General features: G+C 55.0%; 1 protein-coding gene across 4 annotated transcripts; it reads left to right on the top strand.

Moving 5' to 3' along the window:
• The first annotated feature begins 21,096 nt into the window (after positions 1–21,096).
• Positions 21,097–41,666, top strand: LOC123373382 (maestro heat-like repeat family member 5). Of its 4 annotated transcripts, none has more exons than XM_045022393.1 (17): positions 21,097–21,252; positions 22,354–22,712; positions 24,552–24,667; positions 26,036–26,185; positions 28,164–28,318; positions 31,549–31,675; positions 32,740–32,930; positions 33,351–33,488; positions 33,648–33,765; positions 34,297–34,440; positions 34,827–35,003; positions 35,737–35,892; positions 36,979–37,101; positions 37,481–37,583; positions 38,368–38,442; positions 39,281–39,434; positions 40,831–41,666. In XM_045022393.1, exons 1-16 carry the CDS (start codon positions 21,236–21,238, stop codon positions 39,391–39,393), a joined length of 2,262 nt encoding a protein of 753 aa, XP_044878328.1. In that variant the 5' UTR covers positions 21,097–21,235; the 3' UTR covers positions 39,394–39,434; positions 40,831–41,666. The 4 variants fall into 4 exon arrangements, 3 of the variants coding, with proteins under 3 accessions (XP_044878328.1, XP_044878327.1, XP_044878329.1); XM_045022392.1 differs by having other exon boundaries at positions 40,823–41,666; XR_006580700.1 differs by having other exon boundaries at positions 39,281–39,509; positions 40,823–41,666.
• The last annotated feature ends 28,106 nt before the right edge of the window (positions 41,667–69,772 follow it).

The following is a 69,772-nucleotide window of genomic DNA, read 5'->3' as shown; positions in this document are numbered from 1 at the left end:
GCTCCATGAACAAGAGTCGGGGTCAGACTCAGAGACCAGAGGCAGTACCGGGTTAGAGCCAAGAGGCAGGAATCGGCGTCAGGGATCAGGAAACAAGGCAAAGTCCAGCAGAGTAGCAGGTGGTTGCCCAGACAACTTCTTGGGGCAACCCCTGGGGCTAAGTAGGGGCACTTGGCCAATCAGAGGCCTGCAGGGTACTGTCACTCTGGGTCTCCTGGGCGGTACTTCCTGTAGTGCCTACTCTCCTCAGTGCTCCCTGGTGCTCAGCTAGCACTGCAGGAGTATTGGCCAACCCAGGTTCCAGTCCCCGGGTCTTTACACCTGGATAGTTTATTACAATTTCGATAGAGCTGAGAGTGCCACAGCTCTCAGCTGTGGTCTGGACGGCTTCTGGCAGTTCTGGGTTTTAGGCCACTAATCCTGCTCAGAGCCAGGGCAGGTGAGGACTGTAGGGGAAATCCCTTCCCTTCTGGTCTATGTTGAGCAGCAGAGAAGCTTGTTACCTGCTCCTCACTGCCCTGTGGCACTGTCACTTCATCCCACTCACTCACTCCGCCGTCTGGTTTGCTATTTCTCCTGTTCCCAGGCCAAGCTACGATGACAGGGAAGCACTCACGGGTGGGAAGCACTGGTGAGACCCCAAACACATACCCAGGCTTCTCTGATTCACATCCTCTCGCAGGCTTTGTCCCCGACCATTTCTTGTTTCTCTAGATGAGACATTTTCACAAATGTCAGAATGCCTTGGTGCTCAACACCACGATACAACCCTTTCTCCTCCCCAAAGTGCTTTAATGCCCGTTCTCTCGCCCAGCCTCACTCCTGCCAGGCATTACAGACGTGTCTCTCGTCCCATTGCACAGATTGGGATGCTGAGGTACAGAGAGAGAAAATGACCTACCCCAGGTCACACGGCAAAGCGATGGCAGAGCTAGAGAGAAAAGCCAACAGCTCTCACTCTCGCTGTCATCAGCAGACAACAAGCCCCCTGGGGGAGGGACAGAGCCCAGCAATTGGGGGTGTGTGTGTGTGTGTGGAATTTTCATCGACACAGTTTTCAAGTTTGGTTTGTGGAATCATGAATCAATTTGGATGAAAATTCTTTGCAAAACTAGTTTGTTTTCCAAACCAAAAGCATCTCCCGTTTGTGATGTCCCCTTAAACTGTCTCTTCGCACACAAAGAGGAGACACTTTGATTTAGAAACGAGATAAGATGCGTCAGTCAGGGTACGTAGTTGCTCCCCTTACTGATTTAAAGCTAATAAAATGCCAGTAAAATTGACTCTTTCAGCCCTTACACAGCAGACCCCACTGACGGCATCTAACCGGGGCCGGGTGGGGCCAGGTCACCCTATCAAACATTCGGATACCCAGGGGAACGGGACAGTGCGAGGCGGCAGCGCCACCTAGCGGCCACAGGACAAATCGCCGGCTGCTGCACCTGTGTGCACTGGTGGTTCGGTTAACATGGAAAGCTGCATAATGCAAGGTTGGGAAAACGGGGGTCTGCTGCACTACATCATAATCTGCAATGACTCAACCCGATAGGACACCTCCTGTGCTACACTGCTACTAGTGACCTCTCAGACAGGTCCCCACATCTCCCCAGGAGGCAGCTGTGAGAGGCTTGTTAACCCTAACCGACAGAGGGAGAAACGAAGGCTGAGAAAGGCGAAGGGCCTTGTCTTACATCCCAGAGCCTGTTTGCACAGAGTTGGGAACAGGACCCGGGTGTCCTGACTGTCAAACTAACCATCAGTCTGGAGTTTCACACACTGAATGATCAGAACAAAGTGACCTCGAATGAGCTACAGACCAACCACCATTCACACTGATTATTCAGCACGTGTTGTAGAAGCACTAGAACATCCGAGAGAACCAGGAACGGCTCAGAGACAGCCAATGGCGAGAAGGAAGGAGAACAATTCACCAAGCAGATGATTGGTTCTGGCTTATTTGCTGGGCCTTAAAAGAGAACAACAAAGTCCTGAGTCTCCTCCCTGTCACTAGATCCCCTGCTCAGCCAATCAGCATTGAGACTCTGGCGGAGGCTGAGGGTTCCCCAGACAGCCCAGGGATGGCTCAGGTCACCAGTGAGGATCGCTCTCAGAGCAGTCTTCCTGTCCCATCTCTTTGGGACGGCCTCCCTCCACGAGGGCTAAAGAGCAGCCCCCTCCTTGCCAGTCGAGGGAGGGAAGTAGGAAAAAGGGAAACCAAAAATGATGAACCCCAGTGTCCCCCTGACTCTAATGGACTAAGGCCTAGGTGGTAAAAAAATTCTCCTATCTTAACTTAGTGTTTTCCATGCCTTGAATTTGGCCAGCACCAGGTGGGTCAGGCTGCCTAGGTACCAAACCTCTCTGGGGCTCTTACCTGCTCCACAGGGACGTCTGTCTTCTCGCTCAATTAGCCATGGGAAAGGGGAAAACTCCAAGGAGGCTCCTCCTCGCGCTCACAGGCATGACCCAGAATCCTCTCTCAGTCCTCAAGGAGAGACCTACAGAAGGAGACTCTCCGCAGCAAAGCCCCGGGGGTCTCTGAGATCTCCCCAGCCCTGCAGCCTGTCCTACCTGGCCGTTGTCATGGACGCTCTGTGAGGTCACCACCTCCCAACCTACTTTGACCAATCAGCTGAGGTGCTGCAAAAGGCCCTTGTGATGTCACTGCCACACCCACCCCTGCCCTGCAGGGCTAATGTCCTGCCCCTGGCCAGCCCCTTTCCATGTTTGAGCTGCTCTCCCTGTGACACCCCCACGCACTGCACTCAGGGTTAGTGCTGGGGATCAAGCAGGCAGCACACGGAAACCTCAGAGGCTCTCAATGTGCCACACTCAGTTTTGCAGAGATTTGGAGACTAAGTCCAGAAGAGACGGTTAGATCATCTCATCTGACCCCTCTGCACATCATAGGCCTCCTGTATGGTGCAGTAGCGAGTTTTGGACCAAAGCAGACTCCAGAAAGGCACCTCCTCAAGGGATGGAGAAAGCACCACTTCCCTTGGTAGTCTGGAGGAAATTGATGCTGTGGGGGGCAGGGAATTCACCCCAAGGCCACACTTGTGAGTCTGTATCATAACACACATGCACAACAGCACTGCACAAAGTTTGTACACGTCACCTTAGCTCTGATGGTTCCTAACGTGTAAAGGTCTGGTCTCCATGGTGTTCTTTGTGCTTCTAGAACTAGTTTGGGGAGAGGTGCACTAATTTATTTGTTATATTGAGGGGACCCCCTGGGGTGCAACCTGGAGCTGGGGTAGCGCTGAGCCCTCTGTCTCCCCAGCCTGGGCTCCCTCTCACACAGCTGCTGGGAGAAGATGCGGATCGCTCCCGGCCCTACACTCACTCAAACCTTTGCACAGGCAGGGACACACCCAGCTGCAGGGACTATGAAGCTTCTCCCCAGCTCCCCAGCCTAGGTCCCTGGCGCTGCAGCATCTTGCCCTGGCCAAAAGCCTGACGGTATCAGTTTATTCCCCAGTCTGCCCCTCCCTCCAAGTGGAGAGGATCATGCACCAGTCTCTGGTCCTGAGCAGGTGCCCCAAGCACATCTAGCAAAACACAGGGCTTTAGGGGGAAATAGAACACACAGTTAGTAACTACGCAAAGATAGGCTTGAAGTGATTGTAAGCAATGAGCGTACAGCTCAATGCAGGTTACCCAAGAACTGACCCAAAAGAACCCTCTGCTTTGGCCTCAGCGGCAGATCTGGCCCAGAGCTGAGGGCAGGTGCTTCCCTGGGGCTGTGAGAGCTGAAGCTCCAGACTCACTTTCCTGCTCAGCCCCAGCCCTTTCCCCCAGGTCTCTCCCCTCTCGGGCAGGCTCCGGCTCAGGGGCTGGCTCCAGCCACCGCAAAGAGTCCGAATCCTCCCCGCCCCGCAGAGCTGGGCACAAAGGGGGCTAATGCAGATCTCTCCTCATACAGACCCAGCTGGGGGCAGCAACAGCCCAGGCACCCACCGGCCCCCCAGCAGCTGATTTGTGGAGCAGCCCCCAGACTCCAAATGCCCTGCACCGGACACACCCGCCGGGCTCACAGCTCCTCCCCACCCTCCCATGGTGTGATGGGCTCATGCAGGAGTCTGACTCCTACCAGCTCAGTTCAACTCTCCGTGGGACCATCTGGTACCCTGTTGGCTTGTGGCCAAGCCCTGGAATCTCTGCTTCTTTCTCTGGAGTTGTGCAAGAGCAAGTCTTTCCCCTCCTGCCGGTGAGTAGCTCTCACTGGAGCCAGGCCTCGGTCTGGCCGGCTTGAGGCAATGGCAGCAATGGGCTGGGCCCTAGAACTTGACACCCTGGCTAGAGATGCTGCCGTCCTGTGGGGTGACCAGATGCCCACGGGTTTGGCCCTTGCACTTGCTGCCGCGCTTTGGCTCTTGCCCACAGGGCGCGTAACGAAAGGAGGGCCAGGCCCAGGCTTGATAGCCAGGGATAGGCAGGAGGGAGGAAGAGCCCCAGGCTGGAGCCCAGCACAACTTCCTCCTCTGGGCCCCTCGAGCAGAGGCAGCTGGTGCTGACAGCGCCAAGGGAAGCTTAAAAGCCACAGAGCGACCGAGGGTGGGGCAAGAGGAGGGGAGGACCACGCCCACGTGTGGGCTGCAGACAGCCCCAAAGACACCAGCCAGCCTTCTCCCTGGCACACCAGACACCCACTGAAAGGCACCTGCAGACCAGCATGGGGGGCAGCTGCTGATGCTCTGTGGCCAACAGCAGAAGACGGTAGGAAAGCAGGGCCTGCCCTGCGGCTGGGACCTCTTACCGTTCCCGCTCCAAGGTTGCTCATTTTGGCACTGGGGCAGGAGATTTTACCCCAAGGGGCTTTTCCCCAGCTGGCGGGAAGCAGAGAAACACACAGGCTCCAAAGGTGCTATTTAGCAAGCCCCCTCAAGCGGCGGGACAGGCGCACATTTGGAAGAGGGAAACTGCTCTGCACGTTAGCCGGGCATCCGCCCATTTCTTTGGCACGTCAGGAATGGCAAAGGTGCAGGACTTTGTCAGGGAGGCTTAAGCATGGGGGATTGGGGTACGGCAGGCTGTATAGGTGCGATTTAGTGGCCCCGTGGCACAGGAGGGAGGTTGAGGAAAAGGAATCCTGCTGGTAGGCAGTGGCCTTGGAGAAAAAGAGGAAGGGAACTGGGGACTTATTTTTTTGGTCTCTCTTTTGCCTTCCTGCCTCCTTGCCCTTGTGGGGGAGGTGTAAAGGCTTTCAACAAGCCTGGCTAGCTCAGCCTGTAGCCCACCAGGCTCCTACTCTGCGGGTCTATGGTTTGAGCCCTTGTCTGGCCACTCACCCCTTCAATTGCCTCGTGCGCCACGAGCTCAATGCTTTCCAGAACCACACAGATTCCCAGAAGCACTGGCAATTTCCTGGAAAAACCCCTTTCTCCTGCCAAGTCCTTTGGAATCAGGAGAGAGGAGCAGGCCCAGGAAGCCCCGTCTCCAGCTGACCACAAGCACTGGGGGGCCAGGTGCTGAGAAAGCCAAGGGGCGCAGAGACAGCAGAGGAGAGAGAGGGAGAAGCAAAGGGTCCCAGTGTAAAGGGGGGAAGGGTCCCAATATTGTGGCACATTTTTCTGGCTTATACACCCCCCCAGTGGAATGGGCCAGCTAGGATGTGAGTCCTCACTCCCACTCCCTTTACCCAGAGGCTCCCTGACCTCGAGGACTCTCCTTCTACTCTTGTGTGTGGCAAAGTCCTCGTAACCCTGGTAAGGCTGGGCCCAGGGTGTCTGGGGGTTCCACCTCCAATCTTGTTGTGGTCACTTACAACAGGGGCTAGGGTGTCCCCACTCTGGGGTTCTCTCTCTGCTCTGGCCACTCCCCTAACCAGTGGAGCTGCTGCATCTGCACCTGGATCCAACCCTCTAACCAGGATCCTAGATGATTTCAGCTACTACTGGCTGCGATGGGAATCGAGACAGCACAGCTAAAGGTGGGGGCCTGAGAGCATCTCCAGGCAGCTCTCCGCGTTTCGCAGGCAGGGCCAGATTAAGGTCAAGAGGGGTCTAAGGCTAACGGGAGGGAAGGGCCTAAGCATGAATTACATCTAGCAGGGAAATTGGGAAGTCACCACACGGAGTGCGGTTCAGTTGAGGGTGAGTCCGTCAGCCAGGCAATGCAAAGCACCGTCTGCTGCCCTTGAGTCCTACAGCCAGGATAACAGCCCTTTAGTGCCCTGCCCCCGATAACAAAGTGACTTGTGAGCCAGCACCAGCCAAAAGTGGCCATTTGGGCAAAGCAGCCCCCTCCCCCTCGTGCTGAGCACCGAGGCAGGGTGGGTGTGTCCATGCAGAGGAGGTCGGCTCCTGAAGTCCTGTTCCCAGCTCAGCACTAGGACTCGGGGAGAGCTCACTCAGACCCTGCTTGCATTGAGACTCTCCTAGTTCAACGGAGGGTCTCAACAGCACCTGGGAGGTGAGTCCCAGCTGGGGTCAGGCCTGCCGACGGGGGAGCAAAGGGGCCATTTCCCAGGGGCCTGGGCGATGTCACAGGGCCTGGTGGGGCCCTGCCGCACAGGAGAGATTCACATGCCTCCTAGCTGCAGAGGCGGCAGGTGCCCCCCGCCAATGTTTCCCCGTCCTGCTGCTCCTGGCTGGGACTCTCCCGCTAGATGTGCAGAGCAGGGGGTGGGGGCACCAGACAGCAAGTGTGAAAAATCAGTGGGGAGGGGGGCGTAATAGGCATCTATATAAGGAAAAGCCCCAAATATCAGGGGGTGCTGATGTCAGGGTGTTCCCTGCCCCGTCCCCATCTCTGCAGAGCAGGGGAGGGGACACAACCTGGCTCCGGAGAACTCTACTCTGAATGGGGAGTGTGTGACTGGGGGCCTTTCTTAAAGAGACAGTGCGCTGTGTCTGAGAGCGCCTCAGCTCCCAGCCTCTCTCTCTCTCTCACACACACACACACACACACACACACACACACACACACACACACACACACACACACACACACTGTCCTCTCTGTGTCAGTCACACACACTGTCCCATCTATGTCTCTCTCACACACACATATTGTCCTGTCTGTGTGTCCCACCCCCTTCACTGCCCCTTTCTTGCTGCCCCTGGGCCACCCCTTCCCCCCAAGCTCCCCCTGCAGACACAAACAGCCTCAGGAGCAAGGAGATGATTTGTACTCACGGCTTCTGGCTCGTTCACTGCACCCCGGCCCATGGGTTTTGTCCTTGGCATTGGAGAGCGTCCCCACTCCCCCAGCCCGCTGCTCCGCTCAGCAGTCTGGGAATTGTCTCTTGGCACAGTCAGCTGCAAGGGACACGGGCTGAGGGATTCATCTCTCCAGCGTCCACCTCACAGCTCCCAGGCGCCACTTCTGTTGGCCAAAAGTAACTGCCTGTCCTGTGTGTCTGACTGATGACTCCAATTCTCAGGTAATATGTTCACCAGCAAAGCCCAGCAGCAGTGAGATCCTCTGCCTGAGCCCATCCCCCAGCGCTGCCAGCCTCGGGCAGCCACACAGCAGGGAGACTGACTGCTTAGAAGGAAGTTTACGGCTGTGGAACCAGTTTGCCTTACACACTCGTGACAATGGATCTCATCACTGTCTGAGTCAAGCTCTGTGACAATACTGCATCCGATTGCTCTGGAAGTGACCGGCTGCTTCCCCAGCAGCATCTCTGCCCAGCACACCTTTCCCATCGCAGCTGCAGCTCCTGGGCTGGTCCCAGATGGCCACTCCCCAGATTCACTGTTGAATCTCAGCTCAGAGCCACTCTGCTGCAATAGACTCCTGGCTGCACTGCCCAGCCACATGGACCAGCCGCAGAACGAAGGAGTGTGACTGACGGCTACGAAGCTGGGCCAGACATGGATTCTCCAGCCAACGGGAGCAGCGCCAGCCTTCCCCTTAAAGAAAATCATTTCAGCTCACACCATCCAGCTGCAAGAACGTATGAATCCCCCAGAGCAAAATGCATTAAATCTCTGCCACATTGCACCCAGCTGTAGGGCAGCCCGTGTAACCAGCCATATCCCTGGCATGCGCTCCACTCTCACCACAGCTGGAGCTCCAGGCCCGGTGTCGCAGCACTTAGGATGCTCTGGGAGGGGGGATGCGGCGCACTTGGGAGAGGAGGCAGGGAAGAGGCGGGGCGGGGAGATGGGGAAGGGAGTGGAATGGGGTGGGGGCAGAGCAGGGGCAAATAAAGGCAGGGTGGGAGAAAGGACTTGGGGAAGGGGGTGGAATGGGCCAGGAGCTTGGGGGAAGGGGTGCAGTGGAGGCAGGGCTGTGGGCAGGGCCTTAGGGGGAGGGGTGGGGACCGAGCACCCATGGACAGAATGGACGTCGGCCCCTATAACAGATGCTGGCTCCCACAGCTGCAACCAGTAAGGGAGCCAAGACCTGCTATAAAAGGAGAGAGCACAGAGGCAGTGGGTGGGCAGAGGCAGAAAGGGCTGGGGTAATGGGGATCCACACACACACACACACACACACTGCAATTGTTGTACGTATTTGATTCCTTTAACCAATTTTAGCTCTCACATTTTTATTGTGAACAAACCTTTAGCTTTTCGACACTAAAGGACTAGCCTCAGCATGATTCTGGGATAAGATCTAAGTTCTACATTGACCTGCGTGTGCGGTTTGAGCTTTGGGATCTGACAAACTTTTTTTCAGATGAGATTGGTTGTAAAGAACCACTCGTCTCTGAACCCAGTGGTTTTGGTGGTGATATAGAAACTGGAATGGCTGGGGAAACTGCTTTGATGACTTCTTGTTAGCCAGTGGGGTGAAGCAGAACTTGCTTTTGTTGCTGGTTTGGTAAATCCTAGGGAGGATTAGCCACCAGCCTCGGGGCGTCTGCCCTACTTCTCAGCAGTTCGGCCTGAATTTGGCACCCTCAGTTGTGTCCCACAAAGCCACCACGGTTACACCGTGAAGGACATATCAAGACTGGTGACATCACTATTATCACCTGACTCTGCACAGACTGACCTGGTGACTGGGGGAAGGGTCAGAAACATTCTGTGCACATTTGTCCGTCTGTCCCCTTCTCCTCCCGTCCCAGGTTCCGGCTGCAGATTTCCCCAGACACTTGACTGCAAAGCACACAGGTTCAGATTAAAACATGAACCAAGATTACTAACTACAAAAACCAGAAGTGAAGTGATATCAAACAGATCCAAGCAGATTACCTAGTAAATACACAAAACTGCAAACAAAGCCTAAAAGACTAGGAAGATTGGGTCTGATTTAGCAAGTGCTCACCCTGACTGATGACCCACACAGGCTTGCAGATGCTGAAGGCACAAGCTGCACTCGCTTTCCAGCTTGGGCTCCCCACCCCCCGCGCCAAGTCATTTTCTTTCGGAGCTTCTCTCAGGTGTTCAGCAACGGGAGAGCAACGAACAACCGATGATGTCACTCCCTGCCTTAGAGAGCTGTTCCATGTGGCCGAAACTCATTCTTCCAAACTTGGTTCCCAGCCCAGTTTGTGGAGAAACACGGGGACCCAAAATGGAGCTCAGTGTCATGTGGTCCGGTCACAAGCCCTTGCCTACCTTGCTGAGCCCATGGCTCAGAGGCTGCCTGGAGCATTCTCCAGCAGGCTCACCAGGTCGGGGATAAGATTCTCCTAAGGCCTATTGTTTCCCCTGCTGGCCCTTCCCAACCAGCTGTCTACACTGGAAGCATCTTTCCTAGTGGCTGTCACCAGGTGTAACCACATTTGAAATAAAGATACAGCGTCAATATTCATAACTTCAGCTACCAAACTGGTACATGCATACAAACAGGATACTCATGTTCAGCAAATCAGAACTTTACCAATAACGTCTGACACGACCCATCTTGTACAAAGTGCATCATCATGATGACGAATCTGGGGTGTTGTATCCAAAGCAGGTTCTCTCTCCCTTCCCCCAGCAGGTTGGCAGGAAGACCCAGCAGTTCAGCAGCCAGGGCTGTGGCAGGGAGGAGGGGCTGACCAGGACTTCTCCTCTGCCTGGCCTTTGCTGAGACCAGGCAAAACCAGAGGGTCACTGATCAGCTCCGGGTCAGCTGCTGTTGGAACCTGCTCCTAGACATGGACAACTGGAAAGTTGGGAACCAAATGCCCCTGCTGGGTGTGGGGATTAGGAAATGGACATTTTACTATGGCCAGCCCTAGTCAGGGCATTGAGAGAATTTCCCTCCTATGTGGAGGAGTCTCTGATGTCTAGTGTGGTGTTAGCTCCAACGGAAGCATTTCCATGCTAAGGACATCTGAGAGGCTCTTCCCTGTGTGGATCTGCTGATGCTTGATGCCATGTGAGCACCAAATGAAGCTTCCTCCACATTCAAGCTCCTTCTCCTCTGAATTACCTGATGGGGAATAATGTGTGAGCTCAGATTGAATCTTTTCCTGCATTTATTGAAGCTTTTCCCACAATCCAAGCATTTATGGGTTCTCTCTTGTATGGACTGTCTGGTGTCAAGCAAGGTTTGATCTTCAAATGAAATGTTGATGTTTGCAAAGTTATGAGCTGGGACTGAAGCTTTCCCCTTCATCCAAGCATTTATGGGGTTTCTGTCTTGTGTGGATTCTCCCATGATTAATAAGGTTTGAGCGCTGACTGAAACTGTTCCCACAGTCCAAGTATTTAGAGAGTTTCTTTCCCGTGTGGATTCTCCTGTGGCAAATAAGGCCTGAGTGCTGACTGAAGCTTTCCCCACACTCAAAGCATTGATAGGGTGGCTCTCCTGTGTGGATTCCCCCGTGCTTAATAAGGCTTGCTCTCACTGAAACTTTTCCCACAGTCCAAACATTTCAAGAGTTTCTCTCCCGTGTGGATTATCTTATGCTTAATAAGGCTTGAGCGCTGACTGAAACTTTTCCTACAGTCCAAGCATTTATATGGTCGCTCTCCAGTGTGGATTTTCCCATGGCTAAGAAGGCCACAGCTCTGACGAAACTTTTCCACAGTCTGAGCATTTAGAGGGTTTCTCTCCTGTGTGGATTCTCTGATGTACAATAAGGGCTGATGGTGCACTGAAACTTTTCCCCACAATATATGGCCTCTCGCCGGTGTGGATTCTCCTGTGGCAAATAAGGCCTGAGAGCTGACTGAAGGTTTTCCTACAATTTACGCATTCATAAGGTCTCTCTCCTGTGTGGATTCTCCCATGCTTTAAAAAAGGCCAGACTGCCGACTGAAGCTTTTCCCACACTCCAAGCATTTCTAGGGTTTCTTTTCTTTGTGATTTGTCTGCTGGGCTGTGGTTTCCTGGGGACCATTGCCTCCTCTCCCACATTCAATGGATTCATCCACTTTCTTCCATGGGCTGTTTCCCAGCTTCCTCTCTGACCTGTGCCGATGACTCCAGGCTTTTCTCTGTACCCAGCACTGGGAAAAATTCCCTTCAGTTCTTCTCAGAAACCTCCCCCGCAGTTCCACTTCCTCAGGACCTTCCTGCTGTGGATTCCCCTCCTCGTTCTCACTCATTGTCTCCTCACCTGCTGGGGGAGAGAGAGGGAATCCAGGCAGGAGTCAGTGCCTGGGAGGGTAGAAAGGACACAAAGGGGAGTAGCAAAGAGGGAAAACACAACGCAATCACTGAAGGGGGCTTATAGCACATTTGGGGGATTTTCAGATTTTTCCTTCCCTTGCCAGATACTTTCTGTGTCAGTGTCACTGACTCCTCACCTGTGCAGGTGCCTCTTTGGGATGTTAATTTCCTCGGAGGCCTGGAGATCCAGGACGCAGGGCCAGCTCCAGGCATCAGCACAGCAAGCAGGTGCTTGGGGCGGCCAATGGAAAGGGCTGGCACGTCTGGGGCTTTGGTGGCAATTCGGCGGTGGGTCCCTCAGTCCCTCTCGGAAGGAAGGACCTGCTGCCAAATTGCCGCAGAAGAATGAAGCAGTGGTGGTAGAGCTGCCGCCGAAGTGCCGCCGATCACGGCTCCCCCCCCACCCACTGCTTGGGGTGGCAAAAACGCTGGAGCCAGGACCCACGGCTCTTCCCTTGCTTCCAGCTGGGCGATCAGGGCAGGTTTGGGAATGGGGAGTCCTGCTCAGGGGGTGAAATCAGGTATGAGCACAGTGCCCTGAGGACTGGGGCAGTATTTGTCACAAAGGGCGCGTCTTGAGTTTAACCTGAGCCCAGGGTTTGCTGGGGAGCTGTGGGATGTGAGCAGATGGGAACGTGGTCACTGAGCCCCCGTGGGACAGGCCGATGTCTGGAGGGAACGGGAAGTTCTCACAGGGTTACTGGGAGTGTTCAGGGTCTGTGGGCTCTGGGGGACTTGCTGAGGCACACACAGCTCTGGTGCTAAACCCCTGCCTGTGTCTGAACCCCCAGAGCTCTCCCCACACCTGGAGCCAGTCCCAGGAAGGGAGGTGCACAGAGATGCTGTGTGTGAGTGAGAATTAACACAGAGAGGCTAAGACGCTGCTCCTGCCCCTGTGACAGCTGGAGGGACGGGGATGAATTAGCATGTCCATTAGGTCAGTGCCCCCCACTCAGTGCCTACTGCCCCAGCCACAGCCCCACTATTCATGGGGAAAGAAGCACAATAGGGCGGGTCTGGGAGGGCCCGAGACACGTGCTTCCTGCTTTCAGAAAGGGGGGCTGGCAGAATATGGTCAAATCCTATCAGACTTCAATACATTTAATACATTATTATCCTGTGACATTATGAGTGTGATCTAATATCTCACTGAAAGGTGACAGGGCCAGAAAGAGGTAATTAACTCACAGACTGACCCGACCCATGGCCGAACTTTAGAGACTGCTTAGGAAGATCTGGAAATGAACAGAGCTTTGAAATGCAGCCTGCATTGTTAGAGGTAGAAGGGTAGATGTTTGCTCAGGTCTTGTGATGTAAGCAAACAAGTCTTGTCTATTGCTATAGCTTTGATTCAAAGGAGAGTTAAGCCTATTGTTTTCTTAGGCCAAAAGGCTGCAGGAAATGTATAAGAACCCTGGAACATGATCCTTCTTCATCTCAGAGCTGCTTTGGGTTTCAAGAGGGGGAAATCTTAAGCCACTGACTGGAGTCACCCTGAATATGGACACTGGACTATAGCCTATGGACTTTATCTAAAAGGACTTTTGGCAACTACAAGCTCATCTCTGCTATGTCACTGAACCTCAAGAATTGAATTTGTCTGTATGTATATTGATCTTTTAACCAACACTTTCTTTTCTTTTTTAATAAATTTTACTTTAGTTAATAAGAATTGGCTATAAGCATGTATTCTGGGTAAGATCTAAGTTATCATTTGACCTGGGTCTGGGGCTTGGTCCTTTGGGATCAGGAGAACCTTTTCTTTTATATGATGAGATAAGATTTTCAGTAATCATCATCATATCTGACATGTGTGTCTGGATAGAGGCATGAGGCTGGGTACCTTAAGGGAATTGCGTTGTTTAAACTTCTGAGTAACCAGTGAGGTACTACAGAAGCTGTTCTGTGCTGGCTTGGTAAACTTAAGTATTGGAACATCCACCAGCATTTGGGGTTTGTCTGCCCCGTTTTGTTTGCAGTTCACCCTAATTGAGTGACCTCAGTTGGCTCCCACGGGCAGCACTGTCACATATCCCTTATCCTTCATTATGCAAAATGCAAACATAAAATCCTACTACTGTAAGTGCCCTGTAACCCCCATATTCCTCATCTTGTATAGAATTGTGATGCTCCGTGTAAACCATGCCCTGTAAGGTATCACGGGAAAGGTTAGGAGCTGCCAAAAGTCATTGTTCTCTCTGTCTAGCTATGTGTATCATCAGTGCATGTGAAATTACAAGGATTGGCTGGTTTTCATGGAAACATGCAGTAAGTTGTGGAATCAGCCAAATATGAGCTTCCCCAGAAGTAACAGCAAGGAAGGTAACCAACACCCGGGCGGGGTGTGAAACAACCTATCACCAGCCATTGTCCAGCAAGGAAGCCACCATTCAATGAGTCACCTGCATGAGGCCACAGCAAGGGAATTGCTCAGCCTCGCTGGGAGATTCAGCAATGCCCCCCTCCCACCCGACATGCCTGGAATGGTGCTTCCCAAGCACATGGATGGAGGGTATCAAAACCAAAATCAAACCCAGGGGTCCTTCACCCACCTCCAATGCGAGCAACAAGGACACTGAAGACTTGAGACTCCAGCTGAGGGGACTGGGCCCGATTTCAAGGGAGAAATCTGGATGCTACGGACTGAAAAATCCAGGAGGGGGAGAAAAACTGCTTAGTCTAGTTGTCGGCCAGTCTATCAGGGATGAGAGTTCAGACCGCGGGCTCATGTTTTAGTTCTTTTGGTAACTAACTCGGACTTTTTGCCTATCACTTAATACCAATTAAAATCTATGTTTTGTAGCCAATAAACTTGTTGTCCTGTTTAACTTTACCAAGTGACTGGTAAATTGCCCAGTTATCAAAGACTGGTGTAGCTCCACTTTCCAGTGAGGAAGTGGTGAACCAATTACTAATCCACACGGCATATTCCTGAGGCGCAGTGCTGGGAGCTGGAGGGATCTGGCGGGCACCTCACTGTGGGATTCACGAGTGGCTCCGGGAGCATCCATGCAATCAAGCCGCTCCACATGCCGTTGTGCTGCGGGATAACAGTGCCTGGAGGGGTTGCTGCTGGTCACTAGCAGGGCATTGTGGGAGACAGCCCAGGCTGGAGAGGGTTCGGGGGCACAGCGGATCCCATCACAGCGTGTCCCCCCAGCACCCACAGGGAATATCGTGCCCCTAGGAGGAGCGTTTGGGCTTTGCTGAGATGTGTCACTTTCCAGCCTGTGCTCTGTCTCTTGTCCTGTGCACACCCATGTCAATCAGGCCTTGCTCAGCTGGGCTCAGCAGAGACCGGACTGGCTACACCCCGTGACGGGACTGAGGGGGGGCAGTGCTGAGTGTCACAGGACCTGGTTTTTGGCAGCTAGAAAATCCCAGGAACACCATCCCTGCCCACCCTGGCCAACAGCCATTGATGGACCTGTCCTCCACAGAAACACAGAATCATAGAAAATGAGGGTTGGAAGAGACCTCAGGAGATCATCTAGCCTAACCCCCCCCCCCACCCCCGCTGAAAGCAGGACCACAAATCTCTCTAGTTCCCTTTTGATCACAGGACCCTGCTCAGGAACAGTGAAGTTGCAAGTTCTAACAGGAAACAGCTTCAGAAAGAAGGGCAGCTCCTCTTCCTCCTCCCCTCCCGTGGGGATGAGCAGCCCCCCAACTGCCTCTCTGCCCCGGCCTCCTTCAACCCATCGCCCCCTTCAGCCTCCCCCAACTGCCCCCATCACCCCCTTCTGCCTCCCCCAACTGCCCCGGTCCCCTTCCCCTCATTGTCCCCCTCAACTTTCCCCTGTCCCCCAGGCTCCTCCCCAGCTGCCCTTTCACTCCCCCCCTACGTCCAACTGCCTCCTTCAGCCTCCCCCCAAACCCCTCACCCAGCTGCCTCACCTGACCCCCCCCTCACACACTCCCCTCCCTCTGCCTCTCCCCAAGTTCCCGACTCCACCACTCGCAGGGTCCCTTCCCCACAACCATCCGCTTCCTCACCATGGGGAACAGGGGCAGAAAATGCTTTTTAAAAAAGCTTTTGCAAAGTAAAAAGTAAAATAAGCCAAGCAACCCCCTCCCTTGCTTTGTGCTGGTGCCCAGCTGTGGGCTTGTGTGTGTTTGTGTGTGTGTGTGTGTGTGTTGGAGGGGGAGGGGGGGCTGTTCTGAGCACACTCCGGTCAGGGAAGGGTGGAGTTGGCCAAAGGGGCAGGTTGAATCTTTAGCAGAGAATTCCTTTCTCCATGGAGTTAGCTAAGCGTTGCTGTTAAATGTCAGCTGACGGATGCAGCATTTGAAACAATCTGACTCTAACCCCCCTGCCATCTCCATTGCTGTAGTTCTCAAACCCTCTGCTCTTGTGATGTCACCACATGACATGGTGTCTTATTCCCAGAGCATCTTGTAGGTTAGACAGGACTTAAGTTTATGAGGTAAACACTGAAGCATAACTCCTTCCCTTCCCGCTTTTGACTTGGGAAAAATAAATCCTGTTCCCTCCCCCTGCCCCCAGCCCAGCCCCACCAGAGCTGCTGTGGCCAGGAGACAGGTGCCCTCTCACCTGGCCCTGATCTGCTGTGGGGACAGAGAGCTGGGTGGGAGTCCTCTCTCCCTGGGGCAACCTGCACCCCAAACCCCTCATTCCCAGCCCCACCCCAGAGCCAACATCCCTAGCTGGAGCCCTCACACCCCTGCACCGCAACCCTTTGCTCCAGCCCTGAGCCCCTCTGAGGGGCAGGAGGCTGAGGGGTCTCACCAGATGTCCCAAAGGACGGCCCAGGCCACCATCAGAGGAGATCACTCTCAGATCCAGCCCCACCTCTTGGTGAGGACCTCCCGCAATGAGAGCAATACCCCTCCCCTGCCCACACTCACACACACCCATCCTCGGTAGAGGGAGGGAAGCAGGGGAAAGAGGGAAAAGAAGCAAGAGAAGAGGAGAAAGGAGGGAGGAAAGAGGAAAAGGGAAACCAAAAAGGACAAACCCCAATGTCCCCATGGATTCCAATCATCAAACCCTAGGGAGGAAATCAAATTCTGCCACCTGAAGCCAGTGCTGTCTGGGCCTAGAATGCTGCCTGCGCCAGGTGGATCAGACTGAACAGGTTCCAAACCTCTCTGAGCCTCTTACCTTGTCAAAGGGAAGTTTGTTTTCGGCACAATCAGTGGTAGGAAAGGAGAAAGCTCCACAGAGGTTCCTCCTCATGCTCACATCCGTGAATCCTAATTCTCTCTCAGCCCTCGAGGAGAGACCTCGCGAAGGAGACTTGCGGCAGCAAAGCCGGGGGGGGGGGGTCTCAGAGACTGGCCTGGCCCTGCACCTCTGTCCTGCCCAGCTGATGTCGGGGTCTCTCTGTGAGGTCACCCCCTCCCCACCACATTTGCCCAATAGGCCGAGTTCCTGCAAAAGGCCTTTGTGATGTCACTGCCACACCCACCCCTCCCCTCAAAGCTGATGTCCTGCCCCTGGCCAGACTCGTTGGGTGTTTGAGTTGTTTCCCCTGCATCTGGAGCTGCCAACTTTCTGACCCCACAAAACTGAACACCCTCATCCCGCCCCTTCGCCAAGGTCCCGGCCCGCTCAATCCATCTCCCTCCATCGCTCGCTCTCCCCCTGCTCACTCACTCGCTCGTCTTCACCGGGCTGAGGAGGGCTGGGGAGGGTCCCTTTTCAACTGGGTGTTGTTGGGACAGACCTGGGAAGGAGGCTGCCTGCCAAACACCTTTAAGAGGAGCTGTCCCTCCCTGTCAGAAAATCATCTCCCTCCTTCAGTTCCTTATCCCGGAAGAGCCGGAGGATTGAAAGCAGCAACATCAAACCCCTGTGCAGCTAGCAGGAATGGACACAGACACTCCCTTGTATCTGAACAGAGGTTTAGTTTTACTCTTGGTAAACTACAAGGCTAAAGGGACGGGTGGTGGCACCAGATCTAAGGAATGAAACACAACACAATCATCATCGTTATGCCAATCGTTGCCCCTTTATTCTTCCGTTGTCTCGCTCCGAGCACCGTCGCCCTCTGTCGGTTCAGTGCGAGTGCCACACTCATTGCTTCCGACACACAAAGACTCACACACACATCTTGCACGCAAAACCTCACCAAGGAGATGCACCTGCTGGTTCCCTGCACCCCTGCTGTACAGAATCCAATCCCAGAGAAAGCTTGTCGGGCACAGAGCTGACGAGGAGCCCAGGGCTGGAGTATTTAACCTACAGTGACGGCACTCGGAGGAAAGATGCTGAACGAGTGCAAGTTAAACATTGGTAGCTCCGGTTTCAGCCCCTCACAGGTCAGGCCATCCCTCCAGGAAAGGGGCACATCTGATTCTCAGCTGGCTCAGTCTAGCTGCGTAGTTCTTGTTTACACCCAGTCAGGTCTGAGGCCTGTTTCGCACCCTGTGTTTAAGGAGACCGTCAGAACCGACTCTCTGCAATAGCAAAAGCAGGAGGCCGTTTTATTGATCCTGGCCCAGCACAGACAGACAACGAGGGAAATGGTCTGTGTTGGAGGATGAGGCTCCCTGCCCTTGGCCAAAGATCAGCACCTCCCTTTGCCCTTTGTCACTCGTGAAGCTTTTCTTTCAGCAGCGAGCCCTAGAGCTCAGTTGCTGGAGCGGTGCGTTTGTCACTGACGCTCGGGGAGCTCCACCATCACTGGGCTCTTCTACCAGCAAGTCCAACGAAAGGACTGATTTCCTCATGTGACACTCCTGGGCTTGTCTGAGGGGGTGTCCACACTGCACACTGAGCCTGTCTCTGTGTGGCCTGGGCTTGGTGACTTGTGTTGCCAGGCCGGGGTTTGAGCATCCAGACGGCAGTGGAAACTCAGGCCTCAGGCTGTGTCCATCCCACTAGACCCCCACTAAATCGACCCTGGTGCATCGATCGCAGCAGACAGCCTCAGGGCCGCCCAGATGATTCCGGGGGCCCGGGGTTTTGGGCAGCGGGGGGCCCCCGTTTCAGCGGTAAGTTGGTGGCGGGGGGGGTCCTTCCGTTCCTGGACCCGCCGCCAAAGTGCCCCAAAGACCCACGGCGGGGACCCCCCCGCCGCAGACTTACCGCCGAAGCGGGACCCACTGCCGAAGTGCAGCCCCCACCGCGGGTCTTTGGGGCACTTCGGTGGTGGGTCCCGGAATGGAAGGACCCCCCCCGCCACCGAATTACCGCCGAAGACCCGGCTGCACTCTGGCGGCGGGTCCCGCTTCGGCGGTAATTCGGCGGCGGGGGGTCCTTCTGTCCCGGAGAGGAAGGACCCCCGGCCAGCGAAGACCGGGAGCAAAGAAGCTCCGGGGGCCCGGGCCGGGCCCCACGACAGTTTTCCGGGGCCCCTGGAGCAAGTGAAGGACCCTGCTCCAGGGGCCCCGAAAAACTCTCGTGGGGGCCCCTGCTGGGCCCGGGGCCTGGGGCAAATTGCCCCACTTGCCCTCCCCTCTGGGCAGCCGTGGACAGCCTCACGGCTGTGCTGCGCATCCACCCTGCCCTGCTCAGCCCCGAGTCAGAAATTCAGCTCCTGTGGGGCGTGTCACCCTCCACAGCTGAAGATGCTCCCCGAGTCCCCAGTGATTTCTGTGTCAACTTGTCTCCAGCCTGTTTGGGTCCATACGCTCCCCGCGGGGAGGCTGGGAGTGGTCTAGTGACAAGCTCTGGTTGCTCAGGCCTGTCAGGGAAGGCGAGCGCCGGGGAACATTGAGACTCCAGAGACCCCTCAGTGGAAGCACAGGCGGTGGGTATAATAGGCGGGGAGGCTAAGCCTCCCCTGGCACAGCTGCCGCCAACCAGGCCCCGGATGCCTGGGCCCTGGTGCCCAGCCTGTGCTCCATCTCTTCCTGTATCTGCTTCCCGACTTCTCCCAGACCCATCTGCCCACCACTGCCTGGCCGTGTTCCCCCTCTCCTCCGCTGCACCCCCTCTCTGGGTCCCCGCCGCTCACCGTAGCCTCCTCTCCTCCACCCTCTCCCCGCTGACCCATGGGTCAGTCCTGGGGCCGATTTATTCAACATCTTCATTAATCATCTGGATGATGGGATGGACTGCACCCTCAGCAAGTTCGCAGATGACACTAAGCTGGGGGGTGGGGTAGATACGCTGGAGGGTTGGGATAAAGTCCAGAGTGACCTACACAAATTACAGGATTGGGCCAAAAAAAATCTGATGAGGTTCAAGAAGGACAAGTGCAGAGTCCTGCACTTAGGACGGAAGAATCCCATGCACTGCTACAGACTGGGGACTGACTGGCTAAGCGGCAGTTCTGTGGAAAGTGTTGTGAGGATTACAGTGGATGCTAACGCTTATCAAGCTTCTCAGTGTGCCCTTGTTGCCAAGAAGGCTAACGGCATATTGGGCTGCATTAGTAGGAGCACTGCCAGCAGCTCAAGGGAGGTGATTTTTCCCCTCTATTCAACACTGATGAGGCCAAATCTGGAGTATTGTGTCTGTTTTGGGCCCCCCAGTACAGACAGGATGTGGAAAAAACGGAGACAGTCCAGCAGAGGGCAAGGAAAATGATCAGGGGGCTGGGGCAGATGATGTATGAGGAGAGGCTGAGGGAACTGGGCTTATTTAGTTTACAGAAGAGAAGAGTGAGGGGGGATTTGATAGCAGCCTTCAACTACCTGAGGGAGGCTTCCAAAGAGAATGGAGCTTGGCTGTTCTCAGTGGTAGCAGATGACAGAACAAGGAGCAATGGTCTCAAGTTGCAGTGGGGGAGGTCTAGGTTGGATATTAGGAAACACTATTTCACTAGGAGGGCGGTGAAGCACTGGAATGGGTTCCTGAGGGAGGTGGTGGAATCTCCATCCTTAGAGGTTTTTAAGGCCCAGCTTGACAAAGCCCTGGCTGGGATGATTTAGTTGGTGTTGGTCCTGCCATGAGCAGGGGGTTGGACCTCCTGAGGTCCCTTCCAACCCTCATCTTCTATGAGTCTATCAGTCCTTTGTCCATCCCCTCAGTAGGCACCAACTTCCCCTCTGGCCAGTGGTGCTCAACTCTGCTCTGCCCCACGCCCCTCCCCAACTCCACCTCTTCCCCAAAGCACCGCCCCACCTTTTCTCTGGTCTGCCTTGCCGCACCCCCAAATCAAACCCTTTCTCTAAATCCCTGCCCCCTCTCTTCCTAACCCTGTTCCACCCTCGCCCCACTTCTATCCCACCCCTTCCCACAACCCCCACCCCGCCTCTTCCCCATCTCCGCCTCCAAGTATACCATCTCCCCCTCCACCCCGACCCTCCTGGAGCATCCTGAATTCCATGAAAGAGCTGTTTTGTGGTGGGCAGGAAGTGCTGGGAGGGAGCGGAAGGAGTTGCTCACTAGGGCCACTGGCGGGCGAGATGCACTGCAGGCAGGGCAGAGCTTGGCTGCCAGTGGGTGCTAAGCACCCACTAATTTTTTCCTTGTGGGTGCTCCATGCCCAGAGCACCCGTGCAATTGGTGTCTATAATCCCCCTTCCCAAAATCAAAATTCCTAGAGATTTCTGGTGAGTGTTGTTAATGTTATGAACTCTTCTGTGTCCATGTCTCTCTGGGTGGGTGTCCAGGGGTGTTTATGGTTAAGTTTATTGTGATGTCACGTATCCCAACTGCAAAGAATGCTCTGCTTCAGCATTCTTGCCCTGCCTTCAGTCTGCCAACTGGCTTGGTTGACAACGGCTGGTGACCCAAGGAGCTGCTGATAGACGCGTACTAGCCATCTCTCAACAACTTCTTGAATCAGCTATTTCCACAGGTGTTCGAAAGAAGATGAGTTTTTACAGAAGGTAATTCCAAGATTCTTTTCCTGCTCCTTAGAGCGCACATGACAGGTTGGTGCCTCCTTCTCCTAGCCCAGGGGGGGCCAACCTGTGACTCCAGAGTCACATGTGGCTCTTCAGAGGTTACTATGTGGCTCCTTGCATAGGCGCTGACTCCCAGGCTGGAGCTACAGATGCTAACTTTCCAATATGCTTTGGGGTGCTCACTGCTCAACCCCCTGCTCTGCCGCAGCTCCTGCCACCACCCCACCCTTTCCCCCAAGGCCCCTGCCCCTTCCTCTGAGCCTGCCACGCCCTCGCTCCTCCCCCCTCCCCACCACAGCCTCCTGCTCACTGTGAAACAGCTGATTGCGGTGGGCAGAAGGAGTGGGGAGGGAGGGGGAGGCGCTGATTGCGGGGGCTGCCGGCGGGAGGGAGATGCTGGGGGCTGGGGCGGTAGCGGATGGGGGGCTGCTGACATATTACTGTGGCTCTTTGGCAATGTTCATTGGTAAATTCTGGCTCCTTCTCAGGCTCAGGTCGGCCACCCACGTCCTAGGGACTGGTGGGGGCCAGTGTTGCAACAGTCAGGTCTCAACGTTCCGTTTTGATTTGAACGTCGGAATCTTTCAACTCCCTCCTGCGCCAGCCTTTCACCTTCTCTGGAGGCAGATTTCCACTGTTTTCTCTTTCAGCAGACGAGTGGGGGTGAATTTCCAGGGTATCACCTAAAGGGAAGATAACAAAACTGGTGTAGAATTTAGACTGATATCTCCATAAATAGTATTTCCTCTGGAGTTGCCCCAATGCACTCCTTGCCTTCCCGTTGTGAATAGAAACCTTTTGTCTCATGTAATGATTGTCTAATGTAGGTGTATTGTTCATTCCCTCTGGGGGCACTGGCTACTGTCTGAACACAGGATAATGGGCTAGATGGACCTTTGGTTGGACCCAGGATGGGCAGTCTTGGGTTGCTTATGTTCTCGGTTGTATGAACCAGTCCTGGCTATTAGAGGAGCAGATGGCTTCAAAAGACCGGTCTCATGGACCTGTGAATCCTGGGCAAACTAATTCCCTTCCTTTAGAGAATGACAGAAAAAAACCATTTCCTCCTTCTTACTATTCCAGGCTTCGTTCCTTTTTCCAAAGACTCACCTCTAGGGAGCACAGAGAGATCCATGTGCACAAAGTGCTTGTCCAACCTGTAGCAATGGGGGCATGCTCTGACTTTAGCCAGCAAGAACAGGCCTTGCCAGAGAAGCCCCAGAGAAGGAAATGTTCATGGTCCATCTTATCAGGCATGAAAAGACTTTGTGTCTGTAGCCAACATGACACCTCGATGGCAGACAGGGATGAGGAGAGAACAATTTCCTCACAAAGAAGGTGGAGGCACTTGTCCCGGAAGAAGATAGCAGCTGAGAACCAGGTGGAGTCAGAGGACGTGAAGCTGCAGGAGGATACAGGGAAAGTTGAACTGGATCCTACAGGTGAGGATTCAATCCACATGGTTAGCGAGGAGCATGTGAGGAATACTCACACCAGTCACCCTACAAGCCTTACACATCAGGGCCTTCTCACGGGACAGCGATGGGTACCAGGGCCGGCTCTGGCTTTTTTGCCACCCCAAGCAAAAAAAAAAAAAAAAATTGTGCAGGGGCCGAAGTGGCGATGGGGTGGGGGGAACAAACCTGCCAGCCAGCGGAAACAGCAAAGGGGGGAAACCAACCTGCCAGCCAGCCGGCCGGAGCATCAAAGGGGGGGTCGGGAAACCTGCCGGCCGGTCGGAGCAACAAGGGGGGGGCTCAAAACAAACCGGCCGGACGGAGCAGCGAAGTGGGGGGGGGGCAGGAAACCAAGCTGCTGGCCGGAGCAGCAAAGGGGGTGGGTGGGAAACCTGCCGGCCGGTCGGAGTGATGAAGGGGGCGGGGGGAGGGATGAATCAAACCTGCTGGCTGGAGCAGCGAAGGGGGGGCGCGAAACAAACCTGCCGGTCGGAGCGACAAGGGGGGGGGCGTGAAACAAACCGCCCAGCCGGCCGGAGCAGCGAAGGGGGGTGAACAAACCTGCCGGCCGTAGCAGCAAAGGAGGGGGCAGCAGGAAACCTGCTGGCCGGTCGGAGCGACAAGGGGGGAGGGCGTGAAACAAACCGCCCAGCCGGCCGGAGCAGCGAAGGGGGGTGAACAAACCTGCCGGCCGTAGCAGCAAAGGAGGGGGCAGCAGGAAACCTGCTGGCCGGTCGGAGCGACAGGGGGGGAGGGGGGGGCGTGAAACAAACCGCCCAGCCGGCCGGAGCACCGAAGGGAAGAAAAAATAAAAAACCAAAAAGAAAAAAAATCCCTGCGGGGCGACGGGAGCGCGGGTGCAGGGGGACTCCGAGCCCTGCAGCCCCCGGGCAGCGGAGTGCACACTCCAGCTAGCGCGGGGGGTGGAGACAAGGGGGGTGGCCAGGGCTTCCTTAGGCGGGGTGCTCGCGCCGCCTGCTGGGAGGGCTCCACGCCGCTCCGGTGGGCGGGCTGCCGTGCCGGGCTTGCTGCAGACCTGGCACCGCTCCCAGCAGCTCCCCTCCTCTGCGCTGCCGCCGGAGCAGCAAACCAAAAAGAAAAAAACCTGCCGAGGCGGCGGCAGCAGCAAAGCCCCCCCCCCCCCCAAAATGGGATTGGACGGACTGCCGCCCCTTGGAATCTGCCGCCCCAAGCACCAGCTTGCTCGGCTGGTGCCTGGAGCCGGCCCTGATGGGTACCTCAGACTCTGGAATCCATTTAGTGCCAGATCCTTTTGGCAAGGGTGGCTGAGGTCCATCTCTGAGGTGGGGAGAGCTGAGTGTGTCAGGTCACCCCCCTCTGGGGGTCTGGCACTGTGGGGTGGGGAGTACTAACATTGCTCCGGGCTGTAAGGAGAACAGAGAGGCTGGACGTTGTAGGAAATCATTTCTTGTCTCCTGGATCGGGTCCATTTCATCAGTAAAATGCTCCAGAGGTCTCAGCAGGTGACACCTGGGAACCATACCAGAGCTGAGCCATTACTTCTTGGGGGGTTAAATGCAAATGAGGCCCGTTGCCCATCACTGACAGGGAAGGTGTGCAAGGGGAGGGGATAAGTAGAATACACCACGGCAAAGAACCTGGCCCCTAGGTCCGAGGAAGCCTCGTGTGGTAAAAGCCCCCAGCGAAGAGCCATGAGATCGGAGTTCTCTGCTTAGCTGCCAACAACCTTCAGTCTGACCCTGGGCAAGTGGCTTCAGGGCTCTGGGCCCGACTTCCATCCTCTGTAAACCAGGGATACTACATGGAAAAGGGAAATGTTACGAATGTTTCTTTCTGCTCCAGGGACGAAGAAGGAGGCGTCGGAGTCGCAGGGGAAGTGGGAAAAAGGGAGCCCAGAAGAGCAGGAAGAAGAGCGCACTCCCACCCCCTCATTACCAAGCAGCTCCCATATGACCATGGTAATGACGCTTTGTGACTGTGCTATTGGAAAGCCTCCCCTGCTGGGTGTATTAATATCTCCCGGAGCTGGGATCTCTGACAGGAGACCTACCTGCCCCTTGCTCAGGGAGCTGAAAAGAAACACTCTTCAAGTGTGATCGACTCCAGCCAGTCTTTACGAGTTTCTCTGGGTTGCTTGAACAAGGCCTAAGTTGACAAAGGGGTTCAGGCACCTCAAGAAGTTCAGAGGTGCTTAGTGGGATTCGCAGAAGTGCCTGACTCAGGTGCCTGATTCTGATGCACTCTCCATGGGACACAGGCACTGCTGAAAATCCTACCAGGCCCCTCCCTGTACTTGTAGGGGTAACCCACACACCTGCTGGGTGGGGTGTTCTGGCCCGTCTAGCGGCACCAGGACCACTTAGAGACAGAGATAAAAGGTGTCTGCTCTAGAGCCTTAGCTAACAACCAGTCGGGTTTTAGCTCCTGCGGGAGAGGCTCCTGCACTAAACTCCAGAAATCCCAGGTTGGATCCCCTGTGCCAGGAGTATCTATGCGAGTGTGTCGCTCTGGTGTGCTCTACTGCATCCTCAGCTGCTGGCATCCAGGACAGATGGTGCTAATCCAGCCACGCAGGCCAGCTGCAGTAACACTCAGGAGGTGCCTGAGACACCAGGGCAAAGGCCTCCAGCACCCCAGGCCCTAGGTTTAGGTGACCCTGGAACCAGCCCCCCTGCAGTAACATTGTGCCCAGTGAGTTCTGACCCACGGGGGGCTGGCCCCAGAGGCCCACAGTTTGGGATTCTCCTCAGCCAGGCAGACTTGCTCCTTCAGTCGAAGCTACTTTCTGTTCTGCCGGCGATTCCTGCCTGTTTTGTGGCAGCACCACACGCTGCAGGGTGGGGAAGGAAGAGGCATTTCCATTTGGGCCCTGTTCTCAGTCCTTTCCTCGCAGACACTGTGGGCTGCTAGAGTTGCTGAGCCAATCTGCTCAGGTGCTCGGGGTGGGATGGGACATGGGGCAGGTTCTGCAGTGACCCCTCGGCTGCACTCAACAAGCAACTTGACTGGGCTTTGCAGGCCAATGAGGCTTTCTCAGCAAAAGCTGGGCTTCCTGGGGGGAGGGGCTAGAGAGGGAGGAAATGGGGTGCCCTTGGGGTCCCCGCACCGGCTGAGAGGCTCCCATCTCTTCTCAGGCAGAGGGGAGGGGGAAGCGTATGAAAGACTGAGGAAACCTCGGCACCTGTTGAGGTTTGTCAAGAAAAGGGCTCAGCCGGAGTCTCCACGCTCACTGGGCGCTGCCAGCCTCCCGCCGGGACAGACTGTTCCAGGGCAGCTGAGCAATGGAAATACTCAGTCCCGACAGGCTCTGTCCCTGTTCATTGCAGACCCCCGGGGAGCAGCTTCCCTCAGCCCAGCTCCAAGCCCTGCTGATGAGAGCCGTGAAGGGTCTGACGACACCCACCCTGGAGCGATTTCAAGCCGCCGAGGAAGAGCTGAGGACCATCGTATCTCTACACGGAGACAAGATGGAGAGAGTAAGAGACTCCCGCCGTGGGGCAGGGGGATGCTGCGCAGAGAGGGGGAGGGGAGAATTTCCTCTCCTAGGAAACCGTTCCTGGGACACACGGGCATGGTGCTGTGAAGGTTGGCTGAGCCCCTTTCCCTTCATCGCTTGGCCGCGGGGATCCGCGGCGTCCGGTGTTTAGCGTGTTCTCTGCCCGCTGGAGCTCTGACACGTCCCTGAGGACAGCCCAGCCCCACTGAAGGGGAGCGATAGCCCCGGCCCTGGCAGCGCAGCACTTACCTAGTCGGCCCATGGGCCTCCACTCTGGTTTCCTCAGACATGCTGCGGGGCCTTGTTTTTCCAGCTGAAGGATCAGGAGGAATTTGGCTTTGCACTTTTCTCTCTGTCTCTCCCTAGCTCTGATCCTGCTGCCCATCCCCACAGGATCTGAGTGCCTCCCCCGTGAATTAGACTGGCCTAGGGAGGTTTCTGGCAGACTTCATTTCTACAACCCCTGGGTAGGAGGCTCTCAGAGTCATTATTCCCCCTGATTAATGAAGCTCCACCACCCTCCTGGGAGGTAGGAATTCAACCCGTTTGACACCTGGGGAAACTGAAGCCCAGAGAGCTCCTTGAGTTGCCCAAGCCTGCGCAGGTGGGGTTATCCAGAAAGGAATCAGGGTTCACATTCCCTGCAGTCCTTTAAACGTTGCCTTCAATCGCTCGGCCTGGAAATAGGTGACATTCCTGCCCTTCCCCAGATACCGCCTGCCCATGGCGCCTAAGTGCAGACTTATTCCCTTCCTGGGCTTTGGCTTTCCTGGAAACTCAGAAACTAATAAACGAACAGACTCCTCAGCCTGAGCTTCCTCCCCAAACCTGCCTGTTCCTGGGGTTTCCTGCAGGTCGTCCCTGTCTCTGGCCGAGTTCCCTGTTTCCAGCAGGTCCGAGGGGGAAGTTAACAAATGGCCCCCAATCAGCAGATTGATTTGTGCAGGGCTCTAACTCCTGCTAGCAGAACAGGGCACCAGAATCCAGCCACCCGGGTTGTAGCTCCTGCTCCTTGTTCGAGAGAGGAAAGAGCAATGACCAATTCCTCATGGAAGAGCCCGAGGGGGCGGCTTGTCCCTTTCGGGTCTGTCTACCCCGTGCTGCAAACTCTGCAGCAGGAGCCGGAAAGCCTGGCCCTATGGACGTGGGCTCCCAGGGCTGGCACTGTGGGGCCAAACGGCAATGCAGCCTCTTCTGGGCTTGGGCTGGAACTTGAGCTCTGAAGCCTGGGGACGAGGGGGCTCCAGCCCAAGTCTCCAGGTCTGCACTGCTGTTCCCAGTGCCATAGCCTGAGCCCGAGGTTAGAGACCCGGCTTTGAGATTGGTTACGGCAGGTTTTAAAATCCTGCAGTGTAGAGGTTCTCCTTAGGGCTGGGGCCTGGAGCTGGCTAGCCCCGTCCAACTAGCCCTGCCTGCCATCTCTGGGATGGGCTCTGGGGTACATCAGTGGAACCAGCTGGGTCTGGAGCAGCGCTTCTCTACCTGGGACATCCTCAGGGCCAAACAGGTGGTATTGGATGTGCCCCACACAACACATATGGGGCCCACAATGGAAACTGGGTTGAGAAGCACGGGCCTGGAGGAACTGATTGTGCTAGAGAGATCAGCAGGAAGTTGCAGAGATGGAGGAAAGGCTCCTGCAGGGAAGCCCTTGAGAGCAGGGCTGAGAGCAGTTTGCTAAGGCAGGGAAGGCCCTGGGACAGCAGGGGAGTTTGGGCTGTGCCCACGGTAAGGTTTGGGGGAAGGCTTTTGTGTGTGTTTCTGAGCTTTAAGATACTAAACCAGACCTCAGGAAGGCTGGGGTTCCTGGACTTGTCAAAGCCTCTTTCTTGACATTATGGAGGAGCCAAGATGGGCAACCGAGGTGAGAGGCGGCTTGCAGGGCTGCCAGGAGGGGTTACCTGGGAGAAGGCCACTCATGGATAAATCCATCCCTCAACTTTCTGGCATTCTTCCAGGTTGGAGACGTCGTGGGACGTATCTTAATCTGGCTGGACAACGTCTGTGATCCCAGAGCCAGAAAAGCAGCGCTGAGGGCCACGGCCTTGCTGGCTCGTCCCCACCTTCAGGACGTGGTTCTGAGCTGTGTGGCGCACACGCTGTCCTCGGACAGGTAGGGAGCTGCTCTGTTATCACCTCAGGCCATTATTTCTCTTCCTGCTCCTACTGACAGGCCACAGTCCGGGAAGGGTCCGTCGGGCTGACACAGTTGGAGGGAGTTTCCTGCTGTGCAGAGAGCTGTCCATGCTCACTAAGAGGAGATGCCCAGGCCCAACCACTGAGGAGCCAACCCTCCTCCTGCACTCCCCAGGATGGAGACATGCCAGTTTTCTGAAGAATTCCAGCACTGTCCTGATTTCTATGGGTCACCCCACTTCCTCTCCCATCCAGTACAGGGCCAATAAATGACTTTGGGGCTCACTCCACATCCCTGGGTCATGAGGTCTGGCTGCTCCCTATTGTGTGAGAGAAGGCAGAGATGGAAAAGGCCCATGAGGTCCATCTGTCCGTCCCCTGGGGACCAGTGCAGGATTGTTACCTGCAGTCAGATCCCTAGTTATTCCATGGCTGAGGAAGTGGTGAAAAAACACACTCAACCTTATGGAGCTGCACAGCAGAGGTAAATCTCTTAAGACAGAAAGTTCAAGACCTAATTGTTGCAAAATAAATAAATGATCCACACGTGACCATAGCGTAAATGCAGTGCAGCCTGCCTGAGTCTGCAGACAGCCGGCAATAACAGCTCTGAGATGGGTGAGTGCCTCTTTTCATCTCAATACGTTGTGAACTCTGAGTCCTGCTGTTATTGCCGATCACTTTGCAGAGCCATCCAGCTGAGGTGTTTATAACACAGTCCCCATGTGCCCAGTGATGAGCTGCCAAAATATTAACAACCAGTTCCCTCCTCCCCCCCCCGGGGGGGGTCGTGCCCCATCCAACGCCTCATGTTCCTTGACACCCCCCCCAGGACCTCTGACCCATCCCCCCCTTCCCTGTCCCCTGACTGCCCCTTGCCACCCACCCAACCCCACCTCTCATTCTCGATGGCCCCCCAGGACCCCTACCCCATCCAACCACCCCTTCTCTCTGTCCCTGAGTGCCCCCACCACCTCATCCAACCCCTGCTCTTTCCTGACTGCTCCCCGGGACCTTTGCTCCCATTCATTCACCCTGTTCCCTGCCCTCTGACCGCCCTGACCCCTATCCAACCCCCCACAACCCACCCCCTCCCTGCCCCCTTACCACACTGCCTGGAGCCGGACCGGGTCCACTCCACCAGGACCACAACCGGCGCCGCGGGGCCCGACTCCCCGGGCTGGCACCGGGGCTGGAGCCGCTCGGCCGGAACCGCGGGGCCCGACTCCTTGGGCCGGCACTGGGGCTGGAGCCGCTCGGCTGGAACCGCGGGGCCCGACTCTCCAGGCCGGGTCTGGCTGGAGCCGCTCGGCCAGCAGCAGTGCCCGACTCCCCGGGCCGGCACTGGGGCCAGAGCTGCTCGGCCAGAACCGCGGGACCCGACGCCCTGGGCTGGCACCGGGGCTGGAGCCGCTCGCCCGGCAGCGGGGCCGGAGCTGTGGGGCCCGACTCCCCGGGCTGGCACCGGAGCCGGAGCTGCTCGGCTGCAGCCGCGGGACCCGACTCCCCGGGCCGGCGCCGGGGCCGAGCCGCTCGGCCGGAACTGCGGGGCCCGACTCCCTGGGCCGGGCCGGGGCCGAGCCGCTCGGCTGGAGCCACAGGACCCGACTCTCCGGGCCGGGCCGGGGCCGAGCCGCTCGGCCGGAACCGCGGGGCTCGACTCCCTGGGCAGGGCCGGGGCCGAGCCGCTCGACCGGAACCGTGGGGCCCGACTCCCCGGGCCGGCACCGGCGCCGGTGCTGCGGGTCCCGAGCTGGGCCGTGTCGGAGCCGCTCAGCCGGGACCAGACCGGGCTGGGGAGCTTGGCTGGGGCCAGGGGGAGCCGCTCAAAGTGGAGCTGGACTGGGCCACACGTGCCGTCCGCCCCGCCCGGCTTACCTGCCTGCTCCTCGTTTCAGGCTTCCCGCGAACATCTGATTGGCGGGAAGCAGGGGAGGGGGAGGGGAAGGAGGGCGGAGCGTTCAGGGGAGAGGGGGAGGTGAGCTGGGGCCGGGGGCCGGGTGGACAGCTGCCCGAGCTTTGTTAAATTTAAAAACTTTTTAGAACCTGGTTGTCCTGGAACAACCGGTTTTAAAAAGGCTTCTAAATTTAACAACCGGTTCGTGCGAACCGGCTGGAGCTCACCACTGCATGTGCCTAGGGGCCGTGAAACCCAACTGGACCCTCGCCAGAGGTCAAAACTCCGTCTTTCCTCAGCATCCTCTGCAATGCAGTTCTGCACTGACCATAGACAAATCTGTGTCACATGGGAGAGAGAATTGAAGAGCAGCATGAAAGAAACTGAATTTCTTACCCAGTTCCGTTACCAGAGGAATACAGTGTTGGTTTTCATATTGATTTGAATGTTTGATTTGTAAACCTTTCAGATTTGAATTCCTTGAAGCAGCCCCAGTGCTTTCCAGGGTCTGTGCTCAGAAGCTATAGAAACTCGGCAGCGTTGGCACAGAATTTCAGTCAAGCATCCTGAAGACCTTAAATCCAGGCCATTTGCTCTTGGTTTGTCCAACCTAGTTCTCAGTGTCCCCAGGGCTTGACCACCATGTCCGACCTTCCTCACCAAACTTGGAAGTCAAATGACTGGAAGCCTTTTGGATCTGTCTGCAGTCTTCCTGTGCGGATGCCTGGGGGGACCAGCAGTGCTTAGATCAGCAAGAATGGAGAGAAGAGAGGAGGGGGATTTCAGTACTAGTTTCCTTCCAGCTCTGTCACACTGGGCAGTACAATCTCCCCTTCCAAGCTCCTGAATCCTCTCCTATCAGGGCATGTTCTGAGTCAGTGTCTGATCCCGTCCACCACATTGCAGTAGGATTCAGCTGCTAAGAGACACTTGGCCAAATGCTGGGTCTCAGTTACACCCCCAAATAGCCAGAGTAACTCCAGTGAGGTCAGGCAAGTTCCTCGGGACTGAGCCTAGCGTAACAGAGCAGAATGTTGCACAGTCTGGTGGTCACACTGTGCTGGTCACTCTGTGGTCAGATCATGGTCACTGTCCTGGAAACAGCGGTGCTAGCTTCAGGAACAATAACCCATTCGGGGAAAGGAATAAATACAACCTTCTCTGACGGGACTTGCCCTGCCTCAGCCTCCCTGCACCAATCGGTGTCTCCTCTCACAGACGCCTTTCCTGCCCGCTTTCCAAGCCTCTCCCTGGGGAGGGCAAGAGGTGGCCAAGCAGGGAAGGTCTGACTTCTCTTTCTGAATCTGCAGATGTGCCATTGAGCTGTGGAAGGCCTTGGGGGAAGAACCACAGCTCCCCAGGGAGGTGCTGCGGCAGCTGCTGGACAAGCTCCAGCAGAGACGCCGGGAGGAGAAGAGCGGCAATGTGTCCCTGGCTGTAAGTGAGATTTGAGATGTCACTTTGAGAACCCGCCACCGCGGGGAGGAGGGTGCATCTGTGTGTGGGAGCTTCACCCCTTCTTAGCTTCAGGCCACGGCTCCACTACACAATGAAGCCGACCTACATAACCTCGGCATACAGCCGCCACAGCAATTCCACCCCTTGTGTGTGTCTGCACTTTGCTGCTTGTGTCAGCAGTGCCCGTCCTCACCAGAAGCGCTCGTCTCGATTGTACGGTCAGGGTGGGGCATTGTGGGAAGGCTCCTGAAAGCCAGTTGACGTACGCGACGTTGTGTCTACACTGACACTGTATCGACCTAACTGCATCCACCTGGATTCTCTGCCACTTGTGGAGGTGGAGTTATGACTTTGGCACCAAGGGGCAGTTCTGCCGATGGGAAGGAAATTCCATCGTTAGGGTGATGCTGGGTGAGGGGCCTTGCGTTGACATAACTCTGTAATGCAGACCAGGCCTTGGTGTGTCCTGGCCACCTCCTAGCAAACCAAAGAGGTGTAAATAAAGCTTCGCCCAGGAAAAGTTACTGATCTGAAGCGGTTTATCTGCTAGTGCCCTGGCTCTGTTTGCTGCTCTAGGTGGCTCTTTAGTGAGCAGGTGCAGTTCGGGTGTCTCTTGGAAGTATCCAGGTTTTTGGCTCTCTAAATTGTGACTAGAAATCTTCCCAGCACGGGATCATGAGATGTCCGGTACTTTTGACTGGGCCAGAAACACTGGGGCTATGAGAACAGATCTCCTCAGGATGGTTTCAGCCCGTCCAGTCATGGCTGGAAACCCAAAGCACAGAGTCTGCACCATTAAGCGAAATAATGGGGAATAACGTCATCCAGACTCTTCTGACCGTTCCGTAGGGCTCCATCCTGCTTCCGTTCCAGGAATGGGTAAAGTTTCAGGACCCTCCAAATCTCTCCTCCCCTCTCAGGAGCCAATCCTCTTTTGTAATAGGCTGGGGAGGAAATGAGACCCGAGAAAAGGACAATAGCGAATGGCAATGGGGGCAGGTGGCAGATTGGGATAGTGGAGTGAAATTCTTTCCCCCCTCCAGGCAATGAGGACCATTTACGAGGTCCTTTTCCTATGGGGATACCGAGAAGCCATCCTGGAAATGTATCCCCAGATGCTCATCCTCTGCGTCAGGCAAGTGCAGTATGTGATGGATCTGCACTTGCCAGGGACCTACATGGCCAGCACGACATCCAGCCCCGAGGAGGGATCCAGCTGCCTCAACCCCCTAAGGTAATGACTGAAAGGAAAAGGAAGAACAGATTTGTTCTGCTAATCACATGTGGGCTGTTCATGGCCATCATTAGTTCGGGTGCTATAGTTAGCCCAGGCTCGCTTACACCAACTAAGGATCTGGCCCCACATGCCCGCTTGAGTCCTGTTACCTGTCACAGTAAAGAATCAAGTATTCAACCGCATTGAGTGATGACACCAACCATCTTCAGAAGCTACAGTGTCACTAACTGGTTACAAACTCAATGAAACTGCAGTGTCGACAGGGCCCATTGGGCAGGGAAGCACCATGATATCACACTGGATCTATCCTCGGGGAGGCTAGCTCCTGCTGTCCATGCTGTGTGTGCCAGGGCGTGTGCAGCTTTGCCATGCTCGGGGCTGATCTCTTTACCTGACACTGGTATTTTTTGTCTTTAGCACATCGGTGGAGGCTGTGAAGACTCTTTTTTCCATGCCCGGATACTGGAAGGAATTTGCCAGCATCCAATTTCAGCAGGGTTGGGACATGATATCTTCACGATATTACTATTCGCAAGGTGTTGGCCTGATTGCAAGGTAGGAGCCCAAAGGTTCCTCTTCAGTGGGTCTCTCTTGGGAATGGGATTTCCGGGTGAAATGTTCCTCTGTTCCAGGCTGCCATCTCAGCCCAGCAACTAGAGAGGAACTCTCTCTCCCCCTTGATAACCACAAGGGGCTTTCTGCTCCATGTTCCAGAGCCATGATCGAGTTTGAGAACCCTCAGCTCCCTGCCGTCTTCAGAGAGGCCGTCACCACTGTTCAAAGGGAGAAGGAGGAGCAGCAGAGAAATATCGCCATGACTTTCTGCACTGAGGTGAGATTCTTTAGTTGACAGGCACAAGTGGGCTTTCTGGAGAGCAGCTGAGGCCAGTAAGCTCTGGGCACATTGTCAGCAGCTCAGCAGCCTACAGCCAGCTAGCTCCTCTCCGCACATGGATGGTGGTGGGGCATGGCACAGAATGGGAGGGAGAGACAGGGTGAGATCGCTCCTGGCTGGATGTGCCTAGGTGGGATCATGTGACAAGAGGAGATGTTTCTCCAGTGCCCCAAGGCCATGCTTCTCTCCTCACCTTTTCCTGGGGTTCTGCTTTTCTTCTGCCCCAGGGGTCGCTCCATGGCACTCAGTGAGGCCTGGAGATTCCCCTTTCCCTGGGGGTTTATTTGTGACTTGTGCATTAGTCTAAGTTCTGGGAATGAACCAACTGAAAGAGCAGCACCTGGCTCCCTACACACCAGAGACGTTGTATGGGAGTAAGTGGCCTTTTGGTAAAGATGAGTGTCCAGGGAACAGACCCCACAGGAAGACCTCTGCTCCTCAACCCGATGTTGATTTGGCTCTTTCCAGTTTCTCCAGAGTCCTTCCATTGAGACAATAATGACAAAATCAGAGCTCCAGGCGCAGCTCATGGAATGGACCCAAGATAAAAATCCCATTGTATGTCGGCTCAGTCTGCGAGGCCTTGGCAGTATTGTGCTCCAGCCAGAAAAGGTGAGAGGCGTGGATTGCCCGGGGGACCGAGGAAGCCGATGTCTATCAAATAGCTCAGCAATGAGAGCGAGATCCCCACACAAGCCTTGTTGTTTAACGCACAGCACTCGAATGTTGGAGGTGCTTTACTGAGCAAATCAAGGCACGACGTGGTCCCTGCTCCCATGAGCTGACCCCTGATTGCAGATGTGATGCAATGGGGGAGGCGGGTGAGCAAAGACAAAGGTTACAGTGAGCAGCTGGCAGAGAGTGACAGGAGAATGACTTTGTGCCCCGTTGGGCGGCTATGCCAGCCGTGGTGTCTCATAGGTGGGAGTGGGATGGGCCAGCATATGCCCCAGGCTGTCATCCAGGATAGTAATGAGCTGCCTTCTCCATTGCTGCAGGTGCAATCGTTACGGGCCCAGCTGCCAGCGATCATGGACATGTTCTGTGACAAGGACGGAGTGCGTGTCATGGGGGCCATGCATCAAGCTGGACACATCATCTACCTCCTGAATGGGGAGGGGCTTGGCTCCATCTCCCAGGACATTGCAGTCAGCCTTCGTCCCTTCATTGATGACGTAAGGCTGGGAAACACAGGAGAACCCCATTCCCCCCCCTCCGCCTGTCTCTGGTGCCCTTGTCTCTCTCTCCCCATCCCCTTGTCTCCCACCCCTCAGCCTTGCCATCGAGCCTCCAAGGGGTGCCCCTGCCATGGGTGGGGAATCTCCTGCTCAGCCACCTCCCTGTCAGAGCTCTTCTCCGCAAACCTCAGCCTCAGCGCCATGCTCCCAGCCCCTGCTGCTGCCTGGCCTGGGGGAGAGGGGCCTGGCTCTGGGCAGGCGACCAGCTGTCTGGAGAACACCGGCCCCCAAAGAGGTGGAGGTTCCCAGCAGGAAAGAGGTGGGTCGGGAATGGCCCGCCTCTCAGGGGCACCGAGGAGCAAAAGAACTGCTGTGTTTTGTAGCAGCACCTCCCTGAAAGGCTCCAGCAGCTGCTCCTCCCCTTCCCCAGACCGGTCTCCAGCAGCCTTCCCTCCCTCTCCCCTCATCTTCTAGGGGTCTAGGATTCTGTGCTCTCCAGACAGACATTGCGTCTAGGACACCATGGGGCTGCACGGCCCTGCACATTGTCTCAGGCCCTGTTCTGCACAAGATGTCTATGGCGCTGGCCTGGTGGCCTCACAGCTCCCGCGACCCAAGTCAGTTATCACAGGGGATCCAGAGCAGCGTGCGGATTATGACTCTGTCGCGTTATGCTCTGATCCTGCCTGGCTTTAACCGGGCTTCCCCACTCCCTGTGTGTCATTGCCAGGAGAGGGGCAGTGTGCGCTCCGCTGCCATTTTACTGCTTGGCAACGTGGTGAGCAGCGTGAAGGACCCAGACAAACCCATCGTGCAGCAGGAAATGATCCACTGCTTGCTCCCGCTGCTGCTGCATCTTGAAGACCGGGATGAGAGTGTGACACTGGTAAGTGCCACGGTCATTATTTCCTGAAGAGCAAAGAGCCAGAATCCCCTGGGGCCCCCACTCCATTAATGGCCAGAGCCCCTTGCCCAAGCAGAGTCTTCTCCTCCCTGCTTCACTCCATGCTGGAGCCCAGTGCCTCATCCATTCTCACAGCGCAATTGGGAAGAAAAGCCTTCTTCTGGGAAAGAGCCCTGACCCTCTCCTGCAAAGACAGGCCTCAGGCCTTCGGGCTGCTGCATCCAAAGGTTCACAACAAGAGGCAGCAAGAGAAAAGGGAGCACAGATCTGTAAGTGCCCTTCACTTCAGGGAGCTGATATCTGCCCACAGCCTTCTGGAAAGTGGGTGCAGCTGCCCTGACTTCTTCCCTGGAGCTCCTGAGAGAACTTCTCCAGGTCCCAGCTTCCCAGAATTCACCGAACATTGCCCTCTTTCGTTGGGCCAGCTGGGATGTGGAGGGAAGCCTGATCTGGGGCCCCTTTGGTCCGACTCTTTGGGATCCCCAAGCTGACTCACGCTCTCATGCAGTCTCTTTGCGCCTAAGGACTGAGCTGTGGAGATCTCTTATGAATCTTTCCAGGGCCGTCCATAGAGGGGCGCAGGGCCTGGGACAACACCCCCTACTCTGTCCTAAGCCCCAGCCCCACTCCATCCCTTCCCCCAAGTGCCACCCCACCTCTTCTCACCCCTGCTCCGCCCCCTGCCCCATCCCTATTCCTCCCCTCCCCCCAAACCCCCACCCGCTCATTTCCAGAAGGACGCTGGGAGCTGGCGAGGTGGGGCATAGCATAGTGGGACCGGGAGTCCTGCTCCTGGCCCCTGCATGGCCCACGTCCTGCATCCCCCTGAAGTGCGGGGCCCCCCAAAGCGCAGGGCCCTGGTCAACCACTCCAAACCATCCAAAGACAGGACGGCTCTGGCTCGCTCCAGCCAATTCCCTCTCCTGAGCACACTCCTGTGTACAACAAATGACAGGAATCTCCTCCACTAGCAGGAAAAGCAGGAGAACAAGGGACGGGGAAGGCTCCATGTCCCCCAGACTGTCCCTCTCTCAGTGAGAATCCTCTTGGTCTCACCTTCTCTTGCAGCGATGCAAACTGACGCTCTTCCGCTGCGCAGTGTTTCTCAGGTGGGCTCATTTGAAGATGTTGTTCCGCAGCATGGCCTGGGATGGCTCCACACAGCTCATGAAGTGTGCCTGGAAGTGCTTGGTAGGTCAATTCCTTGTGCCTTGAGAGTGGACTTGAGGGAGACCTTTTTAACCCCAGACCCTGAGTATCCATCTGCTTCCGTCGGGTGGCAGGACTCTATTCCAGGCTCTCTGTTGGTTCATTTCTGCAGGAGTTACAATCCCTTCACATTTTTGAACATTTTCTCCTCAACTGTCAGACCTGCAAACGTTTGTCTTTGAAAATGAAAGCTGAGGTTCTGGAGAACACAATAGTAACTCCAGAGAGGTGCTGCTGTGGCGCATTGGCTCATACTGGCTGTTGCCATGACCTGGCTCTATGCTTTGGCTTCCCTGGACTAGTCGCTGTGGGAAGAACATGTCATTTGTATATTGTGCGTTTCTTCCTCCTTTCTTCCTAGATGCAGAACAACAAGAGCCACATCCCCAAATTCCTGTTCCAGGCCTTAGAGTACCTGGAAAGCTCACAGACAACAATCAGACATTCTGCAGCCCTGTTCATTGGTAAGCAGAGCAACTTCACTCGAGCTTTCTTGAACTGCTTCCTTCAAAGCCCTTTTCTAGACTGCTGCTCTGTTCCCTCCGACAGCACCAGAATCCTGAAAGTAAGTGTGTGTGTGTGGGGGGGCGCGCCTAAGAGGGCCCTGCACCCAGTGAGGATCCCTTCCCTGGCTAGAGGCGTCTTTTTAATTTTTACTCACCTAGCTGCGCTCTGGGTCTTCGGCGGCACTTCGGCAGTGGGTCCTTCAGTGCCGCCGAAGACCTGGAGCGAGTGAAGGACCCACCGCCGAAGTGCTGCCAAAGACCCAGAGCGCCACCCAGTGAGTACAAGCCCCACGTGTTTTTTTATATATGTGGTTGTTGTGGTTGATTTTTTGTCATCCTTGCCGGGGCCCCATCGAAACTGTTTGAATTGGGCCCCGCGCTGCCTAAAGCCGGCCCTCTGTGTGGGTGGGTGTATGTGTGTGTGTGTGATAGAGAGAGAGAAAAAATTAACATGTCTTCCAAGATGAAGGGAGCAACTTAGCTCTATTGACCGCACCAACTTCCCCTGCCCACAACAACTCTTTGGCTGCGCCTAGGGGAAACCAGCATGATGTGAATTCAATCTCCTTTGGAAATCAGTCTCTCAGTGACTTCTAGGCTTCTGATGCTTTATCTAATGTGCTTTGGGAACAGGTGTAAGGAATGTATTTAATTTCCCAAGGGCTGTCTTGGGAGAATGGCTGCATCTTTCGCAGTTTTCAGCAAAGGATTTGAAAAGTAATGAGATTCATTGTCTGTCTAGGAAATACTATCCACCATTACTGTGACTTGTTGTCTGAAACAGTGACTGAAGATGGCATCTCCTGCCTGTATAAAGGTAAGGAAATACCTCTGTGTGTTTGTGCCTCTGTGGGAAGTACAGGGGTGCAGCACAGGGCCTGAACACAGGTTGGAATGTGTCCCTCTCTGTCTAAGGACAGTGTTTAAGGAAGAAGGATGGTCACGTGAGCTTTCATCGAGGTGCCACGATATGTGTACGGGAGCAGGGGAATTCCATCCCTAGCTCCTAGAATAGACGTAGCCTTAGAGCTGTTTGGGGAGACTGTCTTCATAGAGGTCAGAACGTCTCTAAAGGAAGGCCTGACAGAATTGAAAAGGGCTGTTGTTATTATTAAGGGCGATGATGAGGATGACAATTACCCTCTGTAGGGAAAGATTCATCACTTGTCCTCCCTGTAATGGAGAGATTTCAGGCCAGGGAACCACTCAGAACTTGGTTATCAACTCACAGGAAATCCCCTGAGTGCACATTGGAAACATCTTTCCCTGTGACCTCTTAAGGAATGAAGGCACAGGGCCACACAGGATTTCAGTAGACATTAGGAGTCTAAATCTCTCTGCAGATCTGTGCGTAAATGTTGGATCATTTAACACCTCTGCTGCTGTCACTTTTCTGTTCCATCCCAAGCAGAGTTGCCCTCACCTGCCTGTGTTTTAGCGTGTGGATGTGTGTATGCTGGGGGAGGGGGAAGTTACGCACAGAATGGGGTCTCCTCTCTGTCCAGGGCTATTTTGGGAGTAGCTGAGTTGCTGTTTCTTGCCCACAGACTCTTGGGTAGCTAATAGCATGTGGCAATGGCCATCTGAAGGGGAGGTTTCCTAGGCACCAGTCACATCAGCACCATGGGGCTTTCAACCCGTTTCCTTTGTTTCAGCTTTTCAGGAAGTGCCTTTGACATCTGACAGCACCACAGGGCACATCCTCAATAGATATTACAAATGGCTGCAGAAGCTTGGAAATCTCGTGTCGGGTTCCGCATTCGACTAGGGAACCGGGACCGACACAGAAGACCTCTTTGTCCTGCTATGGTACGTACAACAGCGTCTTTGGAACAGGGACTGAACAACGAGGTGGATACTGGCAGATGACAGAAAATTATGTAGGTCAGTGAGGCGTAGAGAAGACTTTGAAGAAGTGGAAAGGGATCTAATAAAGCCATGTGACTGGGCAGCACAATGGCAGATGAAACCCAGAGCTGACAAACTCAGGGCCATACGCATGGAAAGCAGTGAGGTGAACGACTCCTACATATCGCTGGTGTCGGACACCAGAGCATGGACGGTTGGGCCCAGTGGCTGGAGCAGGGGTGGTGGGGCCTAGTGGAGGTCGAGCCGAGGGATGGAGCCGGAGTGAGGAGCAGCTAGGGGCAGGGCCAGGGTGGGATTAACGATTCGCAGCCAACAGGAGCTGTAGGGGGCGGAGCCTACAGGCAAGAGCAGCTCATAGACTATCACTAGCAGGGTTGGAAGGGACCTCAGGAGGTCATCTAGTCCAACCCCCTCCTCAACACAGGACCGATCCCCAACTAAATCCCCAAATGGCCCCCTCAGGGGTTGAACTCTCAACCCTGGGTTTATCAGGCCAATGCTCCAACCACTGAGCTACCTCCCAGGCAGGGGCGGCTCTAGAAAATAGGCTGCCCCAAGCAGCCGTGCGCAGCGCCGCCCCTTCCCCGGTCCCGCGGCCGGTCCCCTCTTCGCGCGGCTCCGGCTGAGCTCCCGCAGGCATGCCTGCGGCAGGTCCACTGGAGCCAAATGCCGCCCCCCAGGGAAAGGGCCGCCCCACGCGCCTGCTTGGTGCGCTGGGGTCTAGAGCCGGCCCTGCTCCCAGGACAGAGGTTCCCGGCGTGGTGCTCATTGCGGCGTTGCGGCTGCGGGGGGGGAGGGGGGAGGAACGGCAGCGCGTGGAGCCGCCTCGCCCCACCCCAGCCAGGCAGAGCCGGCCCGGCTGGAACGCAGCACACAGGGGCTTTAGTGGTTGTACCACGGGGCCCCCCTTAGCCCTACTCCTTTCATGAGTGCATCACTGCCCCACTTCTGCCCCAGCCCCACACACTCTCTCACTGTAATGAAGTTACTGCAGAGTCAGGACAACCCCACCTTTGGGCTCCATGTCTGACATCTCTCCGCACTGCACAGAGCCCTACATTCACAGAGCTTCTCGCATGTGATTCCCTCAGTCATCAGAGCCAGGCGGAGAGAGGAGAAAGTCTCCCAGACTCCCTCTATCCATTGCCAGCCCACAGGGTAGCGGAGGTTGTGGGGGGTTGGGTGCTCTCTTTACGCAATGCCAGCTCTCAGGGAAGTTACAAAGGAGCATTAGCAAAGTGCAGGAGGGGAGTTGTGCTGTGGAAAACTACCCTGCTTGAAAGTTTTGTTCTTCTGATTTGTGTTCCTGCCCTTTCTCCCTCTTGCAGACATCTAGAGGCTAACAGGAGCCAACTGAGCCCACCACTGATCACATCTCTTGGGAGACGGCAAAGCAGCTGTTGCATGGGAAGGAGGAGAGAGAAGAGGCAGAGCAGGATGTGCCGGGGTGCACCAGTCACACATAACCTCACAGTCTAGGTGGAGGAAGCCAAGCCCCTCCCCAGCCCTGCCGCACATGCTACAACTGGAGCACCAGTGTGAAAGGGAGCAGCTCAGCTCGGTCTAGGCAGATGCCGAAAATGGAGGATGCACATTGTAGGCTCCAGTCCAGAAGCAGCTGAAGCCACTGACTGCAGAGCCCCGAGGTGCCGAGACCCAACCCCATCCCCGGGTGCCTGCAGACGTGCAAGGAAGCTCAGAGTCTCTGGGAGATTCCCACGCCGGGAGCCCAGAGACCCCCAGCCCATGGCCTAGAGACATCTCGTAGGAAGTAACCTGGGAGAACTAGCCATTGTCATGCTGAGTGACGTCAGATGTTCTGGCTGGATCCCCACTGACTCAATGCCAAACACACTGGCCATGGACAAGGCCCTGGGGTAGGACCTGGAGGGGAGTAACAAGGGCCTGAATCCCCCTACCCTGGCCACCATCCATCCTTGGGTGGCAGCCCACCTCCCCAATGTGCCACTAGACTGCACAACCCCAAGAGGAGGGGCGGCCATCTTGTCTCTGAACTCTCAGCCAAACAGCCCTGCGCTGAAGGGCAGTGATATAGACTCTGGTCGTTGGGCCACACAGCACTGAGGGAGAGAGCAGCCATATTGTCTGGAGCCATCGGGCCACACAGGCATGAGAGACAGGATAGCAGCACGGACTCTGGTCGTCGGGCCACACAGCCCCGCCGGAGAGGGCGGCCGCACGGACTCTGGTCTCTGGGCCACACGGCCCCAACGGAGAGGGCGGCCGCACGGACTCTGGTCGTTGGGCCCCACAGCCCCGCCGGAGAGGGCGGCCGCACGGACTCTGGTCGTTGGGCCACACAGCCCCGACGGAGAGGGCGGCCGCACGGTCTCTGGTCTCTGGGCCCCACAGCCCCGACGGAGAGGGCGGCCGCATGCACTCTGGTCGTTGGGCCCCACAGCCCCGACGGAGAGGGCGGCCGCACGGTCTCTGGTCTCTGGGCCCCACAGCCCCGCTGGAGAGGGCGGCCGCACGGACTCTGGTCGTTGGGCCCCATAGCCCCAACGGAGAGGGCGGCCGCACGGACTCTGGTCGTTGGGCCACACAGCCCCGACGGAGAGGGCGGCCGCACGGTCTCTGGTCTCTGGGCCCCACAGCCCCGACGGAGAGGGCGGCCGCAGGGACTCTGGTCTCTGGGCCCCACAGCCCCGACGGAGAGGGTGGCCGCACGCACTCTGGTCGTTGGGCCCCACAGCCCCGACGGAGAGGGCGGCCGCACGGTCTCTGGTCTCTGGGCCCCACAGCCCCGACGGAGAGGGTGGCCGCACGGACTCTGGTCGTTGGGCCCCACAGGCCCGCTGGAGAGGGCGGCCGCACGGACTCTGGTCGTTCGGCCCCACAGCCCCGACGGAGAGGGCGGCTGCACGGACTCTGGTCTCTGGGCCACACAGGCCCGCTGGAGAGGGCGGCCGCACGGTCTCTGGTCGTTGGGCCACACAGCCCCGACGGAGAGGGCGGCCGCACGGACTCTGGTCTCTGGGCCACACAGACCCGATGGAGAAGGCGGCCGCACGGACTCTGGTCGTTGGGCCCCATAGCCCCGACGGAGAGGGCGGCCGCACGGACTCTGGTATCTGGGCCACACAGCCCCGACGGAGAGGGCGGCCGCACGGACTCTGGTCTCTGGGCCACACAGACCCTCCAGAGAGGGCAGCCGCACGGACTCTGGTCATTGGGTCACACGGCCCCGATGGAGAGGGCGGCCGTACGGACTCTGGTCTCTGGGCCCCACAGCCCCGACGGAGAGGGGGGCCGCACGGACTCTGGTCATTGGGCCCCACGGGCCCGCCGGAGAGGGTGGCCGCACGGATTCTGGTCATTGGGCCCCACAGGCCCGCCGGAGAGGGCGGCCGCACGGACTCTGGTCGTTGGGCCCCATAGCCCCGACAGAGAGGGTGGCCGCACGGACTCTGGTCTCTGGGCCCCACAGCCCCGACGGAGAGGGGGGCCGCACGGACTCTGGTCATTGGGCCCCACGGGCCCGCCGGAGAGGGTGGCCGCACGGATTCTGGTCATTGGGCCCCACAGGCCCGCCGGAGAGGGCGGCCGCACGGACTCTGGTCGTTGGGCCCCATAGCCCCGACAGAGAGGGTGGCCGCACGGACTCTGGTCGTTGGGCCACACAGTCCTGAGGGGGAGGGCAGCCATTTTGACTGTGGCCATTAGGCCAAACCACACTGAGGCTAAGGGCAGTTATTTGGTTCCAGCCAAGGGACCTCGCCCCTTCACCCCAAGGCATTGCTCATCTGTCACCATGAGAGTGACCCCATGACATAAGACTTTTGGGGTCAAGATGCAAACGTAAGCAGAAGCAAGGAGTGGCATGTGACCCCTCTAAGAGCTCCTCCCACTCCTCCCCCAATCTGGGGGTGTTTTATCTCCATCGATCTGCCTCAGGAATGGATCTGAGCAATGGGGGAAAGTTCTGGGGCAGAGAGACCCATTCGGAAGTGGGTCATGTAACCCCTCGAAGAACTCACCCCAGTTGGGGTGGGCCTCATCCCCTTAGGAGCAACCAGAGAGGGGATTTCACCAGATAGGTGAAAGTGCCATGGTGGGGTGACCTGCCCGTAAGAGGGGCCCATCACCCCTCCATGAAATCCCCCCACCGTCCTCTGCTAATCGATCAGGGTTTCACACTCATCCCTTAGGCCATCCCAGAAGGGAAACGTACCGATCAGAATAGGTAGTGCCCGAAGGCCTAGGCCAGAAGCCGCTAATCTCCGGAGCTCCATGTTTGCGTGACTGGCAGCATCGTCCTGGAAGTTGCAACCCAACACTGCGGGGAAGAGGCCGACTCGTTCCAAGGATGTGTTTTGCGGAAATCATGGCCTCGACCTTCGGGCTATATCTGTTCTGATTGGTACATGTTTCCTTCTGTGATGGCCCAAGGTGGGAGTGAAACCGTCGACAATTGGTAGAGGGTGGTGTGAGGGCTTTTTAGATGGACCACGGGATCCTGTTGCGGGCAGGTCACGCCGCTACCTTACTTCCATGTTTGGTCAAATCCCCTCTCGGGGTGGTCCTACAGGGATGACGCCCACTTCAGTTGGTAGAGGACAGACGGAGGAGTTCTCAGAGGGGATACACAACCCCCTTCGAGATGGGTCACCCTGTCCCCGTTCATTCCCCGATTGGTCAAATCCAGTCTCCAGGTTGTAAAATGCTAGTTGCCCCTGCCAAATTTTAGTAAAAGAAGGGAAGAAAGGCATGTACCTTTTGCGTTATCTATAAGGTGGCCATCTTGGACTTGGGAAAAGAATGTGGTGACCTTTTGCCATGTGCTCTATTATTTTGGGATGGGAAGCACACACCCACGCACGGATTGAATCCGCGTAGATAGGGTCTAACATCCAGGCAGAGACGACGCAAAGAGGGATAGGGAGGGGTTTTAGTTAGGTCTACTCACCCGTTCCTGTGTCCAGCATCGAAGTCCATCCCTAACGTCCAATGTCAAGAGAGCAGCAGCCATCCACCACTGTCCTTGCAAGAGAAGAGAGAGAACATCAACATTACCCCCTGGGTGTAACTGTTTGGGAGAGTGGAGCATTTCCAGAGTTAAAGTTTTTGTTAATCTGCCCCTTCTCTGTCCTATCTTAGCCCTTTTCCCCATAGGAAATAAAGTCTTGTTTGTGTGGTTACCACTGCGTGGCCTTATTTTCTTGTGCTATGGGAAGCTCTCATAGATGGGCTTTACAAAGGGGACCATGTGGGAAGAATTTACTGTAAGATTCCCCACGTCTTCTGAATGGGGTTTGGGTCCTGCCCTCTTTAAAGGAAGGAAAAATCCTTACAGGTGATCCCACGGGGGTGAAACCCACTGTGATTACTTAGTCATCTGTCCTATTCACCACGATGTGTGTGACCCTGTGTATCACAGGGAAGTAGCCCATGGGGCATTATGAATCCTCTGATTTCAAATGGACACTCGTGGATGAAGAAGGACAACTTTTCAAATCCAGTGTGCACCGAGATTGTATGAACACTGAACGTATTGAGTACAATGCTCTTATCTTTCATCTGTTCATTAAACAAAGCCAAAGGAGCAGGGTTGGGAGGCTGGGCACTGACTTCCCCAGGATCATTCCTCTCCTAGTAATTCCCATTACAAATCTCCAGTCAGGGAAGAGCCTGAGGAAGTGTGATCAGTGGAACTACCCAGCGCACCAGAGAAATCAGGGCCCTGAGCTGAGAAAAAACAAGCTTCAGCCAGTTCACATTCATTCACTGTCCTCAGCACAGAAACCCCAGAGGCACCTGAGGATTACTTGAAAGGGTTTGAGAGGGTTGGCTCTGCAGAGATAGAGCTGACGCCTATTACGGCTGGTAAATTCATGACAGAGTAGGAACAGGATGGAAAGATACAGGGACACAAATTCTCTGGTTAAGTCGAGTGTGTTTCCAAAATCTGACCTGTCGCCTGGCGCAAGGGCAGAGCTTGGGTTAAGAAGACGATCTAGGCGTTTTGTCCCTTTAGCCATGGTGCACACAGAAGATGATGGTTTACAAAGTGATTGACAAGTGGGGGCGGTGGACGACTTCCCCGCTGACATGCTTATTGGGAATTATTTTTTTATGTGGCTCAGGGTGTGGAAGTGATCACCCGCAGCCAAAATGCATCTTTGTGTAGAGATCCCAGGGAGAAGGGGGGAAATCCCAGAAGCTACTAAGGGAGACAGAGAAAGTCTCTCTGACACCCCGGCAGTAGAGGGAAGCGGCGTGTCTCCAGCAGCAAAGGGAGGTGCTGAGATGAACTCCTGCCGCGCAGCAGAAGGCAGCCTGCCCAGTGCCCTCAGAGACAAAGGGGTCGAAGAGGCACCTCTCACTGAACAAGCTGTTCCAATTGTTCACAGCCGGAGCTGTGCAGGTGAGGAGAGCATAGACCTGGCCCTAGAGAGCACCAGGGATGGTGGCTTAGAGGGGGCTCCAGGAAAGGAAAACAGGGAAAGGCCTTTTGAAGAAGATGGAAAATGTCTAGGAAAGCTCCAGTGGGAGAGAACCAAAGCCCTGAGCAACCCTCTCAGCAGGTGAGTGTGCCCAGGAGCACCCTGGGGAAGTCATGTTGTTAGCGCAGGAACGTCCTCATGCTGGTCACTTGGGGATGGACGCCCCACACAGAGGGGCTGACTCAATCTCTCCCTGCCCCCAACCAGGGCCGGCTCTAAGCTTTTTGCCACCCCAAGCAAAAAAAATGTTGGCTGCCCCCTGTCCCAGCCTGGGCTCCTCGCCGCAACCCCCTGCTACCCCAGCCATGGGCTCTCCCCCCACACACACCTCTCCTGCTGCCCGAGCCCTGGGCTCTCCCCCCATCACCTGCACCCTCCTGCCGCCGCAGCCCTGGGTCACTGGTAACTCGCTCCCAGGGCGGGTCATTCAGCAGGGATTTTGGATGTGCACAGAACACAGACAGGACTGGTTCCCATATGGTTACAGAGCTGCAGTAAAGTGGAACAATTGTCAGCTTGTGTGACTGGAGGATACCTGGATGCATATTATAAGCCTGTCCTCCATAAATGAGGAACAGTTGAGGTGCCTTTATTATTCTTTTGTTCCACTCTTTCTTTCTATGGGGAATTTGCAAATGCAATATCACTGTCTTCCTTTTAAACAAACAAACAAACAAAAGGCAATGGCTGTTGAAAACAGCAATTCCAGTCCTAATAACCACTGGGAAGCATTTCTTGCTCAATTTTATCCTACTTTTCCTACAGCATGTCACGGTGCATCAGTATATTTGATTTGGGAGAATTGAAGTAACAGCTGCCCAAACTGAGCTTGAGCACTCCTGAATTCTGAGGTGCTCAAATCGGGAAGGCAGGTGCTGAGGGTGGGGGCTGTGGCTCCATGGGGGAGCACGGCAGCATGTATGCAGCAGCGTGTCCAGTGGTGAGCTGCAGCTGGTTCGCACTGGTTCGTGGGAACCGGTTGTTAAATTTAGAAGCCCTTTTAGAACCGGTTGTCCCATGTGGGACAACCGGTTCTAAAAGGGCATTTAAATTTAACAAGCGCTCCCTGCTGCAGCCCCAGCTCACCTCAGCTCTGCCTCCACCTCCTCCCATGAATGCTCCGCCCTGCTTCTCCTCCCCCCCTGCTTCCCGTGAATCAGCTGTTCGCGCGGGAAGCCTGGGAGGGCTGAGAAGCAAGCAGGCTTCCCGCTCAGGCCCAGGAAGATGAAGCTGAGGTAGGTGTAGAGGGAACGAGGAGGGCCGTGCGCCCTGGCCGTGGTTCTACCCGGCCCCGGCTGCCTGGCTCCGCCCGTGGCCCTGCCCGGCCCCACGTCCCTGGACGCCCGGCTCTTGCTGTGGTGCGACACAGCCTGGCTCCAGTAGTGTGGGTCCGGGCACAGCGGCAGCCACAACCCCAGCTATCCAGATGCCCGGCTCCGGACACGGCCCCTCAACTCCGGCCCGGCTCCTGCTGTGGTGCCACGCGGCCAGGCTCCGGCACCGCAGGTCTGGGTGCAGCGGCAGCCCTGGATGCCCGGCTCCGGATCCGGCTGCGTGGCTCTGGCCATGGCCCTCTGGCTCTGGCCGCGGCCCTACCTGGCTCCGTCCGGCCGCCTGGCTCCCGCCACATCCTCCGGCCCCACATCTCTGGGCTCTGGCTGCACGACTCTTGCCCCTGCCCTGTGTCCCCGGGCTCCCAGCTCCGGCCGCGTCCTTGGGCTCCAGCCGCACGACTCCTGTCCCGGCCCCACGTCCCCGGGCTCCCGACTCCGGCCGCGGCCAGACTGTAGCACCACCAGCCATGTCCCGGCAGCGCGGTAAGGGGGCAGGGAGGGGGTGTTGGAGAGAGGGTAGCGGAGTTCGGGGGTAGGGGCCGTGGATAGGGGTTGGGGGGGTCAGAGGTCAGGGAACAGGGGGATTGAATGGGGGCAAGGGTCCCGGGGGGCAGTCAGAAAGGAGCAGGGATTGGATGGGGCGGTGGGGGGCAGTCAGGGGCAGGGGTTCCAGGGGCTGTCAGGGGACAGAGAAGGGGTGGTTGGATGGGACAGGGGTCGGGGGGGCATCAGGAATGAATGGAGGGTTTGGATGGGGTGGTGGGGGGCAGTCAGGATACAGGGAAGGGGGGTGGATGGTGCAGGGGTCCCTGGGGTGGGGGGGTGTCAAGGAATGCAGGGGGTTGGATGGGGCAGGAGTCCCGGGGGGTGGGCCATGCCCCCTCGTGGGGTGAGGAGGGAACCAGTTGTTACGATTTTGGCAGCTCATCACTGAGCATGTCTAGCACTGCATGGAGCCAGACACGCTGGTCTGAGTGGCACAGTAAGGGGGCTGGGGGGTTGGAGAAAGGGTAGGGAGTTCGGGGGGGCAGTCAAGGGACAAGGAGCAGGGGGACCGGATGGGGCGGAGGTTCGGGGGGGCAGCCAGGGGACAGGCAGCACTTGGATAGGCATGGGAGTCCCAGGGGTTTGTCAGGGGACAGGTAGGGGGTGGGGTCCTGGGGGAAAGTTGGGGGGTCTCAGGAGGGGGCAGTTGGAGACAAGGAGAAGGGAGGGTTAGATAGGGGGTGGGGTCCTGGGGGGCAGTTAGGGGCAGGGAGCAGTGGCGCTTAGATAGGGGCTGGGGTCCTGGGGGGCAGTTGGGGGCAGGGGTCCCAGGAGGGGGCAGTTAGGGGCAGGGAGCAGCGGCGCTTAGATAGGGGGTGGGGTCCTGGGGGGCCGTTGGGGGCAGGGGTCCCAGGAGGGGGCAGTTGGGGACAGGGAGCAGCGGCGCTTAGATAGGGGGTGGGGTCCTGGGGGGCAGTTGGGGGCAGGGGTCCCAGGAGGGGGCAGTTAGGGGCAGGGAGCAGAGGCGCTTGGATAGGGGCTGGGGTCCTGGGGGGCAGTTTGGGGGCCGGTGTCCCGGGAGGGGGCAGTTAGGGGCAGGGAGCAGTGGCGCTTAGATAGGGGGTGGGGTCCTGGGGGGCAGTTGGAGGCAGGGGTCCCAGGAGGGGGCAGTTAGGGGCAGGGGTCCCAGGAGGGGGCAGTTAGGGGCAGGGAGCAGCGGCGCTTAGATGGGGGTGAGGTCCTGGGGGGCAGTTAGGGGCTGGGGTCCTGGGGGGCAGTTGGGGGCAGGGGTCCGAGGAGGGGGCAGTTAGGGGCAGGGAGCAGTGGCGCTTGGATAGGGGGTGAGGTCCTGGAGGGCAGTTAGGGGCAGGGGTCCCGGGAGGGGGCAGTTAGGGGCAGGGAGCAGCGGCGCTTAGATAGGGGCTGGGGTCCTGGGGGGCAGTTGGGGGCAGGGGTCCCGGGAGGGGGCAGTTAGGGGCAGGGAGCAGCGGCGCTTAGATGGGGGTGGGGTCCTGGGGGGCAGTTAGGGGCTGGGGTCCTGGGGGGCAGTAGGGGGCAGGGGTCCCAGGAGGGGGCAGTAAGGGGCAGGGAGCAGTGGCGCTTGGATAGGGGGTGAGGTCCTGGGGGGCAGTTGGGGGCAGGGGTCCCGGGAGGGGGCAGTTAGGGGCAGGGAGCAGCGGCGCTTAGATAGGGGATGAGGTCCTGGGGGGCACTTGGGGGCAGGGGTCCCAGGAGGGGGCAGTTAGGGACAGGGAGCAGTGGCGCTTGGACAGGGGGTGAGGTCCTGGGGGGCAAGTTGGGGCATGCGACCCACGATGCGGCAGTTAGGGACAGGGAGCAGCGGCGCTTGGATAGGGGGTGGGGTCCTGGGGGGCAGTTGGGGGCAGGGGTCCCGGGAGGGGGCAGTTAGGGGCAGGGAGCAGTGGTGCTTAGATAGGGGGTGGGGTCCTGGGGGGCAGTTGGGGGCAGGGGTCCCGGGAGGGGGCAGTTAGGGGCAGGGAGCAGTGGTGCTTAGATAGGGGGTGGGGTCCTGGGGGGCAGTTGGGGGCAGGGGTCCCAGGAGGGGGCAGTTAGGGGCAGGGACCGGGGGGGTTGGGTGGGTTGGGGTTTCTGTGGGGGGCAGTCGGAGGGAGTGGATGGTGGCAGGGTGGGGCTTCCCTCCCCCCCCATGGAGTGTCCTGTCTTTTGAATGTTAAAATATGGTTCCCTCCCCTTCACAGTGCAGCTCTCCACTCACAGCTGCAGCATGAGGTCTCCCCCCTTCCTTTCCAGTTGGTAGTGGCCAAGGGAATGCTGGGAAATGTAGTTCTTTCCCTGCTCCAGGGCTGGCTCTCTAAGCAGGGAGCTAACCAAGGAACTAGCTCCCAGGGGCCCCTGTTGGTTCTCAGCTCCCAGGCTGGATCCCTGCCGCCCCTGCAAACGGGCTGCCCCAAGCAGGTGCTTGCTTTGCCGGTGCCTAGAGCTGCCCCTGCCCCCAACGCTCCCCCAGGCCACCAGCCTGGGACTCCGCCTCAGAGAGTGAACTGTGCAGCTGCCCTTTCAGGGGAAAGCAGTCACACAGCCCACCCCTCGGGGACACGGGGTGGTGGGAGACGGGCTCTCCCTCCAGGCCCCAGGGCATATGTCCTGTTTTACCCTGCTGGGCTCAGGCACAGCTGAGCCCCAGGGGGAGCGGGAGTTGGGATTCACCAGGACATCCATTTTGACATACTTGTGGAAAAGGACGGTATCTCTTTAAGGCAAAATTCAACCCCTGCCTCTGTAGCAGGCAAGGATTTGAATCCAAGGAGCCTTCAGGCTGAACATGCGTGTGTGTGAAGATGGAAATGAACCGGCTGGCTGGGGGCGGGGGGTGTTTTCCCCTTGCCTGGCAGCACAAAGGAAGCAGCGGAAAGATTGCTGCTGGGGTCAGGGACACCTGGACAGAGGGAGGATTTTCTTAACCTCCAGACCCACGTCACAGCCCTTCAGGAAAGGGGGCTGGAGAAGGACTCAGTCCTGGGGGTGAGGGCATCAGGTTGACCCCAAGACAGGAGATGGGCTTCTTGAATATGTGCAGCCCTGGGGTTGGGAGACAGCTCCAGACAGGGCCTGCCAACATGCAGGAGCCCCCTGCATCCTCCCCTCACCAGAGTCTGCGACACCCAGGGCCGTCCCCCACCTGCTGTCCCGGTGCGGCTCCTTCAAACTCAGCAGTTTTATCTTTGAACTTTTTTTTCTCCACTCCCCGAGGACCAAGCCCCAGCACCTGTCTCTTAAGGAGGCCTCTTAACTGCTTCTGACTCCAAACCCTGTTGTACCACTTTGTCCTTAACCGCCCCCGACTCCAATTCGCAAGCCTTCAGCAGCCCTCAAGCTGCTGGAGCAGCACCAAACTGAAGTGCCTCCCTTCCCTGGAAGGCATCCTGTCCCCATAGAACCTTCTTCCGCTCCCCATGTACCAGGGAGGGTGGGCTCCTCACCCACCCCCCATCCTACTGGGTCCCCTAACACTGCCCCCATTTCCTTTTTAATCTCATCCCAGGTTGACCCCCTAACTGGAATGGGCCCTGATTCTTCTGTATCCCTTAATCCAAAATATCCATTGACCTGGCTTGCCAGAACCCACAACTCCCATCACCAGAGTCTGCCAGAATAACCCCTCCAAGCAGCTGTGCACCCGGTTGGGGAGGGGGACTGTAGGGGGGTGCTTACCCCACTCCTGCCCTGAAGGGCTTCAAACAGCCCTGGGAGAGGCCTGGGGCAGGGAAAGCAGCTACTTGGCTGATTGGGGAAGCAGCCGCAGCTGGGCCACGCCCCAATCAGGCCTCAGCTGGCCCTAGAGAGGAGGCTGGGAGCCAGGAGCTCAGCAATCTCTCTCCGTGTGCAGGGATCTTTGGCCGCTGCTAGGGCCCCGGGCTGGGACGCAGTGGAGTGGGAGGGCCTGCGTCCCCCTGCCACCCAATTCCTGGATGGCAGACTCCCCCTCTCCCTGGCCTGAGGAGGCTGGAGCCTATGGTTACTGCTCAGCCCTGCCTGAGGGCCTGAGCCCCTGACTCAGCATTTGCTGTCCCACCCTGACCTAGGGCCTGGGCTTAATGCTATGGTTACTGCTCAGCCCTGCCTGAGGGCCTGAGCTCCTCCCTTAGCGGTGTTGCCCTGCCCTGAGCCAGGGCCGGGCTAACCTCATTTCTGCCAGTGACATCAAGGGCTACCAAGGGAGACCCCACGGACAGACTAATTCCCTGCGACCAACTGTGTGTAGTGAGCTGGTGTGGCTCCCCACCGCCTTGGAGAGGGTCGAGCCCCGGCCAACTCTTGTACAATGGACTTTCAGCCTCTGTCCCTGTGGCGAGGGGGAAGCATTGGGTCATTGCCCTGGGGGAGCTGCTGGGCGAGGGAGGCGATTCGCCTGCTCACAGACCCAATGGGCTAGTTTTACTTTGGTTATTATAGCTGAAAAGTCATGGAAGATTGGAGAGATTCCAGCAGACTGGAAAAGGGCAAATGTCGTTCCCATCTATAAAAAGGGAAATAAGGACAAGCCAGGCAGTTACAGACCAGTCAGCTTAACTTCTGCACCAGGGAAGATAATGGAGCAAACAATTAAGGAATCCATCTGAAAACATCTAGAAGATAATAAGGTGATAAGCAATAGCCAGCATGGATTTATCAAGAACAAATCATGTCAAACCAGCCCCCGATAACTTTGTTTGACTGGGTAACATACCTTGTGGATGGGGAGAAGCGGCAGATATGCTATATCTGGACTTTAGTAAGGCTTTCAATACAGTCTCACATGACCTTCTCATTAACAAACTAGGGAAATACAACCTAGATAGAGCTACTCTAAGGTGGGTGCATAACTGGTTGGAAAACTGTTCCCAGAGAGTAGTTATCAGGGGTTCACAGTCGGGCTGGAAGGGCATAACGAGTGGGGTCCCACCATGCTCAGCTCTGGGTCCGGTTCTGTTCAATATCTTCATCCCTGATTTAGATCGTGGCATAGAGAGTACCCTTACAAAGTTTCAGACGATACAAAGCTGGGAGGAGTTGCAAGTGCTTAGGAGGATAGGATGAACATTCAAAATGATCTGGAGAAACTGGAGAAATGGTCTGAGGTAAATAGGATAAAATTCAATAAGGACAAATGCAAAGTGCTCCACGTAGGAAGGAACAATCAGTTGCACACATACAGAACGGGAAATGACTGCCTAGGAAGGAGCACTGCGGAAAGGATCCAAGGGTCATAGTGGACCACAAGCTAAATAACAGTCAACAGTGTAATGCTGTTGAAAAGAAGCCAACATCATTCTGGGATGTATTAGTAGGAGTGTTGAAATCAAGACACGAGAAGTCATTCTTCCACTCTACTCCACGCTGATTAGGCCTCAGCTGGATTATTGTGTCCAGTTCTGGGCATCACATTTCTGGAAAGATGAGAACAAATTGGAGAAAGTCCAGAGAAAAGCAACAAAAAGTCTAAAAAACGTGACCTATGAGGAAAGATTGAAAGAATTGGATTTGTTTAGTCTAGAGAAGAGAAGACCGAGAGGGGACATAACAGTTTTCAAGTACCTAAAAGGTTGTTACAAGGAGGAGGAAGAAAAATTATTCTTCTTATCCTCTGAGGCTAGGACAAGGAGCAATGGTCTTAAATTGCAGCAAGGGAGATTTAGGATGGACATTAGGAAAAACTTCCTAACAGTCAGGATGGTTCAGCACTGGAATAAATTGCCTAGGGAGGTTGTGGAATCTCCATCATTGGAGATTTTTAAGAGCAGGTTAGGCAAACACCTGTCAGAGATTATCTATATAGTACTTAGTCTTGCCTTGAGTGCAGGCGACTGGACTCGATGACCTCTTGGGGTCCTTCCAGTCCTATGATTCTATGATTGGATGATCCAAAGGTCTCTTCTTGCCTTAACGTCTACAAATCTCTGCAAAACTAAGTGTGGCACATTGAGAGCCTCTGATGTTTTCATGTGTCGCCTGCTTGATCCCCAGCACTAACCCTGAGTGCGTGGGGGTGTCACAGGGAGAGCAGCTCAAACATGCAAAGGGGCTGGCCAGGGGCAGGACATTAGCCCTGCAGGGCAGGGGTGGGTGAGGCGGTGACATCACAAGGGCCTTGTGCAGCACCTCAGCTGATTGGTGAAAGGAGGTTGGGAGGCGGTGACCTCACAGAGCGTCCATGACAACAGCCAGGTAGGACAGGCTGCAGGGCTGGGGCCATCTCCGAGACCCCCGGGGCTTTGCTGCGGAGAGTCTCCTTCTGTAGGTCTCTCCTTGAGGACTGAGACAGGATTCTGGGTCAGGCCTGTGAGCGCGAGGAGGAGCCTCCTCGGGGTTTTCCCCTTTCCCACGGCTAATTGAGCGAGAAGACAGATGTCCCTGTGGAGCAGGTAAGAGCCCCAGAGAGGTTTGGTACCTGGGCAGCCTGACCCACCTGGTGCTGGCCAAATTCAAGGCGTGGAAAACACTAGGTTAAGGTGGGAGAATTTCCCCCGCACACACCTTAAGCCATTGTCCCTCAGAATTCCTGGGGACATTGGGGTTCGTCAGTTTTGGTTTCCCTTTTCTCTGCTTCCCTCCCTCCACTGCTCTCTAGCCCTCGCTGCGTTGTGGGATGCCCTCACAGAGCGATGGGGCAGGAAGGCTGCTCGGAGAGTGATCCCCACAGGTGACCTGAGCCATCCCTGGGCCGTCTGGGGGGAAATATCAGTTTCCCACCCCTCAGAGTCTCCGTGTGATTGGCTGAGCTGGCGGCTAAAGCTCTCCCCTTTCGACACCTTCAGCTTCCCTGACAGCTTTGGGAGTTTAACAGGCTGTGGGTCTCCTGCTGCTGCAGCAACAGAGAGCTCCTGTCCCCAGGAGCCCCTCCTGGCCACTGAGTCCTGATGGCCTTTGAGCAGGGCAGGCCATCCTCTCTGTCGTGGGGCGCCCCAGACTGGGCCATCCAGCAGCCACAGGAGAAATCACCAGCTTGTGGACCCGTGTGCACTGGTGGTTTGGTTATTATGGAAAGCTGGAGCCTGAAGCCGGCCAAGATCCTGCTCCTTATATTTAGCTTCTAGACTTCCTCGTTCATCCAGTGGGAGAGGACGGTTTTCAAGGTCCTGGCTTGGAGCCTTGCTAATGGTCGTGTGTTCCATGGATCCCCTTTTACATGGCATGAAAAGACTCCCCAGGTGGGTGAATTACTGCAGGATTTTGTCTCTGGAGACCTAGCTCCTGTCCCTGTCTCCCTGGCTGGCCCATGAGTGTCTGAGAGGGGAGCCGGTGAGTTGTTGAGTGGGCAGGACACACCCAGCGATTGCCAGAGCAGATCCTTGTTGGAATCCCAGAAAAGGGGTGGGGTTTGCCCAGTGCCACCACAAGTCGGGGAGCAGACTCCCCGTCCTCTTCCAGGGGCCTATTGGGTGAGGCCATAGGTGGTGAGTTATATGGGCCTGTGGTGGGGGGCACCAGGAATATTCCTGGACCAGGGGCCTGGCTCCAGCAAAGTTTGGGGCCAGGTCTCTCCCCTGGCCCCACCTGCCAACCCGTGCAAACCCCAACCCTGGGTGATTGAAAATGTCCCCATTGCCACCACCGGCAGTATGGCAGGCATTTTAAAAGCACTGCCAGGGAGGGGGCTAAGCACCTCCACTGGACCCTTCCCTCTCCCTACTTCACCTGCCATAAAAGTCCAGAGAATTTTACCCGGTGAGTCCTAGATGGACCCCAGCACCGTAGGGTTGAACTAGGACAGATCACTCAGAAAGTCATTGAGTTTGGATGTAAAGATGTGAAATGCTGTGGGGGCAGGGGAGGGACTGGCCTGTCTTTCAAGCTTAAATTGTGCAATTTCTACACCTAAGCATGAAACTCCGGTCTGCACTGGCCACGAATTAAGCCCAGGCCTGCTGTATGGGAGACAAGAATTCTCCCGCAGACCCAGAACGTGTGCAAAATATAACAAAGTGACTGTGCACTATGGGCCCTGCCCACTGCCAGAGCCCCTCAGCAAATGTGAAAAATCGGGACGGGGGTGGGGGGTAATAGGAGCCTATACAAGAAAAGGACCCAAAAATTGGGACTATCCCTATAAAATCGGGATATCTGGTAACCCTAGCCTTCAGCTACCTGAAAGGGGGGCGGGGGTCCAAAGAGGATGGAGCTCAGCTGTTCTCAGTGGAGGCAGATGACAGAACAAGGAGCAATGGTCTCAAGTTGCTGTGTGGGAGGTCTAGGTTGGATATTAGGAAACACTATTTCACTAGGAGGGTGGTGAAGCACTGGGATGGGTTCCCTAGGGAGGTGGTGAAATCTCCTTCCTTAGAGGTTTTGAAGGCCCGGCTTGACAAAACCCTGGCCGGGATGATTTAGTTGGTGTTGGTCCTGCCATGGGCAGGGGGTTGGACTGGATACCTCCTGAAGTCCTTTTCAACCCTCATCTTCTCTGAGTCTGTCAGTCCTTTGTCCATCCCCTCAGTAGGCACCAACTTCCCCTCTGGCCAGTGGTGCTCAACTCCTGCTCTGCCTCAGGCCCCTCCCCCACTCCACCTCTTCCCCAAAGCACCGCCCCACCTTTTCCCTGGTCTGCCCCGCCGCACCCCCAAATCAACCCCTTCAGGGAAGAAATAGTAGAGGAAGCAATAGTGGATGGGAACCTGGAAGGCAGTGATCGTGAGATGGTCGAGTTCAGGATCCTGACACAAGGAAGAAAGGAGAGACCCTGGACTTCAGAAAAGCAGACTTTGACTCCCTCAGGAAGCTGATGGGCAGGATCCTCTGGGAGAATAACATGGCGGGGAAACGAGTCGAGGAAAGCTGGCTGTATTTTAAAGAATCCTTATTGAGGTTGCAGGAACAAACCATCCCGATGTGTAGGAAGAAAAGTAAATATGGCAGGCGACCAGCTTGGCTTAACAGTGAAAACACAAAAAAACAGCTTACAAGAAGTGGAAGATTGGACAAATACAAATACCCTACAAAGACCTTGTGAACTCTCCAAGTTCAGGATTGTTCTCTGCAGATGTGGAACCATTATGGCAGATGTCACTCAAGGCTTCCCATCTATTCTGACTGACAACTGGAAACAGGTCCCTCCCCAATCTCACTTTCTCCTGAATGATCTCATGAGATACAGACCAAAACTGATCCCTTCCTCTCTCCTCTGGGGAAGGATTTGGGAAAAATCAGATCCTGATAGGTTTGATCTCTCCTGCACATATTGTGGTTTGTTCATCCCTTTTCCATTCCTCTCTCTGAGATTCCTTTCTCTCCAGCATAGGGAGTGACCTATGTCTGGATTGTCTCTATCTGCCATCAGGTGATGGGATGGTGAGTGAGAATGAGGAGGAGAAACCCCAGCAGGAAGATGCTGAACAAGTAGAACCACGTGGAACATTATCAGGAAGATCCAAAGGGAATGTTTACGGGAGTTGTGCACTCCCAGAAAAAGCAAAAGACTGTGAGACTCAGCACAGGCCAGAGGAAAACTTCAGTAGCCACTCAGACCTTATTACACGCAAGAGAATCAACCTGGAAGAGACACGCTACAGATGCCATAAGTGTGGGAAAAGCTTCAATCGGAGCTCAACTCTTCTCACACATTGGAGAACCCACACTGGAGAGAAACCCTACATGTGCTCTGAGTGCGGGAAAAGCTTCATTCGGAGCTCTGCCCTGATCACACATCAGAGAATCCACACAGGTGAGAAACCTTATGGATGCTCTGAGTGTGGGAAACACTTCAGTCAGAGGCCACACCTTACCACACATCAGACAATCCACATGGGCGAGAAACCTTATGAATGCTCTGAGTGTGGGAAACGCTTCATTGATAGTTCAACCCTCATCTCACATCATAGAATCCACACAGGAGAGACGCCTTACACATGCGCTGAATGCAGTAAAAGCTTCAATCAGAGCTCAAACCTTATCAAACATAGGAGAATCCACACAGGTGAGAAACCTCATGGATGCTCTGATAGTGGGAAACACTTCATTCATCGTTCAGCCCTCATCTCACATCAGAGAATCCACACAGGAGAGAAGCCCCACATATGCTCAGAGTGCGGGGAAAGCTTCAATCAGAACTCTACCCTGATTGCACATCAGAGAATCCACACAGGAGAGAGACCCTACACATGCTCTGAGTGTGGGAAAAGTTTCAATCAGAGCTCAAACCTTATTAAACATCAGAAAATCCACATGGGGTATGTCTACACTACTGGATTATTCCGATTTTACAGAGACCGATTTTTGGAAACATTGTATAAAGTCGAGTGCACGTGGCCACACTAAGCACATTAATTCAGCGGTGTGCATCCATGTACCGAAGCTAGCGTCAAATTCTGGAGCGTTGCAATGTGGGTAGCTATCCCATAGTTCCCATAGTCTCCTCTGCCCATTGGAATTCTGGGTTGAGATACCAATGAATGATGGGGCAAAAACAGTGTCGCAGGTGATTCTGGGTAAATGTCATCAGACAATCCTCCCTCCGTGAAAGCAATGGCAGACAATTATTTCACACCCTTTTCCCTGGATTGCCCAGGCAGATGCCATAGCACGGCAACCATGGAGCCCATTCAGCCTTTTTTCACTGTCACCGTATGTCTACTGGATGTTGCTAACAGATGCGGTACTGCAGCGCTACACAGCATCATCCCCTTGCCTTTTGCAAATTAGCCAAGAGGGTGACCAGCTCTACTGTACCGTCTGCTGCATTGCAAGTTGACAATGACTGTTACCAGTCATACTGTACCGTCTGCTGCTGTCATGGGTGCTCCTGGCCGGCCTCGGTGAGGTCAGCCGGGGGCGCATGGACAAAAATGGGAATGACTCCCGAGGTCATTCTCTTCTTCAAGTTTTGTCTAAAGGGAGAGTCAGTCCTGCCTAGAATATCAGGCAAGCCTACTAAAAAACCAGAGAGGCAAATGGCCGCTCCAGATCAGAGCCCCAGATATCCCGCAGAAATGATGAGCTGCATGCCATTCTAGGGGGTGCCCCTGCAACAACGCCACCCATTGCTTCCCTCCTCCCCCACCCCTCCTGGGCTACCGTGGTAGTTATCCCCCATTTGTGTGATGAAGTAATAAAGAATGCATGAATTTGAAACAACACTGACTTTATTGCCTCTGCAAGCAGAGATCAAAGGAGGGAGGGGAGGGCAGCCTCCAGCTGCTATGATATTCCAGGCAGGAGTGAATCTCCAGGAGACAAAACTTAAAGAAGAGAATGACCTGGGGAATCATTCTCATTTTCGCCCAGGCGCCCCCGGCCGACCTCACCGAGGCCGGCCAGGAGCAATCAGGGGACGACGATGACGGAGATCAGTCATGCTGCACCATCTGCAAGGGAAGGGAAGGGAAGGGGATGCTGCTGTGTAGCGCTGCAGCACCGCATCTGCCAGCAGCATCCAGTAGACATACGGTGACATTGAAAAAAGGCGGGAAATAATTTTTTCCCTTGGTTTCACAGAGGGAGGGTTGGGGGGCTGATGACATATACCCTGAACCACCCGCAACAATGTTTTTGACCCTTCAGGCTTTGGAAGCTCAGCCAAGAATTCAAATGGTTTTCGGACAGTGCGGGAACTGTGGGATAGCTACAGTCGTCAGTCGCTCCTCCCTCCGTGAGCGTCCATTTCATTCTTTGGCTTTCTGTTACGCTTGTCTCAGCTCCTTAAGTTTCACGCAGCACTGGGCCGAGTTCCTGTTGTGGCCTCTGTCCATCATGGCCTTGGAGATTTTTTCAAATGTTTTGGCATTTTGTCTTTTGGAACGGAGTTCTCGTAGAATAGATTCATCTCCCCATACAGAGATCAGATTCAGTATCTCCCGTACGGTCCATGATGGAGCTCTTTTTTGATTCTGGGACTGAATGGTCACCTGTGCTGATCAGTGCTCCACGCTGGGCAAATAGGAAATTAAATTCAAAAGTTCCTGGGGCTTTTCCTATCTACCTGGCCAGTGCATCCGAGTTCAGATTGCTGTCCAGAGCGGTCACAATGGTGCACTGTGGGATAGCTCCCGGAGGCCAATACCGTTAGATTGCAGCCACACTAACTCTAATTCGAAATGGCAAAACCGATTTCAGCGCTACTCCCCTCATCAGGGAGGAGTGCAGCTATCGATATTAAGAGCCCTTTATATCAAAATAAAGGATTTCATTGTGTGGACGGGTGCAGCGTTAATTTGGTTTAAAACGCTGCTATATTCGAAATAAACTCGTAGTGTAGACCAGGAAGGAAGGAAAACCTTCAATCAGAGCTCAAGCCTTATTAGACATCAGAAAATTCACATGAGAGAGAACTGTAATAAATGCCTTGACTAGGGTTGGCCAAAGATTTTTTTTTTTTAAATCACATTTGTTAATTCCCCACAAAGTGATCTTCACATCATCTTCACCGTGGTCTCTCAGCTCCTGCAGATGGGTTGCCTGCTTCTGCCTTTTGCAGCTGACCCTTCTTTGGGGTCAATCCTGCGTTCTTTTCTATCAACTTTTTTCCTTTTGAGTCGTAGGAGTGTGTGTCCCTCCAGCTAGGAATGTTCATCAGCTCCAGGTGGGAGAGAGGTTTGATCCCAACAAGCTACACTGAGGCAAAAACTACCTGGGCCTTCCATCCACTAGGGCTGCACATGGTGTTGGCTGCTCAAGTTAGTGACCTTGGTGTAAAAAGACAGTTATAGTTGTAGTGCAGCTGCAGCCCAGGTGCAGTGGTTGGCATTAGCTTTCCCTTTGACCTGACCTAAACTCCATCACTTTCCCTAGTCTAAACAAACCCTGAGCATCACGGTTATACTGTTCCCCCATTTCAAAGCAATTGTTAGTCATCAACAAATTGTTTCGTTCCCAGTTGCTCTGATGTTGCTTCAGGTTGTGCTGAATTGTTACTACCACTTTTCTCACTTAAAATATATTGAACTATAACAAAGAGATGGAACTGGGAGAGATAGCTCAGTGGTTTGAGCATTGGCCTGCTAAACCTAGGGTTGCGAGTTCAGCCTTTGAAGGGACGATTTGGGGCAAAAATCTGGGGATTGGTCCTGCTTTGAGCAGGGGGGTTGAATTCAATGACCTCTTGAGGTCCCTTCTAACCCTGATATTCTATGAACAGGGCAGGGATAGGGGAAAATGTCACTTCACCCTCTCTAACAACAGAAGAAGCTAGGGTGAGTCAGAGGGCTTCCCTATCACCATCCAAACCATTCAGTTGGTGAAGGTCAATATATTTTCTAAAGGGCTGTGAAGAAGATTCCCTGGTAAATGACTTGGAACTAAGGTTAGGGGGTTGTTACAGGAGTGGGTGGGTGAGATTCTGTGGCCTGCATTGTGCAGGAGGTCAGACTAGATGATCCTAATGGTCCCTTCTGACCTTAAACTCTATGAGACTATAAGATACCCATGCATTTGGCCCCCAAAGCAGTTGTGGCCCAGGCCCTGCAGGAGGTTGCTCGTGAAGAGATCTCCTTCCTAATCAGGTGCGGGTTGCCTGTTATTTGGGAAATGCAATTCCCATCTAGGTAGGGAAGGGCAAAAAGGAAGTGATGTTTCTGTTCAGTCACCCCTGGGCGATGCTGCAGATATGTAGAAAATGAAATCCGTGTTGAATGTGATATAGCTGCAGAAAGAGACCTATTTTCCATAGATACCTGACATTTGGTGTTTTACAAGGATTCTAAGACACACCTGAATTTAGTCCCTAATTTAAATCTGTGCCACCAGATTAAAGAAATAAAGGGCATATTTGGGGGAGGGGAGGAGTTATACTTCACTATTGCTACTGATCTTTTATGTGCTTGGTGAAGAATTCTACACCAGAGAAGTATAAAATTACTCCAAGAAAAGTCAAAGATTTGACAAGGACTCAGGTAGAAATCACATGTACTAGTGGTTGATTTTTCGCCCCAGTGATGGAAGCTATGGTGACCTGTGGCCCAGGTAAACTATTTTTAGAATGCTGCTCCCTAGTTAAGTGGCATTGGTCTCACTCCTAAGGGATGCCATTATTAAATTGGGAACAACTGTCTTTTACCATTTGGATCCAAAGTTTCATGAAGCACAGAGAGAAACATCTGATTGCTTCAGAGCCAATCCATGCCTATGGGTCCCAATCTGGCTGCCTTTTTGGACAAGAAGCAGTTCCATGCTGGGCAAATTATGGTAGCTAATGAGGGAATGTATCAGATTCCAAGTTCAGACTGCAGGATACATGAATGCTGAGTCCTGACTCTGTGGTTTGGTCTCTTAGTTTTGCTATTAAGTCTTATGCATTTGTATCACTTCTCCACCTGTTGCTACTCTGAAAGATTAGAAAATGTGATAATAGAACACAGGTGTTTTTTCTCATGATGCAGCCTTCCCACATAGCGTGAGAGCCCTTCCACCTACACTTATGGGAGAAGGCCCAGGGCGAAATGAACTCACATAAATGGAAGGCTCCTAGGTTATTGTAGAATGTGACTTCACACAAAACTCAATGGTGGAAATGGGAATTAAGAGAAAACTGCCCTATAGGTTTATATTTTGTAATCTTTGAATAAGTTGTTACCAGTGACAATGAAATTAAACATGAAGTTAATTAGTGTAAAGTAAGAGGCTGATTATGTGATAACTTTCAGTGTTACTATATAATTCAGGTTTTCTTCTAGTTCTCTCCCCGCCCCTCCTACTATATTGGAAATGGTGGCTAATCCTGAAAAGTAAAACCTCACTCCAAAGGAATTAGAGCGGGGGAACATGTGGGAGAAATAGCATGTATGAAAATAGAGCCCCAGTGTAGACTGTAATTATTTCTCTTTCAAATGGAATTTATTTTGATAAACTTTAAAATAAATATTCTGTGAAGAGGAAAATTGCTTGAGTCAAGATGTGTAACCTTCTACCGAGTTAGAGGGTAACAGACACAGAGTCCCCAATTTTCTTGTTTGCTAAACAAAGACACATCGGGCGGGAGAGGTCAGAATTTAAAATGGTGATGGATGCAGGATGATTGATTTTTGCAACCAGTTATATTTATGGGTGCTGAGACCGTTTTTCCTTTTGAGGAGGCAACTGTTAGAGCCCAGCTGCTTAACCCTCAGGCCTGGCCATGGAAACCTCCCCGTAACTGGCCTTTGTTTCTTTCACGTTTGATACCTTTGGGGTTCACACATCCACAGTGCATGCGGTTTACGGCAGCAGATACTTTGAGAAAACTGCCAGGCTCAGTCGGGCTGTTCCAAACTGACGTTGGCCCAAACTCTGCCTCACTTCATCTAGAGTGGGACATGTCTGTATCGAAGGATTGGTTCACACCTGATTTGCCCAGACACCTCGCAGGAGGTGTGGTAAGATGGGGTAAGCTGGAATCTACAACGATAAAGTAAAAGGTAAGGGTGGGAGTCCTTCAGCTTTCAGCTCAACAAGCGTCTTCTGTTCATTCTCTCTGAAGCATCTGGCACTGGTCACTCTCAGGCAGCACACTGGGCTAGATGGCCCATTGGTTTGACCTAGTATGACCTGTCTTGTGTTCTTATGTAAGTCATCTAAGGGAGACTGACTTCCAGGATCCCAGGACTGATCCCCTCTGGGGAATGAAGCACAACAGTGACAGGCTGTGCAGCCTGCACTAGTCTCCTGCACCTGAAAAGCCTGCTAGCCCGAAGTGCTGGGCCAGCTATGCCAGTACCTGGTTCCTCAACTGCAGCTACAGGTCCTGCTCCATGTGACTCCAAAGCCAAAGAGCTGCAGAGATCCAACCCCTCATAAGCTTTGCCATTTATTTTCCTTTTTCTATTATTAGTGATGCAATAGTGAAATCTAAGGAGAAAACTAATTCACTTTGAGGCTGTGGGCTAAATATAAGCAATAATTTGGTTTCGGTATTGAAATGTTCAGCTCTCCAAATTTGGGATGCACTGCCTGGGTGAAAACCTCTGATTGGGGTTTTGGTACCAGTAAATATGCACCTGCCTCCTTGGGTTGCTGTTCTAGGATTTATAAGGGTTGATTTTCTGCTGTATTCTTCTGATGGTTTGACTAAATTGATGACTTGATTCCAACGCAATATCCTAGTTAACTCGTTGATTTACTGATTTGACCTGAACTTTATCACTGTATTGTTTAACCTTTCATTAGCTAGTCGTTTAGCCTTAGCGATGTATGTTCTTGGTTGTATTTGTTCATGTTAATAAAACATTAAACTGGGATATTGAGTCATTTCTTTCAATAAGCAACAAGAGCTGGAACTGTGGAGAATGTGAACGGAGATCAGACATTGCACGTCTGAGCCTTATCAGATTCGTCTAAATTAACACTGTGTTTCCCAAAGGGGAGCAATGGAGGGGGCATCTATCTTAGCTCCAGCTGCGGCCGGGTGGGGAGGGAGAGCTCAGACCATCATAAGGGAAAATAAGCTCCCCTACCCAGGCTTTCAGGAATTTGGGGAGGGGTGCAGTGTGTCTGAGTGAGGAGAGATCAATGAGGTGGGGCTGATCTGAGTAGGGGTCAGGGGTCTTGCTCTGCAGTCACTCTCATGGCCCTGCCCAATCCTTACCCCAGTCTGATTTGCCCAGGGGTTGGGCCTTGTCAGGCCAAGCTGGGGTTGGAGCTCTGGTTGGAAGGGCTGTAAAAGGTAGTGAACAGTTTGTAGATTTCAGCCAGCAGGGTGTTGGTAGAGTAAAAGTGTGTGTGTTAAAGGGACGCTGCTGACAGAGGACAGGATGAAGGTGGTGCAGGCAACTGTAACTGCGTCTCCTGCTTTTCAGAAGTTTGAGTTTTGCAGCTGCAGAGGTTCTGCAAGGGGCTGATATTGCTCCAGCCAATCTTAACTCTGCATTAAGGAAGGGTTTTGCCCTTAATGATTAATTCTCCCTCAGTACTAACTGGGCTCTGAGGCTGACCCCCAAGCTAAATGCTTAGAAAGAAAACAATGAAAATATCAACTGTCCATGACTCGTTTAAAACAAATCCTGTCCCTCCTGTCTGCACTGGCAATGATGAGAGGAAACCAAGCCAAGTGATTCATTGCCTCAGGAGAAGTTTAACCACTTCCATTCTCTGTATCTTTACTGTAACGGAAAGGAACAAGAAAAGCAAACAGAGTTCACAGAGAAAAAGTGGCAGATTTCTTTTCTCTCCAAAGCTCTGAGAGCAAACCCTGTTCTCCACATGACCCTCTTCTTTATATTTAACTCCTCCCCATTGGGCTGGATTACTGCTATTAGCACATCCTCGCTCTGCTTCCTTCAGCGTCTCAGTGTGATTACGATTAGATGAGTAATGTCCGTCCTTTCCCCTTCAACCTGCAAAGGAAACTTCTGCTTCACCACACCAGCTAACAAGAAGTCATGAAAGCAGTTTCCTTGGGAATTCCAGTCCTTGTATTACCACCAAAAACACTAGACTGAGAAATGAGTGGTTCTTTAAAATCAATGTCTTCAACTAAGGCCTGGTCTACACTAGGTGGGGTGGGGGGGTTGATCTAAGGTACGCAACTTCAGCTACGTGAATAGCGTAGCTGAAGTCGAAGTACCTTAGCTAGAATTACTTACCCGTCCTCACGGCGCAGGATCGACGTCCACGGCTCCCCCGTCGACTCCGCTACCGCCACTCACTCTGGTGGAGTTCCGGAGTCGACGGGAGCGTGTTCGGGGTTCGATATCGCATCTAGATGAGACGCGATATATCGAACTCCGAGAAATCGATTGCTACCCGCCGATCTGGCGGGGAGTGAAGACATACCCTAAGAGGCTATATTCTGATCTCACAGGACCAGCCGCCCACCCAGGTCAATATATAATTTAGATATTTCCCCAAAATCACATTGATGCCAATTCTTCAGTATCTAAATGCTAAAGGTTTATTTATAAAAAGAAAGAAAGAAAGAAAGAAAGAAAGAAAGAAAGAAAGAAAGGTGAGAATTAAAATTGGTTAAAGGAATCAAATACAATAATTGCAAAGTTCTTGGTTCAGGCTTATAGCAGTGATAGAATAAACTGCTGGCTTGATAAGTCTTTGGGTGCTTCCAAGTCACTGGAAGTTCCTCTCCCTTGGTTAGATGCTCCCATTAGTATAAGTCCATAGTCCAGATGTTTGAGCAGGAAAGAGGCTGGAGCAGGCTAGAGGCACAGTGGAGATGTTTCCAGGGCCTCTTTTAACTTCTGCCATATGAAGGGAAACCCATTGTTTCAAAGTCCTCAGCACAGCTAGTGGAAAATCACAGGTGAAAGATGGGAGCTTGAAGTCACATGGGCAAGTCCCTGTCCATGCCCCATTTTGTTCAGTCATTGCAGGATGGATACTTTGCAGGATACGTCAGATAGAACATTCACAGAAAAGTCCGTTCAGTGTAGATGGGTGCCTCCCATGGTCCATTGTGAATTAAGTGTCCGTTCGATGGACCATTCACTGGCTAACAGCTCACTTCAGCGGATGCATAGAATGGAACACAGAAAGAAGATATTTATACATACAGAGACCGTGAAAAGGTGGAAGTAGCCATACCAACTCTAAGAGGCCAATCAACTGAGATGAGCAATCATCAGCAGGAGAAAAAAACCTTTGAAGTGATAACCGAGATGACCCTCAGAAGGTGTGAGGATACTTAACATGGAGAAATAGATTCAATTAGTGCAATGACCCAACCATTCCCAGTCTCTGTTTAAAACTAGGTTAATTTTATCTAATTTGCATATTAATTCAAGTTCAGCAGTCTCTCTTTGGAGTCTGTTTTTGAAGTTTTTTTGTTGCAAAATTGCCACCTTCAAGTCTGTCACTGAGTGGTTAGAGAGGCTGAAGTGTTCTCCTACTGGGTTTTGAATGTTATGATTCCTGATGTCAGATTTGTGTCCATTTATTCTTTTGCATAGAGACTGTCCGGTTTGGCCAATGTACCTATGGCAGAGAGGCATTGCTGGCCCATGATGGCATAGATCACGTTGGTAGATGTGCAGGTGAATGAGCCCCTGATGGCGTGGCCACTTTGGAGACGTGGGGCTCCAGAGTGTCCAGCCCCTGCTGCTGTGCCAAGAAGCACAGACGTGGGACAGCATGGCGGAAGCTGAGCGGTTTGGTCCTGTCCTCCACTGGGCACAAGCTGTCATTGTCTCGCCAGGCTGGGACAATGGTCGGTCTTGGGGCTGGTCTATTTGCTCTGAACCCTCAGATCATGTGCTCTGATCCATGAACAGCACGTCAGGATCAAGGCACATGTCCTGGACCCCAGACCCCAGCTGCAGAAGCCTTGGTAGGATGGATGGAGTGGCCGTGAGGACAGGAACTGCAGCGTCCCTAGGACAGAAGAGCTGATTCCCTGAGGCTCCTCCTGTATCTCAGGGTCTCCCTAGAGAGGAGCCAGTGACTTTTCTCAGGGTCCCATGTCCTGCATCTCACAGGTGTTGGTTTCAGTCTCTCAGGCCCCAGCCAGGCCTGGTGCTCACTGTTAGTGCTTAATGCAACCGTGCAGAGCTCTGGCTGAGAGTCCCAGCTCCTTCCCCCTGCTCCCCTGCGCCCCCGCCCCAGGAGGCGTAAGGGTCCCAACATTGCGCTGCACTGACAGCTCTGGGAACGTGGGGCGGCTTGGGTCCAAGCTGGGAGGACACAACGGAAACGGGACTCTTCTAGTCTCTCCTTTGCAGCCCCCTGACGGGGTTAAGGGGAAATTCCGCCCCAGACCGGCCCATTCTACTCACCTCCAAGAGGTGCTGCAGCTTAGCTGGGGTGGGGGTCTCGGTGAGCAGGCACCCGACCATGGCGTCCAGCCTCTGTAAATAGGAGTTGTGCAGAGCCTGCAAGAAGCGGGAACACCCGTCAGTCATGGGACATGGGGCTACACCAGTCACGGGACCAGGGGGGTTCTCTGAGAGCCCTGGCCAGACCCAAAAGGCACATCCTGGCCTCTCCCATTCACATCATTCCAAGGACACTTGGCAAGAGTTCCTAGTCGGATGCCTGCTGGCTCCTCAGTCCTTGGCCTTAGCAGTTCTCTGTGCAGGGCCTGGTACCCAGCAGACTAGGGACCAGCCAAACTGCAATGGGTGGGAAGAAGGATCCCCGGGAGAGTCCAGGCAGCAGAACACAGAATGAGGAGAGGGAAGGCTGGGATCAGCCACAGAGGGGTAATACAATCCCCCCTGGAGGGAAGGGGCCCACCCTGCCAGTTTGTCTCGGGCCTGTTCCCAGCTCTGCTCACTCCTCCCCTATTCTCAGCAGCTCCATCAAACCAAGGGAGCAGGGACCAGAGGCGGCTCCTGCTCCTGAGACAGGGAAGTAGGATCGTGACCTACCTGGAAGTGGGTGGTATCCTGCCCAGTGCCCATGGTGAAGATGGTGCAAAGAAGAGCCCGCAGGAGGCGTGATTCCAGCTCCAGTGCAAGCAGCGGCTTCAGTTTGCTGCGGGGAGAGAGGAGCCCGTGTTATCCTTGGTGGCACCGGAGTGGCGCTGGCACTGCCATGGCTATGACCCCCTCCCCCGCAGTGATCCCCTCCCTACGGCCGCTGTAACGTTCCTGGAGTGAAATCACCCCCCAGCCAGGAAAGTGGAGACGTTCCCGCCTCCTCTGCTGGGGGATGGGAACAGCCACAGCTGGGGGTAATCTAGGCCGGAGAAGATCTGGGACTCCCGGCTCCAGACCCGATCAGCACCAGGGTTAAGGCAGCTGGATGGGACGGTCCTGGTACCTGAGGCTGCAAACTGCAGCCATGGAGCTGGAGATGATGGAGGTTGGCTCTGGCACCATGGGCAGATTTTCAATCAGCTCCTGAGAGACCCCAAGAAGATAAATTTGCATGTGAGACTCAGGCCCCGCAGACCCACAGGCACTTTCCAGGGAGGAGGCCAAAGTGCTCTGCAGAAACAGCCAGTGTCACTCCCAACCCCAACCAGCTGGGCCCCCCATTCCTCCCATCCATCAAACTTCCTTCCCCCTCCCCTCCCCTCCGGCCTTACAATTCCCCCACTGCCAGCTCCCGATTGGTGTCAGAAGCTCTCCCTTCCCTGCTCCCCAGCCCTCCGCCACAGGAACCACTGTCCTCTGCTTCCCCCTCTGGCCCCACCAACTCTTTCTCTCGGTTCTGGGTCCCTTGCCCCAGGGGCCAGACACGGGGTCCCACTCACCGCAATGCTCTCCACGAGGGCCGCTTTGGAGACGTGGGGCTCCAGAGTGTTCAGCCCCTGCTGCTGTGCCAAGAAGCACAGACGTGGGACACTACGGAGGAAGCGGAGCTGTTTGGCCATCAACTAGGAGTGGGGTGGGGGGAGAGAGAGAGACAGTTAGGTAGGGACCTCCCCAACCCACCTACACCAGCTCCATGGCTCAGGAACCCCATGGAGTTGGACAGGGAAAGCCGCCCCGCTTCCCGAAACCAGTGTCGCCCTGCACAGACTGGGGTTGTAACTGGGACAGTGTCTGTGGGGAGCGGACACCTTGGCCTGCGTGAGACAAATGCCCCCACTTTGGGGTGCCAGGTAACAAGGGAGCAGTTCCCTCCGTTGGGGGTGATGGATTCTCTGGGACAAGACCCCCCTGTGTGGGTGGGGATGGAAGAAGGGGCAGGGCAGACTCAGGGGCAGCGCAGCTGTAAGATTTTTGTACCTCAGCTCTGCCCTGGAGGTGCTCCTGGATGACCCTGATGGTGTCTTGTTCAGGGGACACCTCCTCCTCCTCCTTCTCTTCTTCCTCCTCCTCAGCCCACTGCTGCTGGGCACTGGGGGTCTCTGCACCAGGGAGAGCAGGAGAAAGGACAATCCCTGCTGCCACTGGAGGGATGCAGTGTAGAGAAATGGCTCAATGTCCCCCATCCTCAACAAGGAGCCCCATGGCACAGAGGGCCGCACCCTGCCCCTCCCAGAGACACCCTCAGGCCCATCAGCCTCAGGGCCCCGTGGCCGTCAGCCCCCCCCCCAACATCATCAGGGGAGGCTGGAGCTCCCCGGACTCTGCCCAGCATCCCCTGCTACAGGGTGCAGCTGTGCCACCCCCACTGGTGTTAGTGGGGCTCCCATGTCTCAGTCCTGGCGTCTTGGTGACCCAATGGGCAC

Source organism: Mauremys mutica, chromosome 6, assembly GCF_020497125.1.
Source record: "Mauremys mutica isolate MM-2020 ecotype Southern chromosome 6, ASM2049712v1, whole genome shotgun sequence".
NCBI lineage: Eukaryota > Metazoa > Chordata > Testudines > Geoemydidae > Mauremys > Mauremys mutica.
Note: the sequence above shows the minus strand (reverse complement) of the source record. Positions and strands in the feature narration are given on the sequence as shown.

Excerpts from the sequence above, each read along its gene's own strand:
- LOC123373382 (XM_045022393.1), top strand. Across the intron at positions 28,319-31,548 it reads CACACGCTGTCCTCGGACAG|ATGTGCCATTGAGCTGTGGA; the intron begins GTAGGGAGCTGC and ends CTGAATCTGCAG. Across the intron at positions 37,584-38,367 it reads TTCTGCAGCCCTGTTCATTG|GAAATACTATCCACCATTAC; the intron begins GTAAGCAGAGCA and ends TTGTCTGTCTAG.